Source organism: Astyanax mexicanus, unplaced genomic scaffold (assembly GCF_023375975.1).
Source record: "Astyanax mexicanus isolate ESR-SI-001 unplaced genomic scaffold, AstMex3_surface scaffold_47, whole genome shotgun sequence".
Taxonomy (NCBI): Eukaryota; Metazoa; Chordata; class Actinopteri; order Characiformes; family Acestrorhamphidae; genus Astyanax; species Astyanax mexicanus.
Window position 1 is genome coordinate 403,542 of NW_026040057.1, and position 71,482 is coordinate 475,023.

A 71,482-nucleotide genomic window follows, 5' to 3' on the forward strand; every position below is an offset into this window, starting at 1 on the left:
AACTATGGACGTTCTGAGGTTCCTGAAGTTGTAACAGCCCGAGAACCCCAGCTCCAACCACTGCTGTTGAAAATACTCGACAAGCTTAAGACATTTGCCCCCCGACTTTGAAAAGAAAAAGTAGGGTGATTCTGACCCTTCGAATTTGTTGCGCAAACTATGAAGGGTCATGAACCACCCAACCTCGGTCTCAGAAAGGCACAGTTGGGCGTGCCCATAAGTCGCTGCCGATTTGTGGCTTTCCACCTGTAACAAATAAACAAAACATTTTTGCAATCAAACACGTGGTAATCACTGTTTTCTTACACAACAGAGTAGATTAGAATAGTTTATTGTCGCTGAAAAAACAGTGTTAAAAACAGTGTTAAAACAGTGAAATGCAGTTTTTAGCGTCCTCTCTCTAAGGCAGCGATTACAATAACAGACTTCATCATTAAAAATCATTAAAATATATATATATATATATATATATATATATATATATATATATATATACACACATACATACACACACACATACATATATATATATATGTATATATATATACACATACACATATACATACACATACATACTTAGCACCATGTCAATAAGATAATTCAGGACAATATATTCATACTGAGGAGAATATTAAAAGTGCAATAAATAATATTATTTAAAGTGGCAGGTGCAAAAGGGTGGGGGTAGGGGAAGTTCCCTGAGAATGTCCATCAAAATGGATAATTGTCTTTCGCTCCTCTAGATATTCTTCACACTTGGGAAGGTTTGATAGCTTTCACAGCCTGAGGAAAAAAACTATATTTCAATCTATTTGTCCTTGTTTTCAATTGTCTGAATCTTTTTTTGGAAGGAAGGGGTGAAAACAGAGGGTTTCCCGGGTGAGTAGGGTCCTCTGAGATGCAGACAGCTTTTTTCCACAGTCGACGGTTGTAGATGTCATCAAGGGGGGGTAGTGAGGTGCCAATAATTTTTTCTGCCACTCTCACCACTCGCTGCAGATCTCTCCTGTCCTGAGCTGAACAACTGGTGAACCAGACTGTGCAGCAATAGGTCAGGAGGCTTTCGATGGTAGATCTGTAGAAATTCACCAGCAAGTGTTGAGGGAGGTGGGAGTGCTTGAGTTTCCTAAGAAAATAGAGTCTCTGCTGTGCTTTCCTCACCTGGTGCTGGGTGTTGTAAGCCCAGGTGAGGTCAGTAGAGATGTGCACACCAAGGAACTTGAAGCTCTCCACTCTCTCGACCTCGACTCCATTGATGTGTAGAGCTGCAGTCACAGTGCGGGTAGATCTTCTGAAGTCCATGACCACCTCTTTAGTTTTATTAGGGTTCAGAAGAAGGTTATTATTTTTGCACCATGTAGACAGATGTTGGACCTCCTCTCTGTAGTATGACTCATCATTATCTGTGATCAGTCCCACAATGGTGGTGTCATCAGCAAACTTAACAATAGTGTTGGAGGAGTGAAGGGGGGAACAGTCATGCGTGAAAAGCGAGTAGAGGAGGGGGCTGAGTACACATCCTTGTACCTGTGTTCAGTATGAGAGTAGAGGATGTGCAATCTCCCATCCTGACAAATTGGGGTCTGTTACTCAGAAAGTCCAATATCCATGAGCAGAGTGAACTACCTATACCTAGGTAGCTCAGTTTCTCAACCAGATGGTGTGGGATGACCGTATTAAAAGCTGAACTAAAATCCACAAACAGCATCCTTACATAGGAATTCTTCTGTTCCAAATGACTAAGTGCTGGGTGGAGAGCTGTGATCACAGCATCTTCTGTGGACCTGTTCGACCTGTAGGCAAACTGATGTTTATCCAGGTCAGCTGGGATGGCAGATCTGATGTGAGTGATGACAAGACTTTCAAAGCATTTAGAGATTATGGGAGTTAAAGCGACCGGGCGAAAATTATTTAGGCAGCTCACTGTGCTTTTCTTTGCTACTGGGACGATGATCGCTGTCTTGAGGCAGGTGGGGACTACAGATTTCTGCAAGGAAAGGTTGAAAATCGTGGTAAATATTCCTGACAACTGATCTGCACAGTCCCTAAGAATGCGTCCAGTTACACCATCTGGTCCAGGAGCTTTTCTTGTGTTTATCCTGCGCAGAGCAGACCTGACCTGGTTTGGGAGTAGCTGAATCGGGGAGTCCTTGGCTGCACACCCAGGCTGAATGGTGGGTTCTAGGATGCTATTGTTCTTGTGATCAAAACGAGCAAAGATTCAGTGTGTCTGGGTGGATTCTGTCTGTAGCAGTTATGGGCAAGTCTCTATATCCAGTAAGTGATTTTATACCTTGCCACATACCTCTGGAGTTATTTTCGTTGAAGTGCTCCTGGATTCGCAGTTGATATCTGCGCTTAGCTTTTATAATTCCCCTCCTCAGGTCAGTCCTAGCTTTCTTATAGGCCAGCTGATCTCCGAGTCTGAAAGCATCATTCCTAGCTTTGAGTAGGGACCTCAGTTCTCCATTAAACCATGGTTTCTGATTCGGCAGAACTTTAACAGTATGGGTCATAGTCACACACTCAGCACAGAAGTTGATGTAATCCAGCACAGCTGATGTGTGTTCGTTCAGATCTGTCTCCTCAGCAAAAACACCCCAATCTGTATCCTCAAAACAGTCCTGCAGTGCTGAGGTGGCCTCCTCAGTCCACACTCTGACTGTCTTTATGGCTGGTTTTTGTCTGCAGATCAGTGATTTGTATGCTGGACTTAAAGACAGCGACAGATGATCAGAGAGACCCAGATGTGGCAAGGATCTAGCCTTGTATGCATGAGGGATGTTGCAGTACACCTGGTCTAAGATGTTCTTTTCTCTTGTGGGAAAGTTTACATACTTGTGGAATTTCGGCAGGACAGACTTTAAATTGGCATGATTAAAGTCTCCTGCTGCTATGACAATGCCGTCTGGTTGTGCCTTTAGATGTTTACTAATGGAGAAGTATAGTTTCTCCATAGCTAGCTTAGCATTAGCCTGTGGTGGTACATAGACAGCAATGATAGTTACCGATGTAAACTCTCTACACAGATAGAACGGTCTACACTGCAGCATCATAAATTCAATATCCGGAGAGCAGTAAGTATATTTAACAATGGTATTAGAGCACCATGTTATCAATATATATACAGAGTCCCCCACCTTTGCTCTTACCGGAGTCCACTGTTCTGTCTGCTCTGAACATAGCACGTCCTGCTAGTATGATGCTAGCGTCGGGGATGTTTATGTCCAACCATGACTCCGTAAATATAAATGCACAGTAATCCAGTTCATGTGATGTGATCTGCAGTCGTATTTCATCCATTTTATTGTGTAGAGAGCGGGTGTTTGCTACAAACAGACTCGGAATAGCTGGTTTGAACTTGTTAACTTTTAGCTTAGCTGCTAATCCTCCTCTCTTTCCCCTCTTCTGTTTTCTGTCGCGTCGCCGCCTGCAGCGCTTGAGCGGTGGAGGAGTGAAGTCAGTACCCTCCGGATAACGCCGTATCTCTGGAGGGATAAAGTCCCAGTAATTGTAATCTGAGTGCTCCGAGTAGTAGATCATGTTGTTTGCTGCATCTAGCAGGTATGTTCTGCTGAACTGTAGTCTCGAAGTTGCAGAGAGAAATAAAAAGAGAGTAAAAAAGATAAAATAGCTGCCAAAGTTTGAGGAGCTCTGAGCCGCAGCAGTTGCCCGCGCCGCCATCTTGGAGGGATGCCTCCAATGCCTCAATGATGGTCATGCCATTTTCGACCTCAGAATCTTCAACTTCTGATACCAGCATATTGCTGAGTACCCCTGTCCTGTGCCCGGACATCGAAATAAAATATCCGGACAGCAATCCATAAATTGCCTTCAAGTTCTGTCTCGTTGGATTTTCTTCCAGCAGCCCTATGAAAAACACATGACAATGAGTAGCCTTGTATTAAAACACATTTTTTCCCTAATTTCAATAAAAGCAAACTTACCAAGTTTCTTCGGGAGAACTTCCTTGACCTTCTCCCTGAACTGGGAGCTCATTTTCCGTGGAAGGATGTTTCCTGCAAAAAACAAACAAACAAACACACAAACCAAAGAATAAACAAACCGCATATAAAGTACCGTTTAGATGTAACATTGTAACCATCAGTACTTACTCGACAATTCCCTCCGTATTTTTTGTCGGTGTGTTGTGACGTCCTTGTGGATAGTTTTCAGACATCGCTGCGTCTGCGAATTCAGCCGCTGAAAATCCAGCATAGACAGCTTTATTTCACCAGAAGGCATGTCCTGGAGGAACCTAAAAAAATTCCGAAGGTTCATGATGTTGACCCTTATGGTTGTTGGCTTGAGGCCATCTGCGATAAGGACTTCAATCCACCTGGAAACAATAGACAAACAACAAAACAAAACACTTCATATACACATTATATGAAACAATTAGATAAATACCCAAAGCCAATTACCTACTTTGAAATCACAGAGGCAACTTTCAAGAAGGAAAAATTGCCGTTCAAAAGATGGCCCCGGCCTGCATATAAAAGGAAACAACGGACATGACTCCTGCAAGTGTTGCCATTGTCTTTTGCCTTGTCCGTCGGGTTAGGCCCCACAACAAACAAAAAAAAGTCTTGTAGGATTTTTTCTGTAAAACACAAACATTACACAAAACAAAACAGGTATTGAACATATAAAAAAGGCACATATATATATATATATAAACACTGACAACAATTGCGCTCACCATATTTGGGGTTGTGCTCCTCTGCAACACAGTCTCACAACGAAAACGTCGCTGGGTTGACTTTCTCAAAAGCACCGCCCAAACGTCTACTTATCCACGTATGAAGGCCATTGGCCCCTCCTTCGGAAAACTTCGGATTCTGGGCCATCACCCGAGTGCAGCCGAACGTCCGCCATACTGCCCTCGCGCTCTGTGTGTGTGCTGGTAAGTTAATATTTAGCCATAATTAAGGTTTATTCATTTTATTAACAGAATATATGTATTCAGTGGTTGCACCGTGTGTATGACAGGGCTCTTTTAGACTACATTGGGGCGTGTAAAAGCCGTAAACTAACCGGGAAACGGGGATAAACGGGGCTGGCAGCAGACGCTGGTGCGGGGCTTGTGTGAGTTAGTAAGCTAGCTAACATGCTAGCGTTAGCTTAGCTAACTACTTACGGAAGTTGCAACCCATTTATATAAGTAATTTAATCGGGTTTCTTGCGTTATATTGTGACCAAGGTGCAGGTATTTCGTTAACTAACCGGGAAACGGGGATAAACGGGGCTGGCAGCAGACGCTGGTGTGGGGCTTGTGTGAGTATTAGCTAGCTAACATGCTAGCGTTAGCTTAGCTAACTACTTACTGAAGTTACAACCCTTTTAGAGAAGTAATTTAATCATTTTTATTGCGTTATATTGTGACCAAGGTGCAGGAATTTACCTGAGAACAGTTGGAATTAGCAACTATTATTCTCATATTGGCCGTAGTCAGCTAATTATCTAGCTAGCTAACCATATTGTTCGGCTAGGATACCAGAAGCTAGATATCATTTTAGCACCATGCTAACTAGCTTGCTGCTGTAACTTACAGCACTGGAGTAACTAGCTAGCACCAGGGTGGGTAGTTATTTTACAGCACCAGGGTGGTAGGTGGGTAGCTAGCTGTACAGCAACAGGGTGGTAGGTAGTTAGGTAGCTGTACAGCACCAGGGTGGTAGGTAGGTAGCTAGCTGTACAGCACCAGGGTGGTAGGTAGGTAACTAGCTGTACAGCAGCAGGGTGGTAGGTAGGTAGCTAGCTGTACAGCACCAGGGAGGTAGGTAGGTAGCTATCTGGACAGCACCAGGGAGGTAGGTAGGTAGCTAGCTGTACAGCACCAGGGAGGTAGGTAGCTAGCTGTACAGCACCAGGGAGGTAGGTAGGTAGCTAGCTGTACAGCACCAGGGAGGTAGCTAGCTATCTAGCTGTACAGCACCAGGGTGGGTAGTTATTTTACAGTACCAGGGTGGTAGGTAGGTAGCTAGCTGTACAGCACCAGGGAGGGAGGGAGGTAGGTAGCTAGCTGTACAGCACCAGGGAGGTAGGTAGGTAGCTAGCTGTACAGCACCAGGGAGGGAGGTAGGTAGGTAGCTAGCTGTACAGCACCAGGGAGGGAGGTAGGTAGGTAGCTAGCTGTACAGCACCAGGGAGGGAGGTAGGTAGGTAGCTAGCTGTACAGCACCAGGGAGGGAGGTAGGTAGGTAGCTAGCTGTACAGCACCAGGGTGGTAGGTAGGTAACTAGCTGGACAGCACCAGGGAGGTAGGTAGGTAGCTAGCTGGACAGCACCAGGGAGGTAGGTAGGTAGCTAGCTGTACAGCACCAGGGTGGTAGGTAGGTAGCTAGCTGTACAGCACCAGGGTGGTAGGTAGGTAGCTAGCTGGACAGCACCAGGGAGGGAGGTAGGTAGCTAGCTGTACAGCACCAGGGAGGTAGGTAGGTAGCTAGCTGTACAGCACCAGGGTGGTAGGTAGGTAGCTAGCTGGACAGCACCAGGGAGGTAGGTAGGTAGCTAGCTATCTAGCTGTACAGCACCAGGGTGGGTGGTTATTTTACAGTACCAGGGAGGTAGGTAGGTAGCTAGCTGTACAGCACCAGGGTGGTAGGTAGGTAGCTAGCTGTACAGCACCAGGGAGGTAGGTAGGTAGCTAGCTGGACAGCACCAGGGTGGTAGGTAGGTAACTAGCTGGACAGCACCAGGGTGGTAGGTAGGTAGCTAGCTGTACAGCACCAGGGAGGTAGGTAGGTAGCTAGCTGGACAGCACCAGGGAGGTAGGTAGGTAGCTAGCTGGACAGCACCAGGGAGGTAGGTAGGTAGCTAGCTGGACAGCACCAGGGAGGTAGGTAGGTAGCTAGCTGGACAGCACCAGGGAGGTAGGTAGGTAGCTAGCTGGACAGCACTAGGGTGGTAGGTAGGTAGCTGGCTGTACAGCACTAGGGTGGTAGGTAGGTAGCTAGCTGTACAGCACCAAGGTGGGTAGATATTTTACAGCACCAGGGTGGTAGGTAGGTAGCTAGCTGTACAGCACCAGGGAGGGAGGGAGGTAGGTAGCTAGCTGTACAGCACCAGGGAGGTAGGTAGGTAGCTAGCTGTACAGCACCAGGGAGGGAGGTAGGTAGGTAGCTAGCTGTACAGCACCAGGGAGGGAGGTAGGTAGGTAGCTAGCTGTACAGCACCAGGGAGGGAGGTAGGTAGGTAGCTAGCTGTACAGCACCAGGGAGGGAGGTAGGTAGGTAGCTAGCTGTACAGCACCAGGGTGGTAGGTAGGTAACTAGCTGGACAGCACCAGGGAGGTAGGTAGGTAGCTAGCTGGACAGCACCAGGGAGGTAGGTAGGTAGCTAGCTGTACAGCACCAGGGTGGTAGGTAGGTAGCTAGCTGTACAGCACCAGGGTGGTAGGTAGGTAGCTAGCTGGACAGCACCAGGGAGGTAGGTAGGTAGCTAGCTGTACAGCACCAGGGAGGTAGGTAGGTAGCTAGCTGTACAGCACCAGGGTGGTAGGTAGGTAACTAGCTGGACAGCACCAGGGAGGTAGGTAGGTAGCTAGCTGGACAGCACCAGGGAGGTAGGTAGGTAGCTAGCTATCTAGCTGTACAGCACCAGGGTGGGTGGTTATTTTACAGTACCAGGGAGGTAGGTAGGTAGCTAGCTGTACAGCACCAGGGTGGTAGGTAGGTAGCTAGCTGTACAGCACCAGGGTGGTAGGTAGGTAGCTAGCTGTACAGCACCAGGGAGGTAGGTAGGTAACTAGCTGGACAGCACCAGGGTGGTAGGTAGGTAGCTAGCTGTACAGCACCAGGGAGGTAGGTAGGTAGCTAGCTGGACAGCACCAGGGAGGTAGGTAGCTAGCTGTACAGCACCAGGGTGGTAGGTAGGTAGCTAGCTGTACAGCACCAGGGTGGTAGGTAGGTAGCTAGCTGTACAGCACCAGGGTGGTAGGTAGGTAGCTAGCTGTACAGCACCAGGGTGGTAGGTAGGTAGCTAGCTGTACAGCACCAGGGTGGTAGGTAGGTAGCTAGCTGTACAGCACCAGGGAGGTAGGTAGGTAACTAGCTGTACAGCACCAGGGAGGTAGGTAGGTAGCTAGCTGGACAGCACCAGGTTGGTAGGTAGGTAACTAGCTGGACAGCACCAGGGAGGTAGGTAGGTAGCTAGCTGGACAGCACCAGGGAGGTAGGTAGGTAGCTGGCTGTACAGCACTAGGGTGGTAGGTAGGTAGCTAGCTGTACAGCACCAAGGTGGGTAGATATTTTACAGCACCAGGGTGGTAGGTAGGTAGGTGGGTAGGTAGGTAGGTAGCTGTACAGCACCAGGGTAAATATTTTTTATTATTGTTCAATGTAGCTCTCAATATACTGTGAAACACTGACTAGCCAGTTAGCCATTTAAGTAGGTTTAAGTAGTAGCTAGCAAGTTCTTATTGAAAGGGATATGTAACAAGCTCTATAAAATAACCCTAGCTATCTGCTGCACCATTTAATGTAGCTAAGGGAATGGCAAAATTTATTAAGTTGGTGAATAGGAATCCAACTTTAGGCTCAAATTACAACTATAGTGTTCTTATTAGAAAATGCAATTAAAGAAGTATTTGGAATCTTTTTATATCCTTTTAGTCAAATTGAGCTGTGTTAACATTAAACATGGTTCTTTTTAAATGTTGTTTTATTAAAACACAAGGTATTGACTGTGGCCAGCAGATATTAGCTCCAGCCACTAATCAATATGCACGGAAGAGTGAATGATGACTTTTAAGCACTTTAAAAAAGGAAAGGGAGGTTGGCCTAAATGTTTATTGTTCCTGCAAATCAGGCTGTTGACAAAAACTGTCTTTCAAAAACACATAGCTGAGTTAACATCAGTTTAAATATAGGTCTTGAACTGCAGTTCAGCAATTCTATTATTCTTTTAATGTTTCTGTATCATATATTTTAGGTCTAAAATGGCTCAAACACCCATTAACACAAACTGGCAGGACCTGGATGAGGAAGTGCAACAAGCACAGAAGATGTTGGATGTTATGGAGCAACAGGTTAAACTGTATCTATGCTTAGCACTACATGATTAAACCAACAAGAATTTTGTGGTACATGATTGGAACTAATATTGTTGATAATAACCAAACCCAATCTCTTATTGAAGCTCCACTTTTCTTAACATTACACTTAGTAGTGATGTATGTTTATTTTGGGCAAGAGCCTATTTTTGTGGAAATGGTAAAGCTCCTGGCGTGGAGATGGTCACAAGTGTTTTCTCAGTCCATGTAAAGAACCAACTGTAATCTGTGGCAATATTTTAGGACATTTTATGTGTCTGCATCAAATCTATGCTGTAGCCTACATGTACCTTCTGTGTAGCTGCCTAGGTCATAACATGATGCACACCTCCCCAGAAATATAACTGTCACATCAACAACAGCAACTTTGATGTGTCTGCCGAGCAGTGTTGGGAAGGTTACTTTTAAAATGTAATCCCTTACAGATTACTGATTACATCACTCAAAATGTAATTTGTAACGTAATCAGTTACATTACTTCAAGTGAGTAACGTAATCTGATTACTTTGGATTACTTTAAATATTGTCATTTTTTTAAGCCTGAATGAATGTAACAAATAGATAAACAAATAAAACAGCCTTTTCAATCACTCTATAAAAATACTTATGAAACCATTTCATCAAACAATTTTATGAAACACTTCTATAAATTGATGATAAAACCATTTAAAACCAAACAATGTAACAACAACCGTAAGCTATCTATTTGCAGGTTTGCCTCCAGTGTTAATTTTGACAACAAATTTTGATTTAGTCTTAGTTATAGTCTTGTGACGAAAATAGTATTTAGTTTTAGTCACAATTTAGTCATCTGAAATGTTTTTAGTTTTAGTCAACTTAATGTCATAAGAATATAGTCGACTAAAATTACAGTAAATTTAGTCGACTAAAATGTAAAGGGTGTAAATGTAAATGCTTTTTTCATCAGTTCCCTTGAATTATTAACTATACACTTATATGAAATGAAACGTTTAATAACCACTTGAGTAATATTGTTAATGTTTGAATGTGAAATATATTTATATATGATTTAATGTATATTATTATTATTATTATTATTACTATTATTATTGTAGGTGTGTGACTATATATATTTTACATTTAAAATTTTGCTCTAGAAATCAGGTCATAAAACAACTGAATAGTTAAATTATAGTTTAAACAGAGCTGTAGATGCAAAAACAGCTTTTAAATGATCTAGTTTTATCTCCAGCAGTAACCCAGCACACCTACTGGAGCTACAGTCTATAAATGAACACACCTTCACACACTGTCCTGTAGAGATGCTCTCAGGATGTACTGAGAGACTTCATGAGTTAAAGTGAGAAACCTATGAGAAAGTGCTGTAAGGAACTTTACACAGACTTTTGGGTTCATAGATTCACTTATTTTATTGTTTTATTTTGTTTATATTATTGAGTTTCTTTCTGACCTGTTCCTGCTTTAACACTAGCTATATCTTTCCCACTGTGAGACTAAACAGATGATCTGATCTTAATGAGTTAGGGTTCTGTATCAGTTCTGTGTTTTAGTGCACTGCCGAGTTAAACACCCCATCAGCTCATGAAATAACATCAGTATTAAAACGCGGATCTCTGCATGGAGATCTGTGGGACTCTGCTCTGCAGAAGCTGAAAGATTAGTGGTGTTTTACCGGAGATGGAGTCGCTCCACGCGGTTTACACGTTATCTTGTTTTTCGCGACGTCAAAAGAGAAATATATCTCTCTCTCTCTATCTCTCTCTCTCTCTCTCTCTCTCTCTCTCCCTGCTGAACTCTGTGGAGTTAACTTCCAGTCGAGCTCCGTATCGACAGTTTAATTCCGCGCGGCGCTGCTGCAGGAGAGGCGGGTACTCCACCTTCGCTAAAGTAGCAGTGATTGGATCTCCTCCTAACTGGTCCCTACCTTTCACAGACCTAAATCAGTTCTGATTGGATTTCGTCCCTGCCAAACATTTTCGTCTCGTTTTTATTCGTTGACCAAAATGTCAGTTAATTTCGTCTCGTTGTGTGTGCGGAGCCGCTGTCTGCCCCTCCTCCCTGTGTGTGTGTGTGTGTGCAGCGAGACGGAGCGATTTCAAAATGTTATTTGCGTTTTGTCAGTGTTGGAAGAGCAAAAATAGGAAAGTACCGCAATGTAACCCTTTTATTTTAGCAGAGTAACTGTAATCTGATTACCACTTACTGAAGCAGTAACTGTAACGGATTACAGTTACTTATAATTTGTAATCTGATTACGTAACGCCATTACATGTAATCCGTTACTTCCCAACACTGCTGCCGAGCATGTGCTTTGATTTTGTTGTGCTGCAGCATACATTTGCTAAGAAACAAAGCCTGGGGAAAAAGTAAGAGTGAAACAAAGGGGATAAGGCATCAAGTAAATGCAAACCTAGACACAGTGAAAAGGAGAGTGTAATCGGTCCTTGCAGACTAGGGATGTGATACCACGTAGGGTAGTATCTTAATTGCTTTAACAATGCACAAGCTGAGATGATCAAGTATGCTCATCATTGGGGAAAAACAACAGTCAAAATGCCTTTACTCCACACCTTCACTACACACATTGAGAATGTTCATGCAGAGCACTGCTGCAATCGCACAAGTCCCTCACGTCATCTCAAGTTTGTCCATGGTGATGGTTGGGGTGTGTGCGTGCAGCATAGCTGGTTAGCACAGAAGCGCTCTGTCTCACTCCCTGACACTTGCATGCACCCACCCCTGACGGCATGTTGAATCTTTCCATCTACAGAAGCCTTTATTTCCCCATTAAAGTGCTCAGTTAAACTCAGTAACTGAGCACAATAATATATTCTACTTTAAAAAGCATAAAAACTACCATGAGATAATTCCTCCCAAAATACAAAAAAAACAGCTATAACAATAATTTAAACATGATTTAAATTATGATTAATCTCAGAATATTGATATAAATACAATACTTTAAGTGAATGACAAAACTAATATGAATATAATTTAGCCAATAAATATATAGTTTCCATTAATATATTTACTTAGCAATTATCTTTAAAGAAGCTTATGCTAGTACAAAATAAAACCTTTACGAACACATTTTGAACAATTAAAAAATATATATTTATTATTTTTATAAAAATTACAGAAATATTGTTTTTGTCAGTCTTGCTCATGACGCACCAATGCACAAGTATAGATACTCACAGTGGCTTACTGCACCTGCACCGGCAATGCCATAAAAACTTAGAAATCAGCCTTTAGCCAGTAAAAAGCATAGTCATATGCATTTTTGTTATACAATCATTTTAGAGCCTGGTTTATCCTATTGTAAGGAATAATTATCGCAAAATGAGACAGATCTGTCTTACAATATTTTCTGTTGAATACACCAAACTACATTGGCTTTCTTTATAGGAGTTTGTTATAAATTGTGGTGCAGCCAGATTTTGTTGCTGATTTGTTAATCTCTCTTCTAAACCCATTTAAATCAGATAACACAACACCATTTAACAATCATTTTCATTTTAATTTTATTTTAATGTGGTATCAAATCAGCAGCAATATCTGTGAACCAAAGTTTCTCAGTCCTGGGCCTGGCTCTCTCTGCCCTGCATCTTTAAAATTATATTTTCACATTGTTTAATTAATCAGCTCATTAACAAACAGAGTTGCATTAAAACTGACAAACATCTAAAATGTGTAGTGCAGGGAGGCACCAGGAGCAGAATTGATAAACACATAAAAAAATAACTTTATTTTAATAGTCATTGACGAATGCACAGACGAATTATTCGTTAAAAGATGATTTTGTTAACAAATGAGCTTTAATGTACATATACATACTCACTATATATATATATATATATATATATATATATATATATATATATATATAATTTTTTTTTTCCATTTACTGTGATGCTGGATGTAATTTTTTGTGTATTTTGAATTAAACAAATATTAAATCCCATTTAATTCATGGTGTGTAAAACTCAGCATTCAGTATATCACCATTTCAGTTGAAATTATTATTTTTGTTACATTTAGGTAGGGCTGAAAGCAGCCAGGTGTTCATGCAAAGTTTATTTCCAGCCTGTCTTGCATGCTTGTCCAACACTAAAGCATCCCATTCAGCTAGATGTTCACCTCTTTAGATGTTGACTAATTGGAGCAGATATGGCTAGTTTTGGTGGTTTTATCATGCCAATTCACACAGTTTCAGTTTATAGTTGAACTAAGCTGGAAGTTATAGAGGGTCAATCAATTCTTATTTTTTTAATATTCCCTCAATTGTCTAGATTGTGAGGCCAGGACACACCACAAAGGCCAGAAACAAAAGAAGAAGAGTTGAGCCTACTGTAAAATGGGTTGAGAGAGATGCCTGTGGATACAGAATTCAAGACAACAGCAAACCTTTAAGGAGAGGTGAGTACATGTTTAAGCACTTTATTACAACAAGCTTTTAAGCACCTCTGTGTCACTGCTGGACAGACAATAGTACACCAATCAGAAATATTCAGCCAACAGCACACTGTGGGAAATGATGAAGGTCTAGATAATGACCAACACAAACTGTGCAGCAACAGATTCAGAGCTTCTGTCTCTGAATTTACATCAACAAAATGTAGCAGCTGTAGGTAGCAGTGTGTAATAGAGTGGAGGACAGTGAGTGGTTAAACACTGTGTTTTTTAAAACACCAACAGCACTGCTGTAGCTGATCCACTCAGCACACACTAACACCTCATATACCACCACCATGCTAATCAGTGTCACCCTTCACTCAAATAATAATAGCTGCTCTTTGGTGGTCTATACTGTGGGGTCCTGAGTATTGAAAAGGGTGAAAGGATGATGATGATGATCATGATAATAATAAAGTAGGATGTGGTAATGACAACCCTGTGTATTACTCCATGACATGAGCTTTGGTAACCTGTGCTTAATGCATCCATATAATAGCAGTGGATATTCATAATAAGAACTCTTTCTTGCTGCAGAGTCAGTCCCCAGAATGCCTCTAGTACCAGAGATGCAATCAACTGCCAGGGCAGATGAATCATGTTTTGATCCTTCCATCAAAGGTCCAAGCAATGAAGAGATGCTAGGTAAAGCAACTCTGTAATGTGTACACACACACAAGCTGATTGTTTATTTAATCTTTCTTATTGTATTTTCATTGTCCTTTTTTATTTCGTTCTCAAGATGTTCTTCGTCAAGAAATGGAGGAACTTATTTCTGATGCATTATTGGACGATCCTGAAGTTCGCACTATTCCAAACATTGCTTCTGTAGACTGGGCTATACGAAAATCAAAGTCTCTTGAACGATGGAAAGAACTAAGACCGGACTTGATTCAGTACATGTTGAAAGCTGAAAACACTGTGCAGACCTTGTGTAGTTACTGCAGGAATAAAAAAGCTGTCCTTCGGTGCCAAGATTGTCTTCCTAAACAATACTATTGTGAAGATTGTGATCTCTCATTTCATGCAGTATTTGTGCTGCATAATAGGGACAGTATGGTTGATGGATTTTTCATGCCCATTCCACCAACAACAGTAATCAAGTTTGCCAGTGATGGTAAACTGATATATGAAGAAAAAGGTATTATTCAAGTATTATCTGTATAGTAAACACCTGGTTTGTATTTTTGGGGATTAATAATGATCTTTATGGATTTGTAGACTGTAAATTGCCAGTACCAGTACCTGAGAGAATATGTGCATGTGCAGCAGCAGCAGCAGCTACAGCCAGTATTGGCAAACGGGTCATTTTAATAACTGTAAACGGTGAGTATAATGCATCCAAATGTGGTTATGTGCAAGTATAATATGGAAAAGTGTGTACATATACTTCTCCCTAATGTCTAATGTCTTTTTTTTTTTTTCTCTCCTGCTTTTCCCAAGGCCGATATAGTATGTATTTGCCTGTCTTGAATTGCACATTTTGTGGCAACAGTTGGTCACCAAACTCCAGTGATCTTATACAGAATGGGTATTGGCCAGCCTCAGTGAGCTACGAAACTATATATTCCATGGACCTCTTCTCCATGTTTGAAGACATGAAGGTAATTGCTCCAGCAATGTCCCTCCAGGCCTTTACAAGGACATTAGAGCGTCGGACTTCACATTTTGGCAGGGTATGATTTTATTATTTTTTTATGATTATCTTTTTGTACAAAGCCAATATGAGAGAATTTCAGTGTTTACTATAACAGTTTACATGTAGCAAATTTTTGATGCTCTATTTAAAACATGTTTTCTGTGTTTTTAAATACAGTAATTTGTGTGTAAATAGGGGGGGAAAATATGTGACAGCACTTTCCAAAGAAGTTACCTGGAATGGAATTACTGTAGATTTGAAATAGACCAACTTTGTCACGTTCAGCATTTCAAGTGCCCTGCATGCATGCCAAATATGCTGGCTGTATCAGTTGATGGGAACCGCAAACATTATAGGTTCAAGAAAGGGTAGGCAAACTTTTGCAGTAAACAACATGCTTTTCTTCTACGTCCAGCTGATATTCTTATTGTTTTCCCCCTTTTTGTGTGTGTTTTTTTTTTTTTTTTGGTCTGTAGGACAGATGAAAAGGGGTTTATGATGGTTGTCTCTTAGCAAAAGATGAAGAGGTCTCTAGCTTTGTGGACTACATACACAAGACAACAAAACATGTAATAATTTTGACTTACTGTTTTGAGTTAATATTGTGAGCCCACATGTTTGTTTTTATTTTGCTCAATTTCCTTGTTTGTTTGTTTGTTTGTTTGTTTGTTTTTTCTACTTTCAGGTGTCTGGAAAAGGAAAATGTGGAGCCTCTCAGTGGGCAGCAGCCAAAGAATCGTCTAAAAAATCTACCAGTAAAATAGATGAAGAGGGACTTGAGGTTGCAGTGTGTCGACACGGCATAATATTAAAGGCCCTGAATATGTTTCAGGGTGAAATATTTGCTTATCCTCTCTTTCTCCAGAAAGAGATAGCTGTAAACAAAGTCAAGTTTTTCTGCAGTGATGTAGTTTGCAGATATTGGCCATATCTACAGAAGGTTGTGAACGTTTGTCCAGAGCTTTCCCATCTTCAAGACATGAAGCCTTTTCTTTCCATAATGCATGCTAAAGCACATGCTTCAAAATGTGAGGTAATTTGCATTACTAGAAATGCATCTGTAGTAGTCCTTCATTTACTTAGGCTGTGTATCATTCTTTTTCTTTCCTTTTCACGCTGTAGATTAAATGGGGAGGAAGGAACCAGCAGGGTGCTGGGACAACTTTAGGTGAAGAGGTAGAACAAGTAAATAGCTTTCTTTCAAAGACTGCTATCTGCCTGAAACAAATGTCCAAATCAGGTGTGTGTGTGTGTGTGTGTGTGTGTGTGTGTGTGTGTGTGTGTGTGTGTGTGTGTGTGTGTGTGTGACTTACTTATTTACTTATTTAATTACAGTTCGAACAGACATGTTAACTATTCAGGTGATTGGTTGGAATGGACGAAAAAGAGACAACATGCACTGTGCCTTATCTCAAAGATACAGGAAGGTGTGTGATTTACATGGATCTTTCATGCAACTTTTTTAAGCATCATTTCAAGTATCTTGAGCATCTTTTTTTTCTCGGTCTCAGACTGTAGCCAGAGCCAAAGAACAAGCTGAAAAAGTTGAAAGGCTTCAAGAAGAATTTGGAATTGGCAAAGACATCCTTGAAGCATGGACTTTAGATATCCAGCAGTGGGCAAATACAGGTTTGCACTTTCGCTGTCCATGGGTAATGCCATGCTTCTTGTGAATATAATTTTTGGGTACCTTTGTCTTAAGTCTTTCCAAGTTTCTTCAGATGATTACGTGTCTGTGTGCATCGGTGTGTGTCTGAAGCTTCAGGTGCTGAAACTGCTTTGGGTCCAGAGGGTCTACAACAGAAAATTGAGGGGCTGTTCCTGAGCATCAAACAAAGGAAACAACAACTTTACTATCAAACAGGTATTTAAATATTGTAGAAATATATTTGCCGTGCTTAGAAAGTTGTTTACATTTTAAATACTTGGCTTTACTTTTGCTGGATTAAGATCCATAGGAGGAGAAAAATCAATTAGTCCTTATGTTTTTTTGTTTTGTTTTGTTTTTTAACCTAAAGGTCCCGAATGTGTGTGTGTGTTTTTGTTTCCCTCTTTCTCCCCTCTTGGTTGCTATATTGTTGTTTTATTTATTTAACAGACCGCAATAAAAGACGACATCATTTAAGAAGGAAGCTGGCAGCTGCTGTTGAAGAGTATAATAACTTTGTTTTGGATGACCAGAAGATTTGTACCGTGGATACCATTCTGTCTTCTGAAAGCCATACATGGCCTTGGGAGTTGCATGGGCTTGGTGGGTATAATTGTTTTAATTTTCTATTAAGGATAAACCAACTTTCTATTATGCCCATTTACAAATGATATTCCATGATATCATAGAATATTTATATCTTTCTCTCTTAACTTACTTTAGGAAGTTCTGTTGACCTCTACTCCAAGAAGAGAGTGTTTGATGAAGTTATGATGATGAGAAGACTACAAGAAGAAGAGTCCATTCTTCTAATGGAGATCAAGCAGCACTGGGACTCCCTAAGGGCATATTCTCAGGCCTTAAAACAGCTTGCTACACAACTGTGCCAGGACCTGAGCAGTCAACGTAAGTCTATATTTATAAATTAAATTGTTCTCTGTAATAGCTAGGGGTGTAACAGTGCACAAAAATTACAGTTCGATTCACATCATGATACAAACCCAACTCATTTTGTTAATTATTAAAACAGCCTGTACTGCATTTAAGTTTTACAGATTTTCCTCTCATCTGAAAATCAGCTCTTATGTTTTTTGTATTTAATTTTGTTTTTCAAAAAAGTAAAGTTGTGCAATAAGAGGAGTGTTAAGTTTATTATAGGCTATATTTAAAGTAAGCTTAAGCAATACACTCCCAAAACAGTGAAACATCTTTGATGGTAGGTAGGGATAGTTGGCATTCTGCATAGTCTGAGTAACTTCATTATAACAATAGAAAGTTGTTAGACTCTCCTGTGTGTTTGTTTATGGTGACAGTAAGCTCCAAACAGCCCTTGTGTTGAAAATAATGACATGTTTAATCTGAACTATTATTAGGGGAAGTGTGGGTTGTAGGTGTTTTGGGTCATTATTAGGACGTTTTTTAGGATGTTCGTTACAACCGCAGCTGAACTCGAGCATTTCACTCCAGCAATCCACAAAATAGAAGCGGGCAGCTACTCCATCTCCTATGTGTTGTTACTACTCGCTAAACTGAGCCCATGGCTAGAGCTACTCTTATCATTGCAGGCTTAGGCGGTTGCTTACAGCAAGAGTGTATGGAGTTCCTGCGTGAAACTGCCTTTGGAATTTGGTTCCACATTAACTATGTAGACTGCAATATTCCATGTATGCGCCATCTGATTTTGTGAAACAAACAGTGACCCACGTACCGCGATGGTTCGTAAAGAATACATGTACCGTTACACCCCTAGTAGAAACTCAATACATCCTGATCATGTCATCAGACATTAAGGAAACATGCTGAGTTTAAGCACTGGCAGCTCTTGTCAACAAAGGTTCAGACAGTATGTTCTTATTTGACCTATGTGCAGGCATCATGGTAATATGTGTGGCTTGTAGCCTCCAAATTCTGAGTTGCCAAGTATAGACCCAACAGCATGCAAACTGTGTGCTGCAGCCATAGAAAGGGGCGAGCTGGCTATTTCTCTCCGGAACAGGTAGCTATTCAGAAAGCTTCACTAACCAAACGTTATGTAAACTCCACATGAGTTTGTTTTATAATGTGAAAACAATAAAAACACTGCAAATGTATACATTCACTTATCAGCTTCAAGAGTATAACTTGTCGTTGGTTGCCACCGCCTGGCAATCTGCTTGAGCTTCCCATCTGTGGAGGGGTGGGCGGGCAGAGCTTTGAAATAATTTCAGTGTTAGACTGCTGTAGCCATTTCCCTCACTCACTATCATTTAGTACTGATTGGGATTTTTTTTTTATGTTTTTGTTTTCCAGGTGGTGATCTGGGTGAGATGGATGCAAAAAGGGGACTTCTGTGCTTTGTAAGGAAAAGGCAGTCATACTTTAAAAATCACCTACATATTGTCAGAGCAAAATATCTTGGTGGAATGCACCAAGATGTTTCTCCACTTGAAGATGATTTGGATGACTTCAGCTGTGACAGCAGCCATTACAGTGACACTGATGAGGAGGAAGTGGATGATTAAACTACAGCAACTGAACTGGACTCTCCATCACGGTATCTCTTCCCCAATGCGCACCTGAACTGGACTCTCCGAGACGGTATCTCTTCCCCAATGGGCACCTGAACTGGACTCTCCGTCACGGTATCTCTTCCCCAATGCGCACCTGAACTGGACTCTCCGAGACGGTATCTCTTCCCCAATGCGCACCTGAACTGGACTCTCCGTCACGGTATCTCTTCCCCAATGCGCACCTGAACTGGACTCTCCGAGACGGTATCTCTTCCCCAATGCGCACCTGAACTGGACTCTCCGTCACGGTATCTCTTCCCCAATGCGCACCTGAACTGGACTCTCCGAGACGGTATCTCTTCCCCAATGCGCACCTGAACTGGACTCTCCGTCACGGTATCTCTTCCCCAATGCGCACCTGAACTGGACTCTCCGAGACGGTATCTCTTCCCCAATGCGCACCTGAACTGGACTCTCCGTCACGGTATCTCTTCCCCAATGCGCACCTGAACTGGACTCTCCGTCACGGTATCTCTTCCCCAATGCGCACCTGAACTGGACTCTCCGTCACGGTATCTCTTCCCCAATGGGCACCTGAACTGGACTCTCCGTCACGGTATCTCTTCCCCAATGGGCACCTGAACTGGACTCTCCGTCACGGTATCTCTTCCCCAATGGGCACCTGAACTGGACTCTCCGTCACGGTATCTCTTCCCCAATGGGCACCTGAACTGGACTCTCCGTCACGGTATCTCTTCCCCAATGGGCACCTGAACTGGACTCTAGGCAGTGGTGCTCTCTCAAAGAGCCTTGCAAGCCAGGCCCTCTGTTCCGTGTCTGACCTCACAAATGCTCCCCTGGATGAATGGACAAAACCTCCCGCAGACACCCTCTAACATTTTGTAGTAAGCCTTCCCAGAACAGAGTAAGTAGTCTTAGCTCCATGGGGAGGATCAGTTTTATTAGTTTCTATAAATTGCTCAATGCCTGCAATTGGTTTGTTCTGTTGCACTTATTCTTTTAAGGTACCTGTTAACATAGTCTGCCAACTGTTTAACTTTCACTTTGCACTGTAAACCCTGCATCTGTCATATATGCCTGCTATGTATAAATATCATGCAGTGAAGCATATCATCTGTGTTGTCTCTGATAATTCTTGCGCTGATTTAATGGCTTTTTTATGTTGGTGAGTTTGTGACCCTCCCATAAAATATGAATTCTTTATATTAGAGTTGCACAGTGTACCGAAGGTTCGATTCTTTTTCGATACTACGTCATCACAAACGATTCGGTTCTTTAGCGTTCGATGCTTTCGATACTGTATATAGCCCAGTCACTAGCTTCAAATGAGTCAAATTAGTAGGCGCGATTTGATTCAGTTCATAAGAAAACTGATTCACACCGCAGCAGTCGGTGTGGCAGGATTCAGATAAACTTAGTGTTCTGAACAAATGAATCGATTCGCGTGTGAATCGATTCATTTGACTCGCTTGAGAGCGGCACATGCACACGCAAGCCAGCAGAGCAGCAGCGAGTGTAGAATGGCGACGGCTAAAATAACAGATGTCTCTCGCCCGCGACTTGTGGACAAAACGGGCGCGAGGGGTGAAGTGTGGGCAAATTTTGCTTACATCGCTGATGAAGAAGGGAATCCGACCAACACCACAAACCCAGTTTGTAAACGGTGTTATAAGTCTATCCAGTGCAGAGGAGTAGAGCTTAGATTCTCTGCCTGAACCCGAACTGACCCGAGGCACGTTCGGGCCGAGATTTCCCACCACATTCCTCGGGCCGGGTTGGGTCGGGCTCCAGAAAATAGTCTGAGATGTAGGCATCTGTTTTTTATTTATATTTTTATTTTTAAATAAAATAACGAAAATAATGAAAACTGAAAGTGAAACTAAACTACTTTATTTATAAGCGCTGTTTTCACTCCCGCAGTTGTACAGTGGGGGGTGTTGTGCCGGTTCTGTCCGCGAAGCGGGAGTCGGATTCAGTAGCGGATTCGGCACAAGCGCGGCGGCACCTCGCGGTCCGCGGTGTTAGTTGTAAGTGCTCGTGCTAGCCGCAAAATACGACAGAAAACACTGAGGGAGCTGCAGAATTATGTGTGGGACTAGAATATGAGCACGAGGAGATAAAAGAGAACCTTTACCTGTGAGTAGCTCACATCAGAACACGCAAATCTCTCTCTCTCACTCTTGCTGTGTCTCTCTCTCTCTGTCTCTCTCTGTCTCTCTCTCTCGCAGGTGAACTCCTCCGCGTTTGACCCGCAGCACTGTGTTTAGCTGTTCTTAAAAATCATTTTAATTAAATAATAGTTCTATGCTTCTAGGCCTGGACAATAATTCGATATCGGTATTTATCGCGATAAGAAATGTTTCAATAACGGTGATATCATTTTTGTGGTATATCGATATGTATTATTTACAGAATCTGTCACGGACAGGCGTTTTACTGGCGTCAGCTCCCCGCACAGCTGAACACAATCAGCCTCGTAGCTGGACTATCTCTGTGCGTGATGATGTAATCACATAGGCACGTAGCCAGATAGGCTAGGCTAGATTTGGCTAGGCTAGGCTAGGCTCGGGTCCGCTACGCATCTAAAATGCCTCGCGCTGGAGCCAAACGGAGCCGGGACGAGCGGATCCAAGGCTAAGGTAGGCTCGGTTCGCATCTGAAATGCTCCGCGCTGGAGTGGAACGGAGCGGAACCAAGCCGAGCCTAGCCTAGCCTAGCCTCGGGTCCGCTCGGTCAGCCTCTGGTCCGCTCGGTCCACCCACGGGTCCGCTCGGTCAGCCTCTGGTCCGCTCGGTCCACCCACGGGTCCGCTCGGTCAGCGGTCAGTTGCGGGTCCTCTCGGTCCGCCGCGGGTCCTCTTGGCTCCCAGCACGGGACATTTTTGATGCAAAATGAATGCCCCTGCCGCTTCCACAAGTGATCAATTGAAGGAGGGAGGTCTAATTCAGTGGTGAGGATTTGGTTCGACTCTCGGAAGGTCTGCTAAACTTCAGTTTGCTGCAAATTGTGCCGGAGAGCGGAGCCGACCAGCAGCGGTAACGTTAATACATCTAATCTGTTCCACCACCTCAATCAGTTCCACTACATACAATATTTTCCTTATACTGGCTGAATCACTTTTATAGCGTATGTTGTAAGTTATTTAAGTTATTTAAAGTTTATGAATCCTTTAGGTTTGTTTATTTGACGGGGATATCATGTTCCTTTTATGTTCATAAAGAGTTGTATTTTGGCTGAAGCACTTTTGTAGCTTATATTGTAACTAAGTTATTTATAGTTGATAAAGCCTATAGGTTTGTTTATTTGACGGGGAAATTTTGTTGCTTTTATGTGTATAAAGGCTTCTTGTGTTCTTTATCCTAGTTGAAACACTTTTGTTTTGATCTGTTAAATTTGTTTACAAAAGACTAAGAAGCTCTGCTTCTGTCCTAATTTAAAGTTATTTTTTATTGGTAATAGTTATATTGGCTTATGTTTGACAGGGATGTCATGTTTTTATTTTGCTATATGCAAATAAAATTGAGCATTGATTTATCTTGACTATTTTTTATTTCTTAAGTATTATAATGTTTTCGTGAAAGGAGGTTTCAAAGACTTCAATTAAATTTTCAGACAGTAGTAGGTACATATTTCCATTGCAGGGATTCTTCGCAGTTTTCTGTGGCCTTCTAAGTATTTATATCGATATCGAAATTATATCGTATCGACCGAAATTAAGGAATATATCGTGATATGAATTTTGGCCATATCGTCCAGCACTATATGCTTCTATGTTACAGTATTATTTAACATAATTCTGATCATATTTTGCTCATTCAAACAGCACGAACACAGCCAGGATGTTCACGTTTTCGCATTTCCATCGCAAATCTGTGGTCAGGCACGTAGCCTGCTTGATCGTTACACTGAACATGGGCTTATTAAAAACGGTAAACGGTTGATTAATAAAACGGAGCAGTGAGTGTTAAAATGAACATAACATTGTAATGTTCTTCTGTCTCTTTATTTTCCTTATTCAGAACTTAACTTCTGCCCGCCCGTCAGGTTCACATAGTCAGGCTACCATTACCTCTGGTTTTAGTTTTAGTTTTTAGGAAGTGTTTAGATAATTATGTTATAGTTAAGGTTATAATAACGAAACTTGTTTTTTGTACAAATGTTTCATTTTAGAATAAAAACGTTTGCACCGATTGTTAAGTGTTCAATCCAGTTCAGTCAAAAATAAACATTTTATGTTCAGATATTTTTATTGTTTTTTTTTCTTCCAAGTATCGTTTTGGTATCGAGAATCGTGATACTACAGTTGGTATCGGTATCGAAGTCCCAGTGGCCGGGATAAAGTTTGTCCAATGTGCACCAACTTTGGTACGCTCATTGACCTCATTATACCGATCAAGAATCACTTGGATTTATTTGACTCTGCCTAACAGGAAGTCGGCCATTTTGGCAGGAAGTCGCAAAATAAAAAGTTTCCCGTGGTGTTTTGGGTGGGTTACGATGTTCGAAAACTCATAAAATTTCACAGGCATATTGGGCATAGGCTGTACTTTGATGTAAAATTGGAATTTTTCATATTCATAATTTATCAGCTCTCTAGCGCCACCTATTTTATATGACATTTATAGAAATCTCTTAGCCTCTTCTACATTAGCAGACCCAATAATGCCTTTAAATGATTTCGAGAAATGTAATCATTTTTCTAATGTGGTGCTAAATGACTCTACAGCGCCCCCTATTTGGTTTAGGCTAATAAATTAGCGGTAGCTGTCTCAAATTTTCCCCAATGTTCAAGATTTTTGGTAGAAACATAGATATTACGATGCCACACATAATACCCATTGGCATGTATTAGCTCCGCCCAACAGGAAGTCGGCCATTTTGAAAAATGTTAAATTTTTACACATTTTTCACGAACTCATTCGAACTCCTCCTAGAGTCTTTGTCAGATTACAACTAAATGGTCTGTGGATAGTCTCCAGACATACGTGGTGCTAAATTGCGAAGGAATAGTCGATAGCTGAAACGATGACGTAATGGCGGGCAGTTGATTTAATACAGACACAACACTAAACCAAATAGAAACATTAGCATGGTCAGAACACAGCTGCTTGGAAATTCATGAAACTTGGCAAAAACATAAAAGACATCATTACACACGTTTTCAGTGTTGATATGATTGACTCCGCCCAACAGGAAGTCGGCCATTTTGAAAAACGTGCATTTTACACACATTTTTTGCATACTTTGTCGAACTCCTCCTAGGAAATTTGTTGAATACTCTTGATATTTGTCAGCAATAAACTACTACCATCCGTGATGATAAATTGCGAAGGAATAGTCGATATCTTAAACGAGGACGAAATGGCGGACAGTTGAATTGCTTGAGATACCCCATTAAAATAGGAAGTAAATACATTCTGGTGTTGGTAGGTGTTTGAGGAGGTTAAACAGGTTGAACACTCACGAAACTTTACAGGCCTGCTTGATTTAAGCGGTCCTTTGATTAAAAATTTAAATTTCATATATACATATTTCATTGGCTCTATAGCGCCACCTAGGTTTCAATGCATATTTGACATTACGGAAATGCTCAAAAACTCTTGAAAACTGTCAGATTCCATAAGATCTAAAAACACTTTACAAATATTGTGATAATTTTTTCATGTGTAGCTAGCGGACTCTATAGCGCCCCCTAATTCATTCGTTTAATAAATTAGCTGTGGATGTGTCACAATTTGTCTAATCTTCTCAAATTTTGGTAGGAGCGTAGATACTATGACTCTGCACATATTTGCAATTGGTTTGTATTAGCTCCGCCCAACAGGAAGTCGGCCATATTGGATTTTGTAATTTTTTTACACTTTTTTTCACAAACTCATTTAAACTGCTCCTAAAGTCTTTGTCAGATTACCTCTAAAGTAGCTGAGAATGAACATCAGACACAGTTGATGAAAATTGCCAAAGGAATAGTTGATCGCTAAAACGGTGACGTAATGGCGAGCAATTGATTGACTAGAGACGCAACACTAAACCAAAGTGAAACCATGACACAGTCAGAACACAGTTGATTAAAAATTCATGAAACTTGGCAAAAACACAAGAGACATCATTAGACACGTTTTCAGTATTGGTAGGACTGACTCTGCCCAACAGGAAGTCGGCCATTTTGAAATATCTGAATTTTACATACATTTTTTGCGTATGTTGTCAAACTACTCCTAGAAATTTTGTTGAATTCTCTTGGTATTTGGTAAAAATAAACATTGAACATATCTGATGATAAATTGTGAAGAAATAGTCGATATCTTAAACGAGGAGGGAATGGCGGACGGTTGAATGTTTGAGATGCCACATCAAAACTGGAGGTTGACACAGGTAATGCTAGGAGTTTTGAGGACGTTATAAGAGAGAAAAGCTCACAAACTTTGACCGGCCTGCTTATCTGAGGCTGTTGTTTGATCTAGAATTAGAATTTCAAATATATGTGTTTTAACAGCTCTATAGCGCCACCTGTATTTTAAATGGGTATTTCACATTTTTGGCAGGATATAAAACTCTTGAAAATTACCACACTTAATAAGACCTCAAAATTACTTTCACCGGTTTCTCGGTTTGGCCCAGTACGATTTGCGCTGTTGTGCGAGGGCCCTACGTCCCCCTGTGACAGGGGGACAACTCGTTACATATTGATGTTCAAGGTTCAGTTATTTATAAAGCAGAAGGTCCCATCCCATCTTTTACACTGTTTATTTTATCTATCTATCTCAACCCAGGTACTATTTTTTTTTTCCATCTGTATGTCCATTTGATGAATGTTTGAATTGTATGCATATGTTGATTTATTCTCTTATTTTAATGTCTTAAGATAATGGATGTTGCATGATTATGAATGTACTTGGTTGACTGGATAAGATGCACATTAAATGCTGGTTGGGTCAAAACTCTGCAGGGCCAGGAATTGTAACCACAGTTCCATTTCCTTCCCGTCACTTTTCACTTGAATGTAAAGCTCAACCTTGAATTGACTTCAGTCTATATTTGTGATGCCTTTTCACATACTGTACAGTGTAAAATTAAATTACCCACTTTTTTTCAAATGTGTAATTCTAAGTTTGTTTTTATTATATTAATACTCGAACATGTTCACTGTTTTTGCTAAAATAATCTAAGCAAAAAAATAAATAAAAAATTTAAGGAGGAACAGAAAATACACATTTAAAACATTAGTTATGTCTTTTCAAAATGTAGGGAGTCTGTGCCAGCAAACTGTTTCTGTTTCTGTTTGTGGCATAGTCTGCTGGACCTAGTGTATAAACATCTGTGTTGTAGATGAGGATATGAGCTTTAACCCTCTGGACAGGGTACATTTTAGAGAAATATGAATATGGTAGACCTATTTATGGCAAATACCTTTACACCACACATGGTTCAAGACAAGGAGTCTAAAGATAAGTAAAGTTGAAATAACAAACACTGTTCATGAACAAAACCATCGGCATTTTAAAAGACAAACTTAAGGTACCATTTCCACCATTAGATAATTATGGAGTAATCCTTTTTTTTTATCAGGGATTAATTTTCGTTAACGATTTATATTAACAAATGTTTTATATTTTACTACAAACCAAGGTTGGTTCTCAGACACAAAGGAAATTATCTCCATCTTCTGTGCAATATCAATAAACTGAATGTTACATTTTAATTTAAATATCCACTTTGATTTCATATCCAATAATGAGCACTGCTATTGTTAGCTCATCCCAAAGGTGTCAACTGTGGTTGAGTTAAGGCTTTTTTGATGAGTGCTGGAGATTTTTTTATAGCAGGTTTAAAAGTAGAGGACAGAAACTTGTACAGAAGTCCTTGTGTATTTGCTACCTAGTAGTAACATTAACATATAAAAAAAACTATATGGCGACCTACACTTTACACCTTATGACACTTTACATTTTACACCGTATTTATGAGATCCTATTGTAGATCCTATTGTGAGCACCACATACTAAGTGGTAAGCACCAGATAGTAAGTGGAAAGTATATTTCAGTGTGAAATGTTTTAGCTAGGTTAGCTACTGTTAATTACTTTATTTTATTGGGGAATATTGTAGGTAACGATAGCAAGCTAACTCTTAATAGATGTGCACAGAAAAAGATTTTGAGAACACACACACACTCAACTGCTACTTTCTCCCAAGCCTACCATATATTGTACAGAGAGCAATGAAAGCCTTAAAACTAAGCTAACTTAGCTAGCATTAGGTTAGCAAGCTAGATCTTTGTAAATGCAGCCTACATTAGATAAAAAATGGCAGCTAAATAAATATGATTTTGATAACTGGATGGAGGAGCATGTGCACAGCACAACATAGCAGTCTGTGAAGTCAGGTATAGACAAGTGAATATAGTAAGTGGTGCTCACAAATAAAAGATCTAGCTAGCTAAGTTAGCATAGCTTTAAGGCTTTCATTGCTCTCTGTACAATATATGGTAGGCTTGGGGGAAAGTAGCTGCTGTGTGTGTGTGTGTGTGTGTGCGCGCCCAAAAGCTTTTTCTGTGCACATCTAATAAGAGTTAGCTGGCTATCGTTAGCTAACATTCCCCACTGAAATAAAGTAGTTAAAATTAGCTAGTATGTGGTGCTCACCACTTAGTAAGTGGTGGTCACCACTTTCTACGTAAAAAAAAAAATTAAAATACACCACGTCCCTTTAGGGGCTCCGTAAGTTCAGCTAGGTTGGATGAAGAGTGTCTTTATTTTTTGTCTCTCCACAGGAGCTCATTGGTTTTTAGGTCAGGACTTTGACTGGATCATTCTAACACATGAATAGTCTCTGTTCTAAACCAGTTCACTTTAGCTATGACTGTATGTTTCTGCAGACTCCAACAGGTTTTCTGTTAGGCATGCCCTATATTTAGCTCCATCCATCTTTCCATTAACATGCATAAAGTTTTGCTGAAGTATTTACCAAAACATTCACTGGAACTAATGCCAACCCATGAAACCAACCATATATAATAAGCATCCACTTGCCACCAAACTATACAGATGATACAGTCATCAGGCAGGTAATGTTTTCCTGGCATTATCCAAACCCAGTCTAATTAATCAGAGTGCTAAAGAGAGAAGCACGATGCATCACCATGAAAACAAATTCCACTAAGCTCGCAGTGCACAGTTTTTGTGCTGAAGTCAATGCCAGACAAGGTTTGGTATGCTCTTTAGCACTTGGACACCCCGCTCTGTAACTTTGTGGTCGGACAATTAATATCTGAGTTGCTGTGGTTAATAAACTCCTTCACTTTTTATTAATAACCAGGCACAGCAGGTGGAATATCTAGGACGAAGAAATCTCCCTTAGCTGACTAGTGCATCCTATTACTGTACCACACTGGAGTTCAGTGAGATCTTTAGAACCACACATTCTTTTACCAATGTCTGTGAAGGCTATGCATGACAACTTTATACATCAATAGGACAGAATAAAGCACCTTAATCCAGTGATTCCAATATTTTCCTCATATACAGTTGCAAGAAAAAGTATGTGAACCCTTTGACATTACTTGGATTTCTGCAATTCTGCAGATTAATCATTAAATGTGTTCTGATCTTCATCTAAGTCACAACAATAGACAAACAGAGTCTGCTTAAACTAATACCACACAAACAATTATGTTTGCATAATTGTATTGAACACATGTTAACATTCACAGTGAGGGGGAAAGAAGCTTTAGATTTAATAACTGGTTGATCTTCCTTTGGCAGCAAAAACCTCAACCAAATGTTCCCTGAAGTTGCAGATCAGACCTGCACAACAGTCTGGAGGAATTTAAGACCATTCCTCTTCACAAAACTGGGTTGAGGTCAGAACTCTCCAGAAGGTGCTGTGTTTATTTCTGTTGAAGCCGTTCGGTTGCTGATTTACAATATGTTTTGGGTCGTTGTCCTGTTGCATCATCCATCCTCTGTTGAGCTTCAGTTGGGAGGCAAATGGTCTTAAGTTTTCCTGCAAAATGTCTTGGTAAACTTGGGAATTAATTTTTCCATTGATGACGGCAATCTGTCCAGGCCCTGAGACAGCAAAGCAGCCCCAAACCATGATGCTCCCTCCACCATGTTTCACATTTGGGTTGAGGTTTTGATTATGGTGTGCTGTCTTTTTTCTCCACACATAGCGTTGTGTATTCCTTCTAAACAACTCAATTTTGGTTTCATCTGTTCACAGTATATTTTGGCAGTACTGCTGTGGAACATCCATGTGCTCTTTTGCAAACTTCAAATGTGCAGCAATGTTGTTGTTTCTTTTTTGACAGCAGTGGCTTTCTCTGTGGTGTCCTCCAATGAACTCCATACTTGTTTAATGTTTTCCTTATTGTAGATTTGTCAACAAAAATGTGAGCATGTGCCAGAGATTTCTGTAAGTAAGTCTTCAGCTGACGCTCTAGGATTCTTCCTCACCTTATTGATCATTCTGCGCTTTGCTCTTGCAGTCATCTTTACAGGAAGACCACGCCTAGGGACAGCAACAGCAACAGTGCTGAATTTTCTCCATATGTAGAGCGTCTGTCTTACCGTGGACACATGAACATCAAGGCTTTTAAAGATTAGTTTGTAACCCTGTCCAGCTGCTATTAAACAATTCTTGAAATTAGGTTTTCTGAGAGCTTTTTTGTGTGAGGCATGATTCATATTAAGCCTCAATGCATCTTAAGAACAGCAATCTCAAAACCGGTGTTTTTTTATGGGGCAGGGCAGCTTTAACCAACACATCCAATCTCATTACATTGATTGGACTCCAGGTTGGCTGAATCCTGGCTCCAATTAGCTTAAATTAACTTAATTAAAAATGTGTTAGACAGAACACATTTAATGACCAATTTATGCAGAAATCCAAATATTTCTATAGGGTTCACATACTTTTTCTTGCAACTGTATGTTAAAGTTCCTTAAAGCACTGTTTTTATTTTATTTTATTGTTTCACTTTTAAGCATTAAGTATCTACAAGAAAACAATTTGAACACACTTTCCCATTCAGTGTTTTTCTATTTTCTTTATTTATAAGATTTTATTCAAGCCCAGTTGAGATAGTTTGAGATGAGTTGGACTGAAGGCAAAGCAGCAGAATAAATACTCAGCAACTCTGGGACCTCCTTTAGGTATTTTGGAAAACCATACCAGTTGAGCACTTCATGAAAGCTGATTAAAAATGCTATGGAAAGCTATCATCAAAGTAAAAGGGGACTACTTTTCAACAATACACAATTTAAAGCATGTTTCTGTTTTCTGCATAATTCCATTTGTTTCTTCTTAGTTTTGATGTGTTCAGTAGTAATCTAAAATGAAAAACATACAAATAAATCACACTGAATGGGAAGGTGTGTCCAAACTTTTGACTGGTTGTGTATTCTAAACATTCTAAGCGCATCAAAGCACAGTGGCAAAGTCTTTATAGACTAATCAGGTCATGCGGTGGCCATCTTGGCAAAGTCATGCAATAGCCTCCTATCTGTGTGAGTGGGGGGAGACCAAAACACTGACAAACCAAAGGTCAGATTACAGAAACATATTTTAAATCACTGACAAATAAATTTTATGATCACTTTATAGCACCCTGATTCACAAATGCACATAAAATATATATTTTTTTTATGACTACTCCGCCTGCACACAATTCCACAGCCAGTGGGGCTTCCACGTCAGAACGCTGGTCCTTTTGCTCTTGGCACAAGCAGTAGGCTGATTGGCTCTTTTTGTTGGAGAGCGGGACTTTACTCTTGAACAGACACCATGATTAGTGCTGGCAGTGGTCTGTCTCCTCATTAACGATGTCTCTGACAGTGTGTGAATGTGATCATGTGACCTTATTTACAGAACTGAGGTGTGCTGAATATAAAACCAATTTCTTCTGATAGTGTATTTTTTTGCATCTACAAGTCTGGTTCCACTCATTTAAAAATTTAGAATTAAACATTTTAAACAACTGTAATGTTTACATTGTATATGCCCAGTTAAAATACAAGTAATGAAATCAGGATTTTACAATAAAAGTCATAAATCCTCCATCACAACAAGAAATGGAAACTTTATTTTAAATGATTTAACAGATTTTTTTTATTTTTGGATTTTGAATATTCAAAACTGGTCTTTGCACTAATGTGTTAACTTCATTCTTTACTTTAAATTTTTATTTCTTTTTCTTGTTTATTAATAGCAAAAAAACAACAACATATTATTCACAATAACATATTGAACATTTTCCTTTACTTCCAGTGCTAACATGACAAGCATTTCTTGCTAGCAACAAAAAAAAATAAAACAATAAATAAAAACTATTTGGGTTCTCCATTTGTGTTATATGCCTAAAGTGTAAGAATCAATTAGTATTCCAAAGCTGCATAGGGCAAGAAAAACGGGCTAGTTATTACACAATCAACACTCAAATTGTGTCTGCAATTACTTTTTATTTTAAATGAACAGATATGAAAGTTTCCAGCAGGGAAAAAACAATCCCCACTTCCCCTTTATTTGCAAATGAAAGGCACTGGAAACAAACAGATAAAAATGTTATAGATCAGTGTACTATTTCTAATCAATCACCACCAAATTCATCAGATGGTTCCCATGTGTCCTTCCACGCCAAACCACTGCAAAACAAAAAAGTGAAACAAAAATTATTAAATGTATCCATTTATGTACTGACAGTTCTTTCAACATTTATAAATCATTTTTCAGCCCCACTGATCATATTTTCACTGGACGTCCAACTCCGCCTTCCCGCAGGCTGCATTCAGTAGTACCACATTGTCCGCGTCACGCATCGTCAGTCTCGGGAGCTTAGTACACACAGTATTTAAGCCGGAAGGCGCAGAATGTTTTTATATTGGTTAAACATTTTATTTAAAATCAGAATAAAAAAAATATTATTAATCGATAGAAATTGTATATTAGTTAAAACATCCGAAAAAATCTGAATAAAAAACAACAGCTAACTGCCCCGTACACTGGCCACTTCCGTTCAGAGGTGGAGCTAAGACATGACGCTAACAAAGTGGGCGGGACTGGGCAGAATGACGCTGATAATGTGGGCGGGGTTGGATGCGCTGGACGTCCAGCTCAGCCTTCCCGCAGGCTGCAGTCAGTACCCTCTCAACTGCAGTTCTATATCTGTTTCTCAGCGTACTTTATTATCCTCCTTTCACCCTCTTGATTAATTCTCAGGACGCCACAGGTCAGACCACCACAGACCAGCTATTATTTGAAGGGTGGATTTAGGCAATCACGCACATATTTATTTTGTCTTATTTACTGCTGATTTTCCATTGCAGATTAAAGAACCCTATTAAACAAAATTCAATATCAACTAAATATATTAAATTTAAAGCAAGCAAGACTGTTTTTATTTAATGAGTTGTATTGTTTTGAAGTACTCACTTACCATCCAGAACATGGTTTCCAGCGGACAAGGACCTCTTTCTTGCCCTTGAGGAAAAACAAACATTAAAGTTATAGGAAATTTAATAACAGGGTGAACGGACCAGTCAGTAGACTTACGTATGGTAATACATAAAATATCTGATACTAAAATATAATTGGTTGAGGCACATTTGAAGCTTTTAGAAAATTAATAATTTATGCACAGATTATACGGTCATAGCCAAAAATGTTGGCCCTTGATTTTTGGTCCCATAAAAATGAAGTTTATCTCCCAAAAAATGATTGCAACTCCACATGATTTGTTATAAACATGTTCCTTTCATTTGTGTGTATTGGAACTGCACAAAAAACAGCCAGATTTGCTATTTCACGCAAAAATCAAAAAATGTGCCAGACAAAATCTTTGGCACCCTCAACTTAATATTTGTTTGCATACCCTTTAAAAAAACATTATAAATCAATCACTTCCTGTAAACATCAACAAGTTTCTTACACCCATCAACTGGAATTTCACACCATTTTGTAAACTGCGCCAGGCCTCTAATAATTGAAAGGATTCTTTTCCCAACAGCAATTTTAAGATCTCTCTACAAGTGATCAAAGGGATTTAGACTTATTGGTGGCCAATCCAGAAGTCTCCATCACCTTATTTCCATCCATCTCTACGTGTATTTTGAAGTATGTTTAGGGTCATGGTCTTAATGCAAGACCCATGACCTAGAACACAAATCCAGCCTTCTGACACTGGGCCCTACACTGGCTGCGTCCAGAAACTTTTGCTACTCCTCCTCTCCTACTCCTCCTTCCCCAGAAAAAGGTGGAGGAATAGAGGAGAGGAGGATGAGGAATAGAAGGAAGGAGCTGTAATTGGGGAAATGGGACAGACATGTTCGAGACCATGACATAACTTCGATCGATTTCGATGAAATATTGAAATCGTGACACCCCTAATAATAAAACAAGTTATTTTATATGATTTTCTGAGAGAAATACTTCATTTCCAGGGAATAAAAGGTGCAAACCGCCTCGTCCATGACTGTAACTCTGACTTATATGGTTACATGTAGAGCTCTCTTTTAAATCCTTTTAAAAATTATTTAATGAAGCTAGTTAATTATATGCCTATATTGTATGCATCCTTTTTTGCTATTAACATTTGTTTAAACAGTAAAATGTAAATACATTTCAGCATTGCAGTAAATGTAAGAATGAATGAACTGGACTTCAACATATCATTATTCCAGATGCATAAGATATATTTTTAGGTAACTATCATCCAAATTAAACAATATTTAAACAATCCCTTCCCTACTTCTCAAACGCTAAAAATCAGACAACATATTGTAAGTACTTTATGCCAGCCTGCTTCTCACTACTTCCATTCAAATTCAGTACACTTTTAACTGAATCTGAGTCTGCACTCTTACTCTGAGAAGGGGCATAATGAGTCCTGTTTATCTGCATGAAGTACAGCAGATTTTTTTATTAAACTCAGAATGGGATATTGTACAGCACTTTTTACAAACCTCACCTGCATCACAGTGCTGTTACACTACAGTTCTGATCATCTGCTCTGGAATGCTTTTGCTACACACACTCATGCATAGCAGCCACCTACCATTATTTGCCATTACTTAAACATGTTGATGCATGTTTTGCTAATTAACTTATTGACATTGTTAATGTGAATGAGTCGACACCACTGTACTTCGAAATGTTATGTTTGTTGCTTGTAGAAGTCAACTTTCATTTCAAAAGAATAGTAACTCAATTACAATGAATCAATTACAGCTGGCTTTCTGTACATTAAACTTCACTGATAAAATGACATTTTAACAGGGTTCATTCACTTTTCAACTAATAAATTTCCATGACTTTTCCAAACCTGCAAATTTTCATGACCGTACATTCTTTAAAATATCAGTGCAGACGTGACACGTTGGAAATGGCTGTTTTCAAATTCCATGACTTTTCCAGGTTTTTCATAACTGAACGAACCCTGTTTTAAACAAAAATGATCACAGACCATGTACTCACCTCCTAATGATCTTCTCATACGGGTATGTGTCTGCATTCAAGTGTATGGTACACTCCTCTATAAGATTACAGAGAATTAAATTAACATGTATCTCATTCTATTTATTCTGTATTTACAAAAATATGTTGGACAGCTACACAAACCCATGCCTGATAAATATGCATAGAAATTTTATTTTAGGTTACTGAACAATAATGAAATATAAAACGTAATAATTTACCTTGATTTTTTTTCCTTTTATTGTTCGGCACATGTTTTCTGCAACGGTCAGAATTGTCAGAAGGATGCTGCTTTTCATCTTGGGCTGGAATGCTGGACATCAATTCCTGTTTAGAGAGCTGAAAAACAAATATAAACATGATTGGCATCAATTACATTGCTTGTAGACATGCAAACGATTGAGAAAATTAAAAATCAGATTATAACAATATTCATTCACAACAAAATTCACATCAATCATAGTATGTAAATAAATGTAAATAAAATAATGCATGTAAGATTGGCAACATGAAATGATTTAGATTAGTGCTGTCAATTGCTTAAAAAACATAATCACAACATTCTTTGAATAACTTTTTAAATCCTGATTTTAAGTCATGATTAAAGTGCTTTCTGTTTCCTCTATTTTTGGGAAATTCACAAAAATAACGGTAGTGTAGTGTAGTATGCCTTATAGCATAGTGCCTTTTTTTCTTTACTTTATTATAATACCTTAGTGGAGTTTTGATGCTTATTAACCCTCTGGGATTTAAGGGCACTTTTTTTGTTTGCATATATTTTTAAAATTCAACTTTAAATGCACTGGCATATTCCAAAATACCCACGTTTTATACAAAAACTCTCAATCTCAGCTCTCTCTCTAATAATGTGATTTAAAGCTATTTTTAAAGCGATAATCTGTGCCTAAACATAAAAATCTGAAATAGATTCTTCATTAGAGGTGTCTTCAACTAAGAAATTTCATAGTCGATTCTGATTCATCAGATTTTCCCTTTAGTCGACTAATAGTCGAATCAGTTTTTTTCCTAGAGCAGAGTAAACGGGATCCCCGTTCTCTTCTAGACTTTTTTTCCATTTCAAAGGAAAAACCTAAAACACTCAGATCAATTAATAAACATGGTAGGTTGGCTTTATTTAGCTTTTATTTACTTACTGAAACCGGAGAGATCGTTATCAAAAAAAAAAAAAAAAAAAAAAAAGTCACCGTCAGTGCAGCATATCGAACATCAGAAAAGTGCACATAAAACAGGAATAAAACGGCTTTTAAAACAACAAAATGTGCCTTTATCTCTCATTTAGCAACATAATAACATGTATCTTATAACTTCATCTCCTTCTTCCTCTTCTCTACTCCACTATCTCATTTCCCTTTTACCTCCTTTAGGCCCTATCTAAAGACGTTGTTACCTTTAACTTCTATTATTTTTTCCTTACTATTGTAAGTCGCTTTGGATAAAAGCGTCTGCCAAATGTAATGTAATGTAATGATCGGCCCAGCATCCACCACCATGTCAATTTCCTCCAGGGATGACCGGTCAGTGAGACTCTCGGCTATTTCTGCTACCGCTGAGAGAGTTTCAAATACACAGGTTGTTCTGTCGAATTGTGCTACCCATCGATACATGCTTCCCAACGGTACTGTGCATGCGCTGACCTACACAATTTAATTATTTCTTGTGTTTTTTATTTATAATTAATCTGTTGTAGGGGGGTTTATGTGCATTAAACAACCTGAACGCTCTGTCACTGCACAAAATGTAAATGTACACAAACAATTACAATTATTATCATAAATAAATACAAAAGCAGTTTGTAATGAGCTCTATTTGCCATAAGTTTGCCATGATACAATAATTTATGCAATCCAAATCTAAAAACGTACATCTACTGACTGCGTACATGCCTTAAATTAGTGCTTATTTTGTATTTTTAAACTTAAATATACATTAGGGCAGCACAGTTCGACAAGGTAGCACAATTCGACAGAACACCGGCAGATGCTGATGGCACTGTAGCGTGTTCAGCTCCGCTTATCTGGATTGTGCTATATTAATGTGTAGTAAGGAAGAAGCCTATTGTTAATGCGCACACAATTAAAAAAATATATTAACAGAAATTAGGATGATTTTATTTGACAAAAGGCTATATATAACGAAAACAAAGACATTTCATATAACAACTAATGCTTAGCAGCAGCCTTGGGCACCCCCATGCAGTCAGAACGGTACATTCGACTATGAGGTTCATAGCCGAATAAGGGTCCTCTGAATCAAATAGTCGAATCAGCAACTATTGCAGGTCACCCCTATTCTTCATACATGTTTACTTGTGTGGACAAAGTGTTTTGGGGTTGTTTTATCTGATAAATTGGTTTATCAGACTCAAGCTAGCTTTACAGCAGTAGTAGAATGTAAATAAAATAGTATATAAAAGTGAAGTAAATTAGAGCGAGAAGCGGAGCAAGAAGTGGAGCCTTTATTCATAGGCTTGTAACGCCACCTGTGAGTGACATTATGTCATGATTGGATGCAATGGAAAGGGCATACCTTGAAACTGCCTGACTTGTTCCTATAGGGATGGGACATGCTGGTGCCTGACATTCTACTGGCACCTAGTCCAATTCTGGGACATTCTGTACTGTTCAAACTGTTTGAAGGCCTGACAGTGGGGTGTGGTCTCTTCCTACTGGTTGCATGGCCACTGTTGAAATGGTTCTCATTAATAGCCATAATACCAACTGAAGAGCTGATGCCAAGGCCTAGGTTGCTACTGACTGGAAGGCTGATGCCGGAACCCTGCTGGCTACTGACTGGAAGGCTGATGCTGGAACCCGGTTGGCTACTGACTGGAAGGCTGATGCCGGAACCGGGTTGGCTACTGACTGGAAGGCTGATGCTGGAACCCTGCTGGCTACTGACTGGAAGGCTGATGCTGGAACCCTGCTGGCTACTGACTGGAAGGCTGATGCTGGAACCCGGTTGGCTACTGACTGGAAGGCTGATGCTGGAACCCTGCTGGCTACTGACTGGAAGGCTGATGCTGGAACCCTGCTGGCTACTGACTGGAAGGCTGATGCCGGAACCGGGTTGGCTACTGACTGGAAGGCTGATGCTGGAACCCTGCTGGCTACTGACTGGAAGGCTGATGCCGGAACCGGGTTGGCTACTGACTGGAAGGCTGATGCTGGAACCCTGCTGGCTACTGACTGGAAGGCTGATGCTGGAACCCGGTTGGCTACTGACTGGAAGGCTGATGCTGGAACCCTGCTGGCTACTGACTGGAAGGCTGATGCTGGAACCCTGCTGGCTACTGACTGGAAGGCTGATGCCGGAACCGGGTTGGCTACTGACTGGAAGGCTGATGCTGGAACCCTGCTGGCTACTGACTGGAAGGCTGATGCCGGAACCGGGTTGGCTACTGACTGGAAGGCTGATGCTGGAACCCTGCTGGCTACTGACTGGAAGGCTGATGCTGGAACCCTGCTGGCTACTGACTGGAAGGCTGATGCTGGAACCCTGCTGGCTACTGACTGGAAGGCTGATGCCGGAACCGGGTTGGCTACTGACTGGAAGGCTGATGCTGGAACCCTGCTGGCTACTGACTGGAAGGCTGATGCTGGAACCCTGCTGGCTACTGACTGGAAGGCTGATGCTGGAACCCTGCTGGCTACTGACTGGAAGGCTGATGCTGGAACTCTGCTGGCTACTGACTGGAAGGCTGATGCTGGAACCCGGTTGGCTACTGACTGGAAGGCTGATGCTGGAACCCTGCTGGCTACTGACTGGAAGGCTGATGCTGGAACCCTGCTGGCTACTGACTGGAAGGCTGATGCTGGAACCCTGTTGGCTACTGACTGGATGGCTGATGCTGGAACCCTGCTGGCTACTGACTGGAAGGCTGATGCTGGAACCCGGTTGGCTACTGACTGGAAGGCTGATGCTGGAACCCTGCTGGCTACTGACTGGAAGGCTGATGCCGGAACCGGGTTGGCTACTGACTGGAAGGCTGATGCCGGAACCGGGTTGGCTACTGACTGGAAGGCTGATGCTGGAACCTGGCTGGCTACTGGCTGGAAGGCTGATGCTGGAACCTGGCTGGCTACTGGCCATGTCAATGACCGATTCATTCTCACAAACCTACACAGAGTAAAGACATTCATCAATGCAATAAATACAAAAAACTGATAGTCCTAACCTTTGCCACAGCCATGTGTTGTGATGATAACTCGGTCAACCACTACCTGCAGGTTGTTGGCTGCAGCACAAGGATCCTGCTCCACACCAGACACAGTGACATTTTCGTTAGTTTCTGTGTATACTAAAAACAGAAATAAAAACATAACCAAATATTATATCTACAAAAATTGTTAACCGGAAAGACTGGAAAAATGTAAAAGATTATTAAACATTAACACAGATTTATTGATACTCACGTACCTTTCAGAAGTTTTTCATATAAGGACTTCATTGTTGTAAAGACAGCGTGTCCACAGAATGCTTCTTTAACCTTTTCAGGTATGATGATGTGTGCTTGGTAACGGTTTCTCCCTTTAACCTTTTGTCCGTAGAAAAGCAACGGGTAGAAGCCCAGCACACATAGTTTATCAACCTAGAACACAAAAACAGCTCTAAAAAAATCTATATACAATCAATAATTAAGTGACAAGGAGAAAGAGAGAAAAGTAAGCCTTTTTTTATCATACCAGTAAATGAGCTCCATCCATGACTCGCGTTCTGTTGTGTCACATCTGGTGCTGCTAGCTCCTCTGTTTCTCACGCACCCAGCTCTGACAGAGGTTCTCAGTCTAACAACTACATTACCCAGAACGCACCACCCGCTGACACGCACACACCCAGTCACACGTCACCTCACCTGCTCCAACCAGGAAGCCCCGAATATTAGTCTGGCACTATTTAAGGACACCTCTCACACACTTCTGTGCCGGGTATTGTTGGATTTTCCTCATTACTAAGCGTTACTCTCTATTGTCTCTGTTATCTTCGTGTATGACCTTGTTTTGTTTTTTCTCGACGCCGATTTTTGGATTATCTCTGATTGTGGATATTTTTGTGTATGACCTGGACTGTTTCACGTTTTTTGATTTTGGATTACCTCTGATGTTGGCCTGCTTGTGTTTGAACTCTGGACTGTATCTCACTCATGGTATGGTTATCCCTACGTTGCTTCTGTTTACCGGTGCTCTAACTTTGTTTGTACGACTACCCTTTTTTCTACCTGCTATTTTAATAAACAACCCGTTTTACTGCATCTGCGAGTGTCTGTATTCTGTGCACACCATGACAGAATACCCGGCCTCTCTCGATCAGACAGCAGATGCGGATATGCTAAGATCAGGGTTGTTTAATCAAGGCAGATTGCTCGGTCAGCACCAGCAAACACTCGCCGGTGTGACCCACGCTGTTACTGAGTTAGCTAGCCAGCAAGCTAACCAGCAGCAGCAGCTCTCAAGCATTCTCGAGCACCTCAAGGGCTTAGCTGTAGCTAACGCTAGCCCTGTAGCTAACACTAGCACCATTAGCTCTCCTGTCTCCGGCTTTCAGGTGTGCAAGCCGGAGTATTTTGATGGTTCCCCGGAGAAATGCAGCGGATTTCTCTTACAATGCTCCGTATTTTTTAGTAACGCTTCTCCCGCCTCAGACAAAGCTAAGATCGGCTTTATTATTTCGAGGCTGTCTGGTAAAGCACTCGACTGGGCTACGGCGGTTTGGGACACCATTTCTGAAACCAGCTATTCGGAGTTTTTGACTTTGTTTCGAGCAGTTTTTGATCACTCACGCTACGGACAATCCTCTGGAGAGCTTCTACTGGCGTTAAAACAAGGTCAAAAAACTGTTGCTTCATATGCCATGGAGTTTCGCACTCTGGCAGCTGGCAGTGGCTGGAACAACGCTGCACTCATCTCTGTGTTCAAGAATGGACTTAACCCTGAAGTTTTGAAGGAGTTAGCATGCAAGGATGAATCCCTTACCTTGGATCAGCTGATTTCCCTCTCCATTCGGTTAGACCAGCTGCTCTCTCGCCAAACCAAGACCAACCTCCACGTACAACCCACTCCAGCAGAGCTACCTCACGCTTCATCAGACTCCACAGTGGAACCCATGGATGTTCAAAAGTCCAGATTATCTCCAGCGGAACGCCAACGCCGCATTCGGTTCCATCTTTGTCTCTACTGTGGAGAGGCTGGGCATCGCAAAGCTGCATGTGGTCTCCTGACCCGATCCGTGAAGGCTCCAGCCCTGGGAAAGCGCGTGGGGGGCTCTCCACGCGCTAACGTGGTACGTAATTCTATCTCTAATCACAAAGCTAAATGTTTTACGTTACCCGTTATTATCTCTTCACCCACTGGTATGTTCTGTGTCCCAGCGCTTGTAGATTCCGGGTCGGAGGGGAACTTCATCAGTTGGGACCTGGTCAAGGAACATGGCATCCCTACCCGTGACCTGCGCCGTCCCATTTCTATTCACGCGGTGGATGGGAAAACTGTACGCTCCAAGGCTATCACTCGTCAGACACTTCCCGTCGCTCTTCAAGCCAGCGCTCTGCATCACGAGGAACTGCCCCTGTTTGTGCTTCCCTGCTCTGAACACCCGGTGATTTTGGGCATGCCATGGCTCAAGTTTCATGATCCTGTGGTTTCCTGGACTGATGGTGATATTACGGTTTGGTCTCCCTCTTGTTATGAACATTGTTTAGCTCTTAATGAGTTAGCTTTACAGTCTACCTCGGTAGAAAGTCCTGACGCAGTAGATACTCCTGTTATCCCCTCTGAATACTCTGATTTTCTTGATGTCTTTAGCAAAGCCAATGCCACTAAATTGCCTCCACACCGTCCTTATGACTGTGCTATAGATCTAGTGGAGGGAGCTACGCTGCCCAAAGCTAGAGTCTATCCCCTCACCCTCGATGAAGAGAAGGCTATGGCAGACTATGTTGAGGAGGCACTCGCTCAGGGTTTCATCCGCCCGTCTAAATCTCCGGTTGGTTCAGGGTTCTTCTTTGTCAAGAAGAAAGACGGGGGGTTGAGACCCTGTATAGACTACCGTGGGCTTAATGACATAACTAAGAAATTTGCGTATCCGTTACCCCTCATACCCAGCGCTCTCGAGCAACTTCGTGAAGCTTCCTTTTTTACGAAATTAGACTTACGCAGCGCGTATAATTTAATTCGTATCCGTGAGGGTGACGAGTGGAAGACTGCCTTTACCACTACTAATGGGCACTACGAATATTTAGTGATGAGTTTCGGTCTCGCTAACGCCCCGGCAGTCTTCCAGTCATTCATGAATGACATATTTAGGGATATGATTGGGAAATACGTCGTCCTATTTATAGACGACATTCTGATTTATTCAGCTGATTTTGAGTCTCACGTGATCCACGTACGTTCCGTTCTCCAACGCTTACTGGAGAATAGCCTTTATGCCAAAGCAGAGAAATGCGAATTTCACCGTCAACAAGTCTCCTTTCTCGGCTATGTTATTAGCTCCCAAGGCGTCCTGATGGACGACACCAAAGTTTCAGCTGTCACTGACTGGCCCGTTCCGCAGTCTATTAAGGATCTCCAGCGCTTTTTAGGTTTCGCAAATTTCTATAGGCGATTTATCCGCAATTTCAGTGGTATAGCTGCCCCTCTTACTGCTCTGACCAAGAAAGCCACTAAGATCCTGAATTGGTCCCCCGAAGCTGAGCAAGCTTTTAATAAGCTTAAAGCTGCATTTGTGTCCGCGCCTATACTAGCTCACCCTAAGCCCGAACTCCCGTTCGTTGTCGAGGTCGACGCTTCTGATACTGGGGTAGGGGCTGTTTTGTCACAGCGTAGTGGGTTTCCGCCTAAAATGCATCCCATAGCCTTCTTTTCACGAAAAATGTCTCCTGCGGAGCGCAACTACGGCATAGGGGATAGAGAGCTTCTTGCTGTCAAACTGGCTCTCGAAGAATGGCGTCACTGGCTGGAGGGGGCCGCGCACCCATTTACTGTTATCACTGATCACAAGAATCTCGAGTATTTACGCTCTGCCAAACGTCTTAATCCTCGCCAAGCTCGTTGGTCATTATTTTTCTCTAGATTCGATTTCTCTATTTCGTTTCGCCCTGGCAACCGTAACACTAAGGCAGACGCGCTATCCCGAGTCTATACTGCTCCGGATAGCGCATCTCAGTCTTCCGAACCTGAACGCATTCTTCCTCCGGCCGTCAAAATTGCAGCTATTCGCTGGGAATTAGATGATCTCATTCAACAGAGTGTAGCGCACTCACCACCTCCTGAGGGGTGTCCCTCTCACAAAACTTTCGTTCCTGAACAATTCAGAGATCGTCTTATTAGCTGGGCTCACTCTGCTCTCACCTCGGGCCATCCCGGCGTTACGCGCACTCTGCAGCTAGTATCAGCTCGCTATTGGTGGGAAACCATGCGAGCTGACATACACGCTTTCGTCTCCTCCTGTTCCGTTTGTGCTCAATGCAAAACCCCAAAAACCCTTCCAGCCGGTAAGCTTGTTCCTCTACCTGTACCAGAAAGACCCTGGTCTCACATAGCTGTAGATTTCGTCACCGATTTACCTGTCTCCGAGGGTTACACCACAGTACTCACTGTTGTGGATAGATTTTCCAGGGGGGTTAAGTTTATTCCTTTCTCTGCCCTGCCCACTGCACTTCAAACTGCACAAGCCATTTACACACACGTGTTTAGACATTATGGTATTCCAGAGGATATTCTCTCTGATCGGGGCCCTCAGTTTACTTCCAGGGTTTGGAAAGCATTTTTTGAACATTTGGGTGTTCATGTTAGTTTAACCTCAGGGTTCCATCCCACTAGTAACGGTCAATGTGAACGTGTTAATCAAGAATTAGGCAAGTTTCTCCGTCTGTACTGTTATAAGCACCCCTCTGACTGGTCTCAGTTCCTTATATGGGCTGAGATTGCGCAGAATTCTCTCACTAACTCCACTTCTGGTCTCACACCGTTTCAGTGCGTTCTGGGTTACCAACCTCCGTTAGCTCCGTGGACAGCCGTGTCCTCTGAGGTTCCTGCGGTGGACGACTGGATGAAGCGGAGCGAGCAGGTGTGGGAGGAAACTCACCAGCAGGTTTCGGAGGCGTTACGCAAATACAAGGAGCAGTCCGACAGACACCGAGGCAGTACCCCCCAGTATCAACCCGGGGATCGAGTGTGGTTGTCCACCCGGGACTTGAGGTTTGAGGGGGAGTGCAGGAAACTTCTGCCTAAGTATATTGGGCCTTTCAAGGTTTTGTCTCAAATTAACGAAGTTACTTATAAGATTGAACTTCCAGCCCAGTATAGAGTCCATAATTCATTCCATGTATCTCTCCTGAAACCTCTTGTCCCAGGTCCACTCGCAGAGGGTCTTCCGGATGACGTACCGCCCGCGGCTGTGGAGGGGGAGGCTTCATCCACCTACGCGGTGAAAGAGGTGCTGGATTCTCGCAGGCGCGGCGGTGGGCTCCAGTATCTCATTGAGTGGGAGGGCTACGGCCCCGAGGAGCGCTCTTGGGTTGCTGCCAGTGATGTGCTGGATCCGGCTCTTTTGGCTGAATTTCATGCTAGTCATCCGGGCAAACCTGCTCCTAGACCCCGTGGGCGTCCCAAGCGCTCACTTTCCTCGTCGGTTCCGGTTCATCGGGGTTCCCAGCTCCGCAACCCCCGCCTGTCCGGCACCTCTGTGGCTACTCCTGTTCCTCCCGCCGGTACTCCCTGTCCGTCGGGTGGTCGTCGTCGTGGTCGTCCTCGTTCCGTTCCCGTTCCGACTCCCTCGGGGGGAGGTACTGTCACATCTGGTGCTGCTAGCTCCTCTGTTTCTCACGCACCCAGCTCTGACAGAGGTTCTCAGTCTAACAACTACATTACCCAGAACGCACCACCCGCTGACACGCACACACCCAGTCACACGTCACCTCACCTGCTCCAACCAGGAAGCCCCGAATATTAGTCTGGCACTATTTAAGGACACCTCTCACACACTTCTGTGCCGGGTATTGTTGGATTTTCCTCATTACTAAGCGTTACTCTCTATTGTCTCTGTTATCTTCGTGTATGACCTTGTTTTGTTTTTTCTCGACGCCGATTTTTGGATTATCTCTGATTGTGGATATTTTTGTGTATGACCTGGACTGTTTCACGTTTTTTGATTTTGGATTACCTCTGATGTTGGCCTGCTTGTGTTTGAACTCTGGACTGTATCTCACTCATGGTATGGTTATCCCTACGTTGCTTCTGTTTACCGGTGCTCTAACTTTGTTTGTACGACTACCCTTTTTTCTACCTGCTATTTTAATAAACAACCCGTTTTACTGCATCTGCGAGTGTCTGTATTCTGTGCACACCATGACATGTTGCAATGTTTTTTTGTTTTTTCGACCCATTCTTCCTTGACTTCATTGAATTTAGTTCTTTTGGCTTTTAATTTTGCTTTGTTTGGCTGAATGGCCATACAACTTGGACATTTTTTCTTTGCGTTTCCAAGGAGTTCTGGGCAGCCAATGCATTTTCTTTTTGTAGTGCCTGCGTTCGGCATATCTAAAAAGAAAACAAACCAGACATATAAGTTGCAGCCAAACCCTGACACAGAGGATTATAAAATACACAATTATAATAAACTCATGCACAGCACTAACTGCAAACCTCACTTTAGATATTTTTTTTATTTGCACTAATGCACGCTAATAAAAAAAAACAAAAAAAAAAAAACAATGCACATCACTGCAGAGTTTTCATGTTTATTCAAAATGAATAGGTTGTTCGAGGAAAACTTGCACTATAATTTATTAACACATTTATTAACACTATATTATTCTGTTCCTCACTAAAATTTAACAGGAGTGTCCGCCATTCTAAAACAATCCGTGTATCATTCGTTCATTTGATATTCAATTGAGAATCAAAATCGGAAAATTAAAAAACCAATTCGTTTTTTCGTTTTTTCGTTTTTGAATATAATACCAAAAAACGAATAACGGCTTGTATTTTGTATTTTTATTTGGTTATCCAAACAAAAATTGGAAATTTAAAAAACGGACCAGGAGCCGAATTTGATTTTGATTTTGAACTTGACCCATTTGTGTGCCCCGGAAGTTACTGATTTGTTTATTCTTGGTGGGTTTCTGTTGCGCGGGAGTTCACTGCAGTGTTATCTACACAGTCTGTATTGCTGTAGGCAGCATGGCCGGACTGGAACCACATTCTGGCCTAATTAAAGATCTTTTTGAAGGTGGTAAGACGCATGAAGAGATTTCGTGCACGTTGCAGCAAATGGGGATCCAGCGATGTTCTGCAATGAGTGTTAGAAGGTTCTGTGTTCAACACGACCTTAAGCGAAAAAGACATGTATCGAACACAGAATTGGAGAGGGCCGTTGAGGATGGAGAGTTTTATCTTGTTCAGAGGAACTAAACGCGTTGCAGTGAAAGAAGACGATATGACAACAGAAAAAATCGGCAGGATCTTTCAGGTGTTTGTCTAACGTTCCGTAGCTAAATGTCATATTTAGTAGGCGGCAATTCACAGAATAACATTAACTAAATATGACATTTAGCTACGGAACGTTAGACAAACACCTGAAAGATCCTGCCGATTTTTTCTGTTGTCATATCGTCTTCTTTCACTGCAACGCGTTTAGTTCCTCTGAACAAGATAAAACTCTCCATCCTCAACTCCATCCAAAGCCTACAGCAATACAGACTGTGTAGATAACACTGCAGTGAACTCCCGCGCAACAGAAACCCACCAAGAATAAACAAATCAGTAACTTCCGGGGCACACAAATGGGTCAAGTTCAAAATCAAAATCAAATTCGGCTCCTGGTCCGTTTTTTAAATTTCCAATTTTTGTTTGGATAACCAAATAAAAATACAAAATACAAGCCGTTATTCGTTTTTTGGTATTATATTCAAAAACGAAAAAACGAATTGGTTTTTTAATTTTCCGATTTTGATTCTCAATTGAATATCAAATGAACGAATGATACACGGATTTAAAACTCCCCTTTTACACTCAATTATCCACTTGCACTCCAGAATAAGAACATAACACTGTTGTTCAGTCTGTTTACTTTTACTGCAGCTCTGCATCAAAAATAATTTCAACTAATTATGAATTATAATAGTACAAAGTAAAAGCAGCAGGAAAACTACATGCAAAATGGCACAACATAACAGTTATGGTTAAACTTCAGATTATTTTTCTGTTTACATCCATGCCCAACCTTGCGGGCCAATCAGTATGTTTTTTGGAGTAACAACAGTCTGTTATACAGCTAAATACTGCTGCTTTAACAGGACACAAAAATTTTCTACCAGCCAAGTACCACATTACTATATCTTAAATTCAAGGCAAGCATTATAAGAATAAAGATAAATCACAATATAGGGATAAAATTAAGTTTGGTCAGAAAGGATAAAAAGCTAGGGTGCAATGTGACATTGTACAACGATTGTTCAACTGCCACTTGGAAATAGATGTTACCACTCGGTTAATGAAAGAAAAAAACAAAAAAACAATGGTGACAGAAATAACTTAAATCTGACAAAAGTATTAATAAATTAATATTCTATGACAATGAACAAATGAAAATCTGAAAATAATTTATTATTATTTTAAAAAGTAAAACAGCTAAAAACACCCAAGAATGGCTAAGAGGAAAATATTGGACTATTCTGAAGTGGTCTTTTATGAGTCCTGACCTAAATCCTATTGAGCATCTTTGGAAGGAGCCGGCTGGAAACGGCAGCCTCCAAACCTGAGACAACTGGAGCAATTTGCTCATGAGGAGTGGAGCAAAATACCTGCTGAGAGGTGCAGACGTCTCATTGACAGTTACAAGAACCGTTTGATTGCAGTGATTGCATCAAAAGGTTGTGCAACAAAATATTAAGTTATGGTTACATACCATCATTTCTGTCCAGGTCTGTTTCATCCTATTTTTTTTTAACAATTCTGTTGAAGCCAGTTTTAAAATGTTGATACTCATTTGTTCATTTTAATAGCATTTTTATTTGCTATTAAGACTGTCAAGTTATTTGTGACCACTGTGGGTTTTTCTTTTTAAATGTTTTAATATGAAATGTTAAATTCCAAAAAAAATTTAACTGACAAAAGAATTGTGTTTTTTAAAATGTTTTAAAATAAATTTAGTCACTGTTGTCCACAAAGGTCGTAACAGGAACCAGGTGTCTGTTTAATATTTCAAATGAAAAAATGACATCAGTATTAACCTGATATGGATAAAAAAGGCTTACTTTAATATTATACTAAAACCCTAATTGAGAACCACAAATAATGTGGACTACACAGTTGTGCATACCTAATAAATGAGCTGTGGAAACAGCTCAATATGACTGATATGTTGATAAAGATATTCATTTCCAAATGTTTCTTTAATTACTAGTAAAAAATTCTGATAATGCACTACAGTTGTAGGTTGTAGTTACCCGTTTATCCCCATTGCCTGGTTAGTTCATGTCTTTTACAAGCCAACCTACCTACCTCCCTGGTGCTACCTACCTACCTCCCTGGTGCTGTCCAGCTAGCTACCTACCTACCTCCCTGGTGCTGTACAGCTAGCTACCTACCTACCTCCCTGGTGCTGTCCAGCTAGCTACCTACCTACCTCCCTGGTGCTGTACAGCTAGCTACCTACCTACCTCCCTGGTGCTGTCCAGCTAGCTACCTACCTACCTCCCTGGTGCTGTACAGCTAGCTACCTACCTACCACCCTGGTGCTGTACAGCTAGCTACCTACCTACCTCCCTGGTGCTGTACAGCTAGCTACCTACCTACCTCCCTGGTGCTGTACAGCTAGCTACCTACCTACCTCCCTGGTGCTGTCCAGCTAGCTACCTACCTACCTCCCTGGTGCTGTACAGCTAGCTACCTACCTACCTCCCTGGTGCTGTCCAGCTAGCTACCTACCTACCTCCCTGGTGCTGTACAGCTAGCTACCTACCTACCACCCTGGTGCTGTACAGCTAGCTACCTACCTACCTCCCTGGTGCTGTACAGCTAGCTACCTACCTACCTCCCTGGTGCTGTCCAGCTAGCTACCTACCTACCTCCCTGGTGCTGTACAGCTAGCTACCTACCTACCTCCCTGGTGCTGTACAGCTAGCTACCTACCTACCACCCTGGTGCTGTACAGCTAGCTACCTACCTACCACCCTGGTGCTGTCCAGCTAGCTACCTACCTACCTCCCTGGTGCTGTACAGCTAGCTACCTACCTACCTCCCTGGTGCTGTCCAGCTAGCTACCTACCTACCTCCCTGGTGCTGTACAGCTAGCTACCTACCACCCTGCTGTACAGCTAGCTACCTACCTACCACCCTGGTGCTGTACAGCTAGCTACCTACCTACCACCCTGGTGCTGTACAGCTAGTACCTACCACCCTGGTACTGTAAAATAACTACCCACCCTGGTGCTGTACAGCTAGCTACCTACTTACCACCCTGGTGCTGAATCTAGCTACCTACCTACCACCCTTGTGCTGTACAGCTAGCTACCTACCTACCTCCCTGGTGCTGTACAGCTACCTACCTACCACCCTAGTGCTGTACAGCTAGCTACCTACCTACCACCCTGGTGCTGTACAGCTAGTACCTACCACCCTGGTACTGTAAAATAACTACCCACCCTGGTGCTGTACAGCTAGCTACCTACTTACCACCCTGGTGCTGAATCTAGCTACCTACCTACCACCCTGGTACTGTAAAATAACTACCCACCCTGGTGCTGTACAGCTAACTAGCTACCTACCTACCACCCTGGTGCTGTACAATAACTACCCACCCTGGTGCTGTACAATAACTACCCACCCTGGTGCTGTAAAATAACTACCCACCCTGGTGCTGTACAGCTAGCTACCTACCTACCACCCTGGTGCTGTAAAATATCTACCCACCCTGGTGCTGTACAGCTAGCTAGCTACCTACCTACCACCCTGGTGTTGTACAGCTAGCTAGCTAGCTACCTACCTACCACCCTGGTGCTGTACAGCTAGCTACCTACCTACCACCATGGTGCTGTAAAATAACTACCCACCCTGGTGCTGTACAGCTAGCTAGCTAGCTAGCTACCTACCTACCACCCTGGTGTTGTACAGCTAGCTAGCTACCTACCTACCACCCTGGTGTTGTACAGCTAGCCAGCTACCTACCTACCACCCTGGTGCTGTACAGCTAGCTACCTACCTACCACCATGGTGCTGTAAAATAACTACCCACCCTGGTGCTGTACAACTAGATAGCTAGCTACCTACCACCCTGGTGCTGTACAGCTAGCTAGCTACCTACCACCCTGGTGCTGTACAGCTAGCTACCTACCTACCTACCACCCTGTTGCTGTACAGCTAGCTACCCACCTACCACCCTGGTGCTGTAAAATAACTACCCACCCTGGTGCTAGCTAGTTACTCCAGTGCTGTAAGTTACAGCAGCAAGCTAGTTAGCATGGTGCTAAAATGATATCTAGCTTCTGGTATCCTAGCCGAACAATATGGTTAGCTAGCTAGATAATTAGCTGACTACGGCCAATATGAGAATAATAGTTGCTAATTCCAACTGTTCTCAGGTAAATTCCTGCACCTTGGTCACAATATAACGCAATAAAAATGATTAAATTACTTCTCTAAAAGGGTTGTAACTTCAGTAAGTAGTTAGCTAAGCTAACGCTAGCATGTTAGCTAGCTAATACTCACACAAGCCCCACACCAGCGTCTGCTGCCAGCCCCGTTTATCCCCGTTTCCCGGCTAGTTAACGAAATACCTGCACCTTGGTCACAATATAACGCAAGAAACCCGATTAAATGACTTATATAAATGGGTTGTAACTTCCGTAAGTAGTTAGCTAAGCTAACGCTAGCATGTTAGCTAGCTTACTAACTCACACAAGCCCCGCACCAGCGTCTGCTGCCAGCCCCGTTTATCCCCGTTTCCCGGTTAGTTTACGGCTTTTACACGCCCCAATGTAGTCTAAAAGAGCCCTGTCATACACACGGTGCAACCACTGAATACATATATTCTGTTAATAAAATGAATAAACCTTAATTATGGCTAAATATTAACTTACCAGCACACACACAGAGCGCGAGGGCAGTATGGCGGACGTTCGGCTGCACTCGGGTGATGGCCCAGAATCCGAAGTTTTCCGAAGGAGGGGCCAATGGCCTTCATACGTGGATAAGTAGACGTTTGGGCGGTGCTTTTGAGAAAGTCAACCCAGCGACGTTTTCGTTGTGAGACTGTGTTGTCCTCTGAGAACGAGTCCTCATGGGAGAATTTTTTTCTTGTGCGCTTCTGAGGGCTCATCTGATATAGACGGACCAGCCTCCCCAGCTCCCTTTCCTTGACCTTACAATCCCTCCTAGGGCAATCCTGCCCTGCTAGGCCCAATCGCGCTTTGAGGACTTTAATTTCTTCATCCTTCCTCCTGTGAGCCTCAACACAATTGGGGTTGTTGCAGACAACCTCGGCACCACCTCCTCTGCAACACACAGTTCGACAGCCTCAGCCTCAGCCGGGGCCTCAGGCGTCACAACTGGTACCGGCTTGAACCCCACGTCCAGAACGGACATCATAGGCACCTCTGGGTGCGTAGCCCTCAAATCAGCCAGTTTGGAAAGCACAAAATTTTGTTTGGTCTTGGCGACCGCGTATGCCATATCGCTTTCCTACAAAACAGATCAGAATAATTTTTAATTGTCAGTATGAATTTGAATACTTTTAATCACATAAAATACAAAAACATACATTACCATGTAACTACTAATGTATAACGCATTGTAATAACATACAATATAATAAGATTTTTTAACCAGGCTACTATGAGTTTTAATCACATAAAATACAAAAACATATGTTATTACCATGTAACTACTAATGTATAACACATTGTAATAACATACAATTATTGTAATAACATACAATTATAATTATAATCGGGGCCGTATCTGGGGAACGGTTTGACCTAGAGACACGAAATTCGGACCCCTGAATCGGACCGAAGGTGGTCCGAATCTCGTGAACCTACGACGTTGCTAGCCCCGACGGCGCCCGAAAAGACTTTTTCAGGCCTAAATTTAGGCCTCTGGAAAATAGGTTAAAGGTTCGTATCTCGGGAACCGTTTGACCTACAGACACCAAACTGGGATATGTTGGTCAGAGTGAACTCTCCTACCACCGTGTCTCGTGGACCTGGCCCGTTGGGTTCAAAAGTTACGTTTCTATCAACTTCTAAACCACACAATGGTCTTGTCCTTTATAGGTCTAAGACCCTCCGGACATCTAAGTGTGGAAAAAAACAAAAATATTTTTTGGCGCTCGTACGCTCACGGGGCTAACGGTAGGTTATACGAAACGACTAGACGGACACAGTGCCCCCCTGTGGACGTTTCTAAGTCTTTTGGTTAGGGAGTTAGGATCAGTGTGTCACCAAAACGTTAAAGGTCATAACTAGGCCATTTTAAGTCCTAGGGTCACCAACTTCGGATATAGTGAGCACACCAGCTCCCCCTTGTGGTGTGCCAAGTTTCGTGGGCGTAGTCCCTCCCCTCCCAGGCCCCTCCTACATTTTGAATCCGGGCCAAGAGAGTTCGGGGCCGTATCTCGGGAACGGTTTGACCTAGAGACACGAAATTCGGACCCCTGAATCGGACCGATCAGCAATGAATGGGATTTCCCATAGGCGGAGCTTCGGCGATTTTTTAAAAATCGGCCGCGGGCCCCGCGGGTACCGAACCCCTTGCGGTTCGGTTCCCTTAATTACCCGGGTGCAGTGTGGTCCTGCGGAGTCGGAACCGACGGCATTGTTCTAGTTTTGCTGTGATGCTCCCTTCTCTACTTAGCTTTAGAGAGGTCTTGACGGTTACACTCTTCACTGGGTGACCTACTGGGCAGTGTAGAATGCATCCCTCTCATCGGAATGCACGGATGACCTTTTGGGAACGATAGTAAGTGGTTCGATGGCAAAAGCGTCCTGACAGACCCATAGTGTCATCAGAACACACCCATGACCTTTTGGGAACCATAGTATTTGGCTGGATCACAAAAGCTTCATCAAGTACCCAAAGTGTCGTCAGAACGCACCCATGACCTTTTGGGAACCATAGTATTTGTCTGGATCACAAAAGCTTCATCAAGTATCAGAACGCACCCATGACCTTTTCAGAACCATAGTATTTGGTTGGATCACAAAAGCTTCATCAAGTACCCAAAGTGTGGTCAGAACGCACCCATGACCTTTTCAGAACCATAGTATTTGGTTGGATCACAAAAGCTTCATCAAGTACCCAAAGTGTCGTCAGAACGCACCCATCACCTTTTTGGAACCATAGTAATTGGTTGGATCACAAAAGCTTCATCAAGTACACAAAGTGTCGTCAGAACGCACCCATGACCTTTTGGGAACCATAGTAATTGGATGGATCACAAATGCTTCATCAAGCATCAGAAAGCACCCATTACCTTTTGGGAACCATAGTATTTGGTTGGATCACAAAAGCTTCATCAAGTACCCAAAGTGTCGTCAGAACGCACCCATCACCTTTTGGGAACCATAGTATTTGGTTGGATCACAAAAGCTTCATCAAGTACCCAAAGTATCGTCAGAACGCACCCATGACCTTTTGGGAACCATAGTATTTGGCTGGATCACAAAAGCTTCATCAAGTACCCAAAGTGTCATCAGAACGCACCCATTACCTTTTTGGAACCATATCCTAATATGCTTTGGTGATCGTAGGGCTAATATAACCAAAGTGTGTGTGATAGCGAAAGGGTTTTTGTGGAGTTTTCAGCTCAACCGTACGTCTGACCGGTACCAAACTTGCGGCAATTGATGTGGCTCGCCACCCCAAACGTACAGGTATACGTTTGGGGCCGGTTGGCCTTGCGGTTTGGCTAAAAACAGTGAAATAACCCTTTGTGTATCCGAATACGCTTTGGTGATTCTATGGCTAATATAACCAAAGCGTGTGGGCTAGCGAAAGTGTTTTTGTGGAGTTTTCAGCTCAACCGTACGTCTGACCGGTACCGAACTTGCGGCGATTGATGCGGCTTGCCACACCGAACGCACAGGCATACGTTTGGAGCCGGTTGGCCTTGCGGTTTAGCCAAAAAACGCAAAATAACACATTGGGTATCCAAATACGCTTTGTTGATCCTAGTCCTAACTTTTTTTTTTTTCAAAAAACATTGTTAGGGCTGATATCACCAAAGAGTGTGGGATCACCAAAATGCTTTATTGGGGTTTTCTGCTCAACCGTACGTCTGATCGGCACCAAACTCGTCGTGCCGGGTCGCTGCCCTGAGCCGCACCAAATGACCAAATAGTTTCGGGATTAACCCTTTGCTGTCCGAGAAAAATACACTTAACCGTATCTGCTTAATAGAATGTTTCTCATCGAAAATGGTTGTGTCGTTTGATGCATCTCGTCGTCCTGAACGTGTAGATATAATTTTTGTGACGATGGGGCGTACGGTTTAGCCAAAAAACGTGAAAAAACACTTTGGGTATCCGAATACGCTTTGGTGATCCTAGTCCTAACAACATTTTTTTCAAAAAACAACAATTTTTTAAATAAAAACATTGTTAGGGCTGATATCACCAAAGAGTGTGGTATCACCAAAATGCTTTATTGGGGTTTTCTGCTCAACCGTACGTCTGATCGGCACCAAACTCGTCGTGCCGGGTCGCTGCACCGAGCCGCACCAAATGACCAAATAGTTTTGGGTTTAACCCTTTGCTGTCCGAGAAAAATACACTTAGACGTATCTGCTTAGGAGAATGTTTCTGATCAAAAATGGTTGTCATTTATGTCAATAAGACATAAGGTTTGGCCTAAACAATGACATATTGAATAAATAATACCTAATTGCCTTAATTATATATATATAATTAAACAAAAAGGGGCAAAGACTTAGAATTACAATTAACTTTCCCCCTTGGACCATACAGGACATATTGACAAACACATCGAACTTATTTACATTCTTTGTAGTGGTATGAACCTTCAATAAAGAGACTTTCATTAAGCATTCAAAATATTTATTCAACAATAAGCAGCAAACAAACAGAGTTGCTTTAAAAGTGAAAAGATTGAAACACAATTGAAACGTCAAGAAATTCAAAGGGGAAAAAACACACAATTACAAACAATTAAACCCTATGTCAAACGGTTGAAAAACTATTTACAATAACACTAACAAAAAATGAAACATAGGCAATTGTAACCTTTGAAAAGTATATATTAACTAGAAGGTGGCAGAGGGTGGGAACTGAGTGAATGTGCCATCAGTCTGCTCCTCCTCCTTGCTTGTGAGTGAAAGTGGCTGGGGGCTGACAACTTGGGAGGCATCGAGAGAGGAGTCCTCCTCCGGCGGGGTTGAGTGTGCGAGTGGCTGGGGGTTGAATTGTGAGGGTTGGAGACAGGAATGCCGCGTGTCCTCCTCCTACTGAGTTGAGCATGCCAGTGGCTGGGGATTGAATTGGGAGAAGGGGAGACGGGAATCCTCCATGTCTTGCTCCTCGCTTGAGAACCTACATGGTGGGTGGGTCCCGGAGAAGGAGTGGATAGGGTCATCCTCCATGTCGTCCTTGTCGCTTGAAAACCCAAGTGGAGGGGGGGTGACGTTAGAGGCATGGACAGTAGAATCCTCCTCCATGCGCTCCTCCTCGCCTGATACTGGGAGTGATGTACCGCTTGAGGAGGAGTTGGTAGGGCTGTATTGAACCAAAGACACTTGCATCTGGAGTGGCGGCATCTGTTCTTCTGTCACAGGAACCGGCGTATGGCTGGAGGATTGGGCTGGGAACGTGTCCAGTTGGGTGAATTGTTGACCCTAAAATACACACACACACACACACACACACACACACACAAACAAACAAACAAATCAACAAAACAAATTAGAATTACATTAAACAACCTCAAGAAGTTATTGTGACTGTAAAACCTAACTGTGAAAACGAAGACTTACGTGGCACTGCGGGGACTTGGGTGAGTGAGAGGAGGTACCGGCCTCGTCAAACAGACACCTCTTGGCCTTCTGGGAGCATGGCAATTGTCTAGGGCTGGCGGCTGCGGTCTTGGCATCCATTGGAGTGAGGGGGGGTGCAGAGTAGGGGGGCGGGGACCTCGGGAAGGTCATCTCGTCGGGACTGGAACCAACCTGCAACACACGCACCTCTGCCGCCTCTGCCGCTGTGTTTTGAGTCTTGTAAAACTTAGAGGCCACGGCCTCAGAGTGGCACATGGCGCGGTGTACACGTTCTCTCTTTTTGGGGCTGATGTCCTTTGTCTGAGTAAAAAAACATATTGTTAAATACGAACTTTGATAGCACCTTATTCCCTCATAAACAATAATAAAAAACAAAAACGAAATGTGTACTTACGTAATGAACGAGGGATGTCCGGACGTTCCGGAACGTGTAATGCCCTCCAAACCCCATCCGTCTCCACTCTAACTGAAAAAGTTCCAATAACTTTTTGCACTGCCCCCCAGCTCGACTAAAGAAAAAGTAAGCGCACCGCAGAAATTATGACGAATGTCCAAGAGCTGCTTGAACCATGAGTACTCCTCCTGGTTGACCGAAAGCTGCGCAAATCCATACGTGGAGGCAGACTTGTGGCTGCTGACCTGTAAATAGGAGAGGGGAGAGAAAGAGAGAGAGAAAGAGAGAGAGAATAATAATAAAATAAAACATTAACAAAACAAGAAAAAACCAAAACAAAGCAAAACACAACAACAAAACATTTATCAAATAACCACTTAATAACCAATGCAAAACCTGTTGACCCCTGATCATCATAACAACACTCACCTCAATGATGGCGTGCCAAAAGGCCAAAAGGCCGAAAACCTGCTCCAGCAAATCCCAGGCAGGGACAGTTTCCAAGGCCCCTGTGAGGAGAAAAAGGAATGAATGACATTGTCTTACAGACACAACTTGTTTTTTTTTGTTGTGATTACGGTGTACTTACTGATCTTGTTGGGGAGAATCTTTCTAACCTCTCTGCGGAATGCACAGTTGTCTTGCTTCGGCATGATGTTCTCTGAGGAACAAAAAACAAACAGCAGGGGGCTCATTATTGCATATGTTTTCACTTCATATCGTTGCATTGCACATAGTTTCATTGCATATAGTTTCATTGCCTATCGATAATTACTAGACAAAGCCTTGCGAACTCTCTGCCGATGGAGGACAACATCAGTGGAGAGGTCTTTCAGCCGGCATTCCACCTCCACAAGGAGCCTCCTTAAGTCAACTCCAGACAGTTTGGTGTCCCTCTGAGACATGTGCCCCATATACCTAAAGAACTTCTTCAAGTTCAACAGGTTGATGCGGAGAGTTGTGGGCTTCATCCCATCGTCCTGTAGCACTTTTACGAAGCTAGAAACAAATAAACAAACAAACAAACAAACAGACAAACAAACAGAGCAAAACAAAACACCATAAACACATCTCATTTAACAACACCAAATATACAAGACTTACACATCCAAGATAATTTACAAATAAAACAGTACATAAAACCTACTTGGAAATGCACCTAACATCCCTTAAAAAGGAAAAATTCCCTTTTAGGAGTTTGCCCTCTCCAGCGTGGATAATGAAACGACGGACATGGGAGACGATCATCTTGGCATTTTCCAGTTTCTTCGCCGAAGGGTAACAACCAGAGCAAAATGATTTAAATTCGCTGAGAACCCTTTCTGTAAAACAATGATTTCAGGAAATAAAAACATGGTTTAAAGTATGTTTAAAGCATTTCTCATTGTTTTATAGCCTTCTGTATTAAATTGAATGATTGTATTTCATGTTGTTGTTTTGCTAATGTTTTGCTTTGTGCTTTTTGAGTATTTTTGAGTGCTTTTGAGTATTTTGAAAAGCGCTATATAAATAAAATGTATTATTATTGTATTATAAAAAACTGTACTTACCGTACACAGGGTTATCAGACTTCCTGAAAACTTCCCTGCGAGAAAATTTCTTGCGAAGTGACAAAGTGGGAGTGTCTAAGAACATGGCCACGTACTTCGCCAGCTCGGCAGCCTTACTCACACACTGGGGATTGTTACAATCCCCAGTGCTCTTCTTACGGAGCTCCTGACGAAGGAACCTCTTTTCTCGCAAGCAGTGTTCATTTTTGCATTCCAACGAGCAGCTCGCCCCAACATCCTCCTGCTGCTGCTGATCCTCCTCCTCCTGCTGCTGTTCTCCCTGCAGTTTCTGCTGCTTCTGATCCTCCTTCTCCTGCTCGGGCTGCTGCTGCTGCTGATCCTCCTCCTCCTGCTCGGGCTGCTGCTGCTGCTGCTGGGTGTTAGGGTCAGGAGATACTAGACGTGGGTTTGGTTTAATTACAGACACAGGTGTGCTGGGTTGGGATGAAAATCTGAGGGGGCTGTTTTGCCCGATGTCTAAATAGGTGGCCATTGCTATGTCAGGCTTCCTTGCCCTGAGCTTGGCAAGTTGGTTGATTACGTAATTTCTCTTGGCAGTGGCCAAGTGGTGGTTCAAAATAGCAGGCTGGAAAAACAAAAAAATAATAAAAAAGGGACATTGTAACTGAGTCAGTTTGTGCCCATTGGTAATATGTATTTTTAAATCACATCCAATAAAATTCACATGCTACAAAAGCAAGGAAAGTTACCGGAATGTCGCCGTGCACATCAGCATGGTGACGGTCCAGCCTTTTCACTTTTTTGTTGCACCCCGGAACCAAACACAAGAACACTCCTTTCACACTAAACAAAACAAAAACAAATCAGAAAACAAAAATAACATTTTAAATACTACATACAAATGAAATATATTTTAAAACATTAACTTAATACTGTTTTTAGACCTAGTTTTAAACATGGTTTTCATGCTGTTAAAATGTATTTAACAAGTTATTACCGTCCGCTTGACATCTGCAACAGCAGCATTTTTTCTTCCTGGTTAGCCACACCGTGGAATTTTGTGAGGTGCTGCGGCAGGTTAGAGTAGGTTGCCCTGCAGACAGGGCAAACCTGGCTGCGAGCAGACATTCTAAATGGAGAGAAAACAAGTCACAGTTATGACAAAATATCACATGGATGTCACTGGATCACCAAAACGTCACAGGCAAACATTTCAAACAGACTCCCCCTTTAATAATCAAGAAAAGGTTAGCAATAACATAGCAAACATGTTTCTGCATCACAAAAATGTCATGAACAAACATTGCAAACAGACACACATCCTTTTGTAATATTAAAAACATTTATAAATGCATTAAATTATGGCAGATTGCTGTGAGAAACATGGCAGAGCGCACTATTGAGCGAAATATCACCGTGAATCAAGCACCAGACCCATGCCCCCTCCACGTGCGCGCGCTGCTTTAATGGCCACCTGTGCGCAAAATATGACAGAGCGCACAGTTGTGCGAAAAATCACCGTCAATCACGCACCAGACCCATGCCCCCGCCACGTGCACGCGCTGCTTTAACGGCCATCTAACGCACCCGGCCCTGCGCGGCGCGGGCGATGTTTTAACGGCCACCTAACGCACCCGGCCCTGCGCGGCAAAATATCACAACCACCTCCGTCAAGCCTCCTCACCCTCTGAGCATGACTCAACAGGAAGCAGAGGAAACAGCAAACCAATTAACCTTCAAGCAATTAACCTTCAAACAAGTGGAATTTTACTCATTCTAGGGTTAGTTTAATATTATTTTGTTTTTTTACTGGCCAAACTGTAACTAATCAGGTAATAAGAAAATATTATTATTATTATTTTTTTTTATTATTATTATTTTTTTTCAATAGTTATGGCTTTTTTCATCAAAGAGTGTCAGATAATGAAAGTGTTTTTTTTGGGTTTTCCGTTAGGTCTGATCGGCACCAAAACTTGTGAAATGTAAAAACTATTTAGAATAAATTGAGGCCCCTCCTACATTTTCAAATTTCCATGGGAAAAATTAAAGGTTTTGGGCCGTATTTTGGAGACCTTTTGACCTAGACACACCAAATTTGGTGGTCTGATTCGGATAAAAAACAATAAAAAAAACACATTGTTAGGGCTGATATCACCAAAGCGTGTGGGATCACCAAAATGCTTTATTGCGGTTTTCCGCTCAACCGTACGTCTGATCGGCACCAAACTCCTTGTGCCGGGTCGCTGCACCGAGCCGCACCAAATGACCAAATAGTTTCGGGTTTAACGCTTTGCTGTCCGAGAAAAATACACTTAACCGTATCTGCTTAAGAGAATGTTTCTGGTCTAAAATGGTTGTGTCATTTGATGCGTCTCGTCGTCCTGAACGTACAGATATACTTTTTGTGATGATGGGTCGTACGGTTTAGCCAAAAAACGTGAAATAACACTTTGGGTATCCCACACGCTTTGGTGATTCTAGTCCTAACAACAATTTAAAAAAAAACATTGTTAGGGCTGATATCACCAAAGCGTGTGGGATCACCAAAATGCTTTATTGCGGTTTTCCGCTCAACCGTACGTCTGATCGGCACCAAACTCGTCGTGCCGGGTCGCTGCACCGAGCCGCACCAAATGACCAAATAGTTTCGGGTTTAACGCTTTGCTGTCCGAGAAAAATACACTTAACCGTATCTGCTTAAGAGAATGTTTCTGGTCTAAAATGGTTGTGTCATTTAGCCAAAAAACGCGAAATAACACTTTGGGTGTCCCACACGCTTTGGTGATTCTAGTCCTAACAACAATTTAAAAAAAAACATTGTTAGGGCTGATATCACCAAAGCGTGTGGGATCACCAAAATGCTTTATTGCGGTTTTCCGCTCAACCGTACGTCTGATTGGCACCAAACTCCTTGTGCCGGATCGCTGCACCGAGCCGCACCAAATGACCAAATAGTTTCGGGATTAACCCTTTGCTGTCCGAGAAAAATACACTTAACCGTATCTGCTTAATAGAATGTTTCTGGTCTAAAATGGTTGTGTCATTTGATGCGTCTTGTCGTCCTGAACATACAGATATACTTTTTGTGATGATGGGTCGTACGGTTTAGCCAAAAAACGCGAAATAACACTTTGGGTATCCCACACGCTTTGGTGATTCTAGTCCTAACAACAATTTAAAAAAACATTGTTAGGGCTGATATCACCAAAGCGTGTGGGATCACCAAAAGGCTTTATTGGGGTTTTCTGCTCAACCGTACGTCTGATTGGCACCAAACTCGTCGTGCCGGGTCGCTGCACCGAGCCGCACCAAATTACCAAATAGTTTCGGGATTAACCCTTTGCTGTCCGAGAAAAATACACTTAACCGTATCTGCTTAGGAGAATGTTTCTGGTCGAAAAAGGTTGTGTCATTTGATGCGTCTCGTCGTCCTGAATGTGTAGATATAATTTTTGTGCTATGAGGAGAATGACACTCGACTTTTGACGGGGTTCCCTATGTCACATTGCTTCCAGATTTTGGCTACCCCCCCATTCTAAGGGATGCTGATCACAACTATGTAGGTCCCATGTAGGTCACACCTACGGAACTACGTCAGACAGAGAGATGCTGAGAGTAAATTGCTGATTTCTCCACCAGGGGGCATCTGGGCACTGGACTCCACTGCCCGAGACGCATCCAACGGTACCTCATTGGTCTGTCTAGGTTGACCGGAAATTGTGGCTGCCATAGAAGCCCCATTCATTTTGGAAAAAAATTATAAAAAAATTCAAAAAAATTATTAAAAAATTCATATCTCGGCGACCTTTAACCCTAGGGTCACCAAATGTGGATATGTTTTTCGGAATGATGAGTACATGAAGGACACCAAATTTGGTGAAGCTGTGACCTTCCTAGCCCTCATGGGAGCAAAAAAGGGATTTTCGGGCCTACGCTCAGGCTTCAAAAAAATCATGAAAAAAAATCATATCTCGGAGACCTTTGACCCTAGGGTCACCAAGCTCGGATATGTTCATTGTACTTGGGTCTGCTTCCACATATTTCAGTTTATTGATCCTACGACCTTTCTTTCAATTTTTTGCAATTAAAAAGCTTTTTTTAAGTGCAGGGCCCTGTTAAGCTCTAAGTGTGGGTGACCTGTGTGAGGCATTTTTTTGAAGAAACAAATTTTGCACTTATATTGCTCGTATCGTGCTGAGAGTTGGAGGGGCGCGTGAGGGGGACGTGCCGCACCACATATCCGAAGGCCGGCCCCCTAAGGGGGCGGGGTTTCTACTTTGCTTCAGGAGCACCTAATCGACAGGGGAGTTGAAAATGAACACCCGACGTGTCGTCCGGATGTCAAATCTGCCCTTTTCCGAAAGCTGGTTAGGGCTTTTTATCACCAAATTGTCATGGGATAGCGAAAACGTACATGGCCCTAACTCCACCCCCTTTGACCCCAGGGTCACCAAACTCGGATATGTTCGTCGTACTCAGGCCCTCTTCCGCATATCTGAGTTTGGTGGTCCTTCGACCTTTCCTTGGGTTTTTCAATTTTTTTGCCCCGAAAACAGTGGAGATCCTCTCGCAAGGTATAAGTCTGACAGGGCCCGGGCTAGGCACTTTTTCCTGGGAGGTGTCGTGCCGCCTCCAAAGTGGGAGGGCCTCGTCCCGTGATCCATTCGCTACTCATATCCAAGCCCCGCCCCTCTAAGTGGGCGGGAACTCCAGTTAACTTTAGGAAACCCTAATAAAGACGGGATTTGCACGTGAGCACCTGACAACGACCCCTGTTTGCAAATCTGACCTTTTCAGTTTGGAGAGGTTAGGGATAAAGATCTCCAATGTTTCATGGGATAGCCAAAGTGTGGTGTCCACCCTTAAAACTGAGCCTTGGGCCCGGGGGTCCTCTTCCGCATATCTGAGTTTGGTGGTCCTATGACCTTTCCTTGGGCTTTTCATTTTTTTTTGCCCCGAAAACAGTGGAGATCCTCTTGCCAGCTATAGATCTAACAGGGCCCGGGCTAAGAAATTCAATCTGGGCACTTTTTCCTGGGAGGGGTCGTGCCGCCTCCAAAGTGGGAGGGCCTCGTCCGTGAGGCTTTTTTATAATTTGAACGGCAATGTCTCAGGGATCGAGATTAGGATTCAGGTTAGGGTCGGAGTCCCAAAGTGACATTCCGACACTTTGGGACTTTTGGGGTGGGTTAGGGTTCAGGTTAGGGTAGAGTCCCAATGAGTCATACCCACACTTTGGGACATAGCCCCGCCCCTCCCAAGTCCCTCCCCCACACTTAGGGAGGAGTCGGAGACTTAATTCTGTTTTAATGGAAGTCCCAAAAGTGGCTGAAATTAACCAGAAATCCTGCCCCTAGCTAGCAGTACCCCCACACTTTTGGACCACACCTCTGGCATTTAGTCTATGAGAAAAGTTAGTGTTCCGGGTCCGATTCAGGGGTCCGAATTTCGTGACCCTACGACGTTGCTAGCTCCCCCGGCGGCCGAAAAGCTATTTTTGGGCCTAAATTAACGTCATGACGTCATAGCCCCTCCCCTTCCCTCACAGGCCCCTCCTAGATTGTCACATTTCTGGAGACTAAGAGTCACCAAATTCGGTGTGATTGCTCAGGGCAACGGTCTGCACAACATATGCAGTGCAGTTTAGCGCTAGGACCTTCTTAGCCCTCACGCGAGAAACAAACTGTCGTTTTTCCGGGCCTAAACTAGAACCCGAAAACGCCTTTTGGGTGTGGCCACGGCACCCAGACCCCACCCACCGACTCTGGACGTGACCCTTAGTGGTTTGATGCAATGTCTTGGCCCCCCCGGGGGCCTGCTGGTTGACCTGGGGAAGGTGCACCGCTCTCCACCCCCTCAGTGACCCCCGGGGCCACCTGGGGCCCCAGGTGGCCCCGGGGGCCCCCGAGGGGGCGGGCCCTGCACTTTCCCCAATTTATGCTATAGTTAGGGACAATATCACCAATGGGTCATCATGACATCTCAGGCACTTAGCACTGGTTAGGGAATGTATCATCAATGTGTCATTCTGACTCCTCTGGGATCTAGCCCCGCCCACCAGAGGTCACACCCACCCTTTTGGGGCGGGTTTTGACCTTTCGTTCCTGAAATCTGATTGGTCAAAGCAGGACCCATAGACAATGAATGGGGTTCCCAAAGAATCAGATCAGGTCAAGCGCCCCCCTAAGTTGCAATACCGTGACTTTTTACACATCACTTTTCTGTACGTGTCACCGACACCTTCCCATTATAAGTCTATGGGAAAAAATTAGGGTCCAATCTCCGGGTAGGTCACCTGCGCTTTGCCTATTCCAGCCCATTCAAAAGAGGACCATACTGTGAAATAACCCCTAACCCTAAACATAACCTAAATCTAAACCTAACCCCAAACATAACCTAAATCTAAACCTAACCCTAAACATAACCTAAATCTAAACCTAACCCTAAACATAACCTAAATCTAAACCTAACCCTAAACATAACCTAAATCTAAACCTAACCCCAAACATAACCTAAATCTAAACCTAACCCCAAACATAACCTAAATCTTAACCTAACCCCAAACATAACCTAAATCTAAACCTAACCCCAAACATAACCTAAATCTAAACCTAACCCTAAACATAACCTAAATCTAAACCTAACCCTAAACATAACCTAAATCTAAACCTAACCCCAAACATAACCTAAATCTAAACCTAACCCCAAACATAACCTAAATCTAAACCTAACCCCAAACATAACCTAAATCTAAACCTAACCCTAAACATAACCTAAATCTAAACCTAACCCTAAACATAACCTAAATCTAAACCTAACCCCAAACATAACCTAAATCTAAACCTAAACCTAACCCTAAACATAACCTAAATCTAAACCTAACCCTAAACATAACCTAAATCTAAACCTAACCCCAAACATAACCTAAATCTAAACCTAACCCTAAACATAACCTAAATCTAAACCTAACCCCAAACATAACCTAAATCTAAACCTAACCCTAAACATAACCTAAATCTAAACCTAACCCTAAACATAACCTAAATCTAAACCTAAACCTAACCCTAAACATAACCTAAATCTAAACCTAACCCTAAACATAACCTAAATCTAAACCTAACCCTAAACATAACCTAAATCTAAACCTAACCCTAAACATAACCTAAATCTAAACCTAACCCTAAACATAACCTAAATCTAAACCTAACCCTAAACATAACCTAAATCTAAACCTAACCCTAAACATAACCTAAATCTAAACCTAACCCCAAACATAACCTAAATCTAAACCTAACCCCAAACATAACCTAAATCTAAACCTAACCCTAAACATAACCTAAATCTAAACCTAACCCCAAACATAACCTAAATCTAAACCTAACCCCAAACATAACCTAAATCTAAACCTAACCCTAAACATAACCTAAATCTAAACCTAACCCCAAACATAACCTAAATCTAAACCTAACCCTAAACATAACCTAAATCTAAACCTAACCCTAAACATAACCTAAATCTAAACCTAACCCTAAACATAACCTAAATCTAAACCTAACCCCAAACATAACCTAAATCTAAACCTAACCCCAAACATAACCTAAATCTAAACCTAAACCTAACCCTAAACATAACCTAAATCTAAACCTAACCCTAAACATAACCTAAATCTAAACCTAAACCTAACCCTAAACATAACCTAAATCTAAACCTAACCCCAAACATAACCTAAATCTAAACCTAACCCTAAACATAACCTAAATCTAAACCTAACCCTAAACATAACCTAAATCTAAACCTAACCCTAAACATAACCTAAATCTAAACCTAACCCCAAACATAACCTAAATCTAAACCTAACCCCAAACATAACCTAAATCTAAACCTAAACCTAACCCTAAACATAACCTAAATCTAAACCTAACCCCAAACATAACCTAAATCTAAACCTAACCCCAAACATAACCTAAATCTAAACCTAAACCTAACCCTAAACATAACCTAAATCTAAACCTAACCCTAAACATAACCTAAATCTAAACCTAACCCCAAACATAACCTAAATCTAAACCTAGCCCTAAAACATAACCTAAATCTAAACCTAGCCCTAATTAGGCCCCGAGACGTATTGGTAAACAGGGTATCTAAAAAATTCTACTCTAAAAATGGAGTCGATTGGTGGTAGTCCCATACCCATAGGACAATTCTACACAGAGTTATCGACAAAATCCTATGGAAAATTCCATTCAAAACATTGACGATTTTTTAAAAAATGGCTAAAAGAGCTAGAGACACCAAATCACTTTTGTGGTGACCCAGCGAGGCCCTAGTATTTTATAAAAATAAAAGTACATTGCTATTTCTATTTTTTCTATTTTTCGAAAATCTGCAGTTCCTAAGTGCATACACGGGGTGGCAGCACATTAGCATGACAGTTTGGTAACATTTTTCCTAACCATCCCTCCATATGAATCAGGAGCTTGAGAACAGCGAAAATAGCTGTTTACCAAAAAGTCATGGACACTTTTGTTAACCATTCTCCTAACTCAAAAACTAAAAGTTCTAAAATTTTTAAAAACATCTCGACCTGTCCGTCTAGTCGCCCAAATAAACCTAATGCTACCGAGAAAGATATATTAGTGAACCTTTGTTGAGAAAACTTTAAATATACACATTGGTAAACATAAACTCTAAATATACACTATGGTAAACGTTTTCCCTAACTCCCTAACCAAAGGTCTTGGAAAGCCCAAAAACGTGTCAATCAGTCTGTCTAGTCGCCCTAATAAACCTAATGCTACCGACGAATACGTATTATTAAAAACAATGAAAATACACCTTGGTAAACATATACACTTATGTAAACTTATCCCCTAACTCCCTAACCAACGATCTAAGAAAGCTCAAAAACGTGTCAATCTGTCCGTCTAGTCACCCAAATAAACCTAATGCTACCGACGAATACATATTAGTTAGCCTTAGGTTAACTAATAAAATAATAATAAAATAACACCTTGGTAAACATATACACTTAGGTAAACTTATCCCCTAACTCCCTAACCAACGATCTAAGAAAGCTCAAAATGTGTCAATCTGTCCGTCTAGTCGCCCTAATAAACCTAATGCTACCGAAAATTACATATTAGTCGACATTATTTAAAAACTTGAAAAATACACCTTTGTAAACTAAGACACTTTAGTAAACACATCCCCTAACTCCCTAACCAAAGGTTTTGGGAAGCTCAAAATGTGTCAATCTGTCCGTCTAGACGCCGTAATAAACCTTTTATTACCGATAATTACATATTAATTAACATTATTAGAAAAACTTGAAAAATACACCTTGGTAAACAAAGACACTTTAGTAAATAAATTTCCTAACTCCCTAACCAAAGGTCTCAGGAAGCTCAAAAAACCTTTTACACCCTAATAAAGTGCATTACCTTGACTTACCAGTTCTTCTCATTAACCTTATACCTATTAGAATATAATTAAACTTATTTTAAAATGTTGTTAATGTATTACACTACAAGAAAAAAAAGACATTTCTTAAACATTACATTTTTTATTGAACAAACTCAAACTATATACATAACTTTTAAACCACACACACACACAAACACACACAAACACACACAGCTACATTGGCAGCTCTCTCGCAAGTTCCTCGTTAGAATCACTTGTGGATGATTTTGCCATGAGCGCTCTGGCACATTTTGGTCTCTCGTCTTCTGATTCTTCTGGCAGTGAATCACTCGGGGTCCTCTTCCTTTTACTCTCCATACCAGGTGGTAAGGAAGAGGGCCCCGAGTGCCTCCTGTCCTTGGCAATTTGCCCCTCCTCGATGTGCCCCTTCTCGGCCCTTGAAAGGAGCCTGCTGTGTCTTAGTTTACACACCCTTTTCTGAAAGTAAACACAAAAAAAACATTAAGACACTCATGTAAACATAGACAATTAGGTGAACACTAAAACTAAAATAAAAATGTGCTTACTTTTGGTGAGGGTGTAGGGAGTTCGCAGGCAATGGGCTGGCCAGGAAAACCCAGCTCAGCCCATTGCCCCTGAAAGTACCTCATCAACTTGAGGCACTTTCCGCCATCTTTGGAAAAAAAAAATAGGGGCTTTCTGCCCCAATAAATCGCGGCCTGAGGTCTATTAGGGACATCATCCGTCCATATTCCTCCTCAGTCAAACTCAGCACAAAATTTGTGCTGGTCACCTAAAACACACACAAAAAAAAACAAAAAAAAAAACAATAAACAATAATCGATCCCTAAAATTTAAACCCATCAATCCTAAAACTCACCTCGATCAGGCTCAAATCATCCTCCAGCTCAGCGCTGCTGACTTGTGACATGAGCATGTCCGTTAGTACTCTTGTACTGAAGTCAGCAGCGCTGAGCAGGTAGCCCCCAAGTAAACCAAAAAGACGCCTCAGGTTTTCCCTCGAGGGGAAACGTTTGAGCTCCTCTGTAACACACAGACAAAACAAAAAACAATAAGCATACTTTCATTGATTTTTAAGCTCTAACAATCCCCCCCGCCCCCCAAATAAATAATAAAAAAACAAAAACTTACTAAGCCTACTGGGCATCATCTGCTTCACCTTCACTTTAAATTGATCAAAGTGCAACTTAGGATCAACTTTCTCTGCATATCAAACAAACATAAACACACATTAAGTATATAACTATTAAAGGTAAGTATATAACAATTAAAGGTAAGTATATAACAATTAAAGGTAAGTATATAACAATTAAAGGTAAGACTTACGTTTAAGGTGAATTTTGGCCTTCAGCAGGACAATCTTCCTCTCCAGTGTCAGGATTTTACGCCTGCAACAAGCGTTCTGACACTGGAGGATGGATTGTCCTGCTTTCGGCGCACCCTGCTTCTCCTGATGCTGCTGCTCCTACTCGCCCCCCTGCTCCTCCTCCTCCTCCTCCTGGTCCCTTACCCTGTTAAAGTCCAGCCCCGGAGGCATTGCCAAATCTCCGGCAAGCCTCCGGAGCTGGGCTAATCTTTGAGAAAGGCATTGAGTTTCAGCCTTTTTTATGGCCACTGCAACATCACTAGTCTACAAAGAAGAAGAAGAAGAAGAAAAAATAGTATCAATTTAGAACCATTTGTTTACATAAATATATGTACATAACACATTTAAATAACAAAAAAATAATAATATTTACCCTCAAATACGGGTGGTGCTGGCCATAATGATTTTGAAGATTGTTGACAATGGCCCCACACCCACCCTCTGGGCAGAGGAAGTGGCACTCCAAGCTAATTAAAACAAATAAAAAGTAACAACAAATAAACTTCAATTATTACTAATCTGTTACACAAGTACTAATACTCTATTAGACAAGTAATACAATAATACTCACTATCCAGCAGCCAAATGGACTAGAAGCCCCTTTTCTTGCTCGCAATATATGCCATGCATCATGGTCACATGGTCTGACAAATCGGCACATGAAGCATGGCAAAAGGGGCAGTTCAGACACCTGTGTTCCATTTCTAAAATAAATAAAAAAATCCCACATCACATTGCATTACATTACATCGAATTACATTACCGGTATTAGCAGAATAAGAAATATATGTTCGGTAAACATAGACCTTTTTGGGAACAATGTTCCTAATTTCCTAACCCTAACCGTCAAACATAACATTACAGTGTCTAACAGTGCTCCGTTAAACAGATTTACTTTACATCGGACATTTTCTAACCTGAAATCGACTTAAAATAGGCAAATTTGCACCGCACGGCGCTTTACTTACTTGCACTCTCGTCTCCTCCTCACCAACTGAGCGGAAATAGGCATGTCGGGGCACATAACGGAGCGCGTTCGCACATGCGCAGTGAAGGTTCCGAATTTCTAGGTGACGTCACGGCTAGCGCTACTCATATTAAAATAACTAAAATAGCGTTTTAGGGTCGCGTGGGTGGTACAATGGTCAGATAGCCACCAAATTAACTAGCTAACATCGGACAATTGGTCCTAAATAGCCATATAATTTTGGTGACCCTAGGACTTACTGCGGCCGAGATATTTAGCTTTATTTGCCTCAATGCGTCTAAAATGCAGAAGTAACGGTATTATACACTTTGGTGAACATCCACACTTTGGTAAACATTTCCCCTAACTCCCTAACCAAAGATCTCAGGAAGCTCGAAATGTGTCAATCTGTCCGTCTAGTCGCCGTAATAAACCTAATGCTACCGAAAATTACATATTAACTAACATTATTAGAAAAACTTGAAAAATATACCTTTGTAAACTAAGACACTTTAGTAAACAAATCCCCCAACTCCCTAACCAAAGGTCTCAGGAAGCTCGAAATCTGTCCGTCTAGTCGCCATAATAAATCTTATTATAAAGAAAAACAAAAAAAACTTTTACCAAGCTAATTCTAAAGGTTAGGATTTATGGTTAGGATCCGTTTACATATATGTCTCTGTTTACCAAAGTGCTATTTTTGCACTTTAAGTTTACCGATGAGTCTCAGGTAGACGAAACCACTGTTAGGTTGTTCGGGGGGCCAAGGGGGATCAAATGACCCATTTTGGAGTTTTTACCGCCTTTGAATTAGGGAGTTAGGACCAAAGTTTACATATATGTCTTTGTTCACCAAAGTGTTATTTTCTCCGCTAATACTGTTATTTCTGCATCTTAGACGCACTGAGGCAAATAAAGGTCTATATCTCGGCCACAGTAAGTCCTAGGGTCACCAAAATTTTATGGATATATCGGAACAATTGTGGGATGTTACCTATCGATTTTGGTGGCTGTTGAAGCATTCTAGCGCTCGCGCAACGCTAAAATGCAGTTTATTTATTTATTTTGGTGCAAGTTGCGCAACTCGTGATGTCATGGAAAAGTACAAGAAAGTTTACGGCGCATGTGTGAACAAGACGGACACTGCCCCGGACAGTCCAACGAGAGAGAGAGAAGAACGACCGTGCAGAGTGAGCTTGCGATTTCTTTACAATTAATTGATAAGTTAGGGTTAGTTAAACATAGCTAGTTAGTTATAAGTTCAGAATAGATTTAGAGTAGGTTATAGTGTTAGATTAGGGTTCGATTTGAGAGGTTTTTTTTCCCGTTATTTCAAAGTTTTTACCGTTAGATTAGGGGTTAGCTTTAGCATTAGGTTTAGATTAGCTAGGTTTAGATTAGCTGGGGATATAGAATAGAATTATCATTTTTTGGGGGGGCGGGATTATTTGTGCACTAAAGAGGGTTGGAGTTAGGCACACAATGAGGACGCAGAAGTGCCCCATCTGCCACAATGTTTATTCCAATCTTTCAAAACACCTTACGGGATACCACAACGTGGCCAACTCAGAGGAGAAGGCCCTTCTCCTCAGTCTCTCCAGCGGACGGTAATTACGAACTTATAAATGTATCATAATACTTTTATACTTAATATAAGACTAGTTGTACTTGTTTCTATGTAAAAAAAAAAAAAAAGCATAAAACTAAAAGGTATTTCGTTTCTATAGAGTTAAAGGCGTGTTCAAATGCCCCGAGCCGCTTTGCCTGAAGTCAGTTAAGAGGCTCGATCGCCATTACTCCGAGTGCCATGTGGAGAAAACGGTATGTTTAAGTGTTTTTTTTTTTTCGATTTTCAGTACAAGATGTATGTAATAACCAACTAACAACGTAATAATAACGTTAATAAGCTAATGCATGTATGTTTTTGTTATGTGTTTACATGTTTTATAGCCCGAAGAGGCGAAAAACTCCATCGAAAAGGCAAAAACAGGACATATACTGATGAAACTGGCCGACC

General features: G+C 41.9%; 3 protein-coding genes and 2 long non-coding RNA genes across 30 annotated transcripts; 1 reads left to right on the top strand and 4 right to left on the bottom strand.

Moving 5' to 3' along the window:
- Window positions 1-4,730: 4,730 nt before the first annotated feature.
- LOC111196334 (uncharacterized) lies at window positions 4,731-20,369 on the top strand. Of its 26 annotated transcripts, none has more exons than XM_049473870.1 (12): window positions 4,731-4,906; window positions 8,935-9,031; window positions 13,330-13,456; window positions 14,030-14,137; window positions 14,235-14,633; window positions 14,714-14,818; window positions 14,936-15,168; window positions 15,327-15,499; window positions 15,608-15,700; window positions 15,817-16,164; window positions 16,254-16,316; window positions 16,467-16,631. In XM_049473870.1, exons 1-9 carry the CDS (start codon window positions 4,803-4,805, stop codon window positions 15,642-15,644), a joined length of 1,383 nt encoding a protein of 460 aa, XP_049329827.1. In that variant the 5' UTR covers window positions 4,731-4,802; the 3' UTR covers window positions 15,645-15,700; window positions 15,817-16,164; window positions 16,254-16,316; window positions 16,467-16,631. The 26 variants fall into 26 exon arrangements, with proteins under 26 accessions (XP_049329827.1, XP_049329828.1, XP_049329825.1 ...); XM_049473871.1 differs by having other exon boundaries at window positions 16,254-16,307; XM_049473874.1 differs by lacking the exons at window positions 4,731-4,906; window positions 8,935-9,031; window positions 13,330-13,456; ... (1 more) ...; window positions 14,235-14,633; window positions 14,714-14,818 and adding exons at window positions 16,643-16,760; window positions 16,891-16,995; window positions 17,230-17,382; ... (1 more) ...; window positions 19,069-19,378; window positions 19,423-19,881 and having other exon boundaries at window positions 15,079-15,168; window positions 15,309-15,499; window positions 16,254-16,371; window positions 16,467-16,558.
- An 11,360-nt stretch (window positions 20,370-31,729) lies between these two features.
- LOC125796842 (uncharacterized) lies at window positions 31,730-33,832 on the bottom strand. The gene is made up of 2 exons (XR_007435749.1): window positions 32,724-33,832; window positions 31,730-31,932 (listed from the first exon to the last, which is right to left on the bottom strand). It is a non-coding gene; the product is annotated as an uncharacterized LOC125796842 (long non-coding RNA).
- Window positions 33,833-34,748: 916 nt separating this feature from the next.
- Window positions 34,749-49,083, bottom strand: LOC125796833 (protein FAM186A-like). Its single transcript, XM_049473858.1, has 10 exons — window positions 49,042-49,083; window positions 48,362-48,429; window positions 48,225-48,271; window positions 45,129-45,315; window positions 39,463-39,493; window positions 39,197-39,368; window positions 39,001-39,077; window positions 37,307-38,896; window positions 34,981-35,098; window positions 34,749-34,817 (listed from the first exon to the last, which is right to left on the bottom strand). Exons 4-10 carry the CDS (start codon window positions 45,311-45,313, stop codon window positions 34,756-34,758), a joined length of 2,235 nt encoding a protein of 744 aa, XP_049329815.1. The 5' UTR covers window positions 45,314-45,315; window positions 48,225-48,271; window positions 48,362-48,429; window positions 49,042-49,083; the 3' UTR covers window positions 34,749-34,755.
- A 69-nt stretch (window positions 49,084-49,152) lies between these two features.
- Window positions 49,153-50,478, bottom strand: LOC125796843 (uncharacterized). Its single transcript, XR_007435750.1, has 4 exons — window positions 49,941-50,478; window positions 49,653-49,902; window positions 49,326-49,476; window positions 49,153-49,169 (listed from the first exon to the last, which is right to left on the bottom strand). It is a non-coding gene; the product is annotated as an uncharacterized LOC125796843 (long non-coding RNA).
- A 4,694-nt stretch (window positions 50,479-55,172) lies between these two features.
- LOC111190294 (uncharacterized) lies at window positions 55,173-56,305 on the bottom strand. The gene is made up of 3 exons (XM_049473900.1): window positions 56,178-56,305; window positions 55,744-56,083; window positions 55,173-55,624 (listed from the first exon to the last, which is right to left on the bottom strand). Exons 1-3 carry the CDS (start codon window positions 56,232-56,234, stop codon window positions 55,416-55,418), a joined length of 606 nt encoding a protein of 201 aa, XP_049329857.1. The 5' UTR covers window positions 56,235-56,305; the 3' UTR covers window positions 55,173-55,415.
- Between the last annotated feature and the right edge of the window lie 15,177 nt (window positions 56,306-71,482).

Excerpts from the sequence above, each read along its gene's own strand:
- LOC111196334 (XM_049473868.1), top strand. The coding sequence starts at position 4,803 with ATGAAGGCCATTGGCCCCTCCTTCGGAAAACTTCGGATTCTGGGCCAT. Across the intron at positions 4,907-8,934 it reads CGCGCTCTGTGTGTGTGCTG|GTCTAAAATGGCTCAAACAC; the intron begins GTAAGTTAATAT and ends CATATATTTTAG. Across the intron at positions 13,457-14,029 it reads CAGCAAACCTTTAAGGAGAG|AGTCAGTCCCCAGAATGCCT; the intron begins GTGAGTACATGT and ends TTCTTGCTGCAG.
- LOC125796833 (XM_049473858.1), bottom strand. The coding sequence starts at position 45,313 with ATGCCGAACGCAGGCACTACAAAAAGAAAATGCATTGGCTGCCCAGAA. Across the intron at positions 39,078-39,196 it reads ATATGAAAAACTTCTGAAAG|TATACACAGAAACTAACGAA; the intron begins GTACGTGAGTAT and ends TTCTGTTTTTAG. Across the intron at positions 38,897-39,000 it reads CTGCAGCCAACAACCTGCAG|GTTTGTGAGAATGAATCGGT; the intron begins GTAGTGGTTGAC and ends TACTCTGTGTAG.
- LOC111190294 (XM_049473900.1), bottom strand. The coding sequence starts at position 56,234 with ATGGGGTTTGGAGGGCATTACACGTTCCGGAACGTCCGGACATCCCTC. Across the intron at positions 56,084-56,177 it reads GGACATCCCTCGTTCATTAC|ACAAAGGACATCAGCCCCAA; the intron begins GTAAGTACACAT and ends TTTTTTACTCAG. Across the intron at positions 55,625-55,743 it reads CGTAAGTCTTCGTTTTCACA|GGTCAACAATTCACCCAACT; the intron begins GTTAGGTTTTAC and ends TGTGTATTTTAG.